Consider the following 64,340-nt stretch of genomic DNA (forward strand, 5'->3'; position numbering starts at 1 on the left):
GGGGGGGGGGGGGGGGGGGGGGGGGGGAGGTTGAAGGCTTTTGTGGATCTCAAATCACATTTTCGGTGGTCTAATTAGTTTTTTTTTCTTTATTTTTTATGACGAGAAAAACTCGTATTTACTACTCAATGGTATGCACTCACGGGAAAAACACACAATCACTATTTAAAAATGTGTAATGAGTACACACTCTCGAGTAGTTGAGGCAAGTTCCCATTTTCACCCAAACAAACTAATTAACTAGTATTTTGAACTTTAATTAAGAGTAAATTAATGTACAACCCCCCCCCCCCCCCTCCCCCCCTCCCCGGTTATGAAATGGTAGTGTAAAGGTTATTAGGTTAGAGTTTGTGAAGTAAGTCTTAACAACATGATGTTGGAAATTTGATTCTTGTCGATTACGAGGCTTGAAGTTGAAATTTCTAACTTGTTGATTGTTGATTCATCAAAACATATTGGCCCTCTTTGATAAAATAGTTAGTCTATCAGTCAATTCTGACTTGTTTGACCACTATTAATTGTTTGATATGGTTAAAGAATCAATATAAGTGCTTGGTTATATATTTATCTTTTTTGTAACAGCTTATTGCTTCAAAATTCTAAAATTCAAAAAGCTTATCAAAACAACTTTTTTATTAGTTTTTTGAGAATGTCATTTGCATATAACTATCAACTAACAGCTAATTTGCTAAACATCTTTTTACAATCAGCTAATACTATCAACTAATCAAATCACTAACTCAATAAGCCAACAGTTATTTACCAAACACCTTATAACGTGATTTATCTTATTTACAAAATCTTAAAAACAAAAAAAATTATATAATACACATTCGAAACTAGGATTAACCTCTTTTCTATTAAAGGTTCTCAATCATGCAATGCACGTTCACACACGATATGATAAGTGACCCCGTATGGAGTTTAGCATTATCCCATGTAAGCATGTCCAAGTGATGTTGGCAAATAAAACACGAATGTATTGTCTCTACCTTGAGACCTGAAAAGATGCTAACCCATTATTATATTGGGCAATATAATTCATGGTTATTGCACATTTGCACTAAAGACAAATTAAAAAATAAAATCTTTAAATATGGATTTGTAATTAGAGATATTATTCTTACTTGAACATATATGTTTTTAATTAGCTGAACTAAGTTTCATGATGATGTATGAGTTACACTTTGATTTACGGAAAAATTCATAATCACTGTTACATGAATGTGCATTCTAGTGAAGTTTGTATTGGGACCTTAGTCTGAAAAGGATCACAAAGAGGCTAATTAGATACTACCATTTAACCAATTGATCACTAAGAACATGTCACACTCACCAAAAGATCCTTTATCTCACACTATTTAATTAATTAACTACTCTTTCTACTTTATTTTATCAACGAGCGATTTATATTTTTTATTCGGTATTAATTATTTTAGTGTATGCAAATAAATAAAATGTATATATGTATAAATTAAACTAAAGTGAGACTAAAAAGAGCAATGCAAATGTAGCTAACAAGAGTAATAATTGAGTAAATGCTGGTAGAAAATTCATAGGATAATTGTGGGAAGAAAACTGTTTTTGATTGCAAAATATCTTATCGGATAGATTTGGACGTGGAAATATGGGGAGTTGTCGGACGGTCCACAACATAAATTCTTAAGACAAACCCAATATTAACTAAAGTGCATGTATAATGTATTTGTCTTAAAAGGGAGGATTAAGTATTCAAGTGAATAGAGTATAATCTCGTGTTAAAAAGTTACAAGTTTGATTATTATTAATATTTTTTCAATCAAATTATATATAATTTTTATAGTGTGATTTACCTTACCTCTCAATTCGAACTCACGTAAAACTTTCATAATGTGTTAGTATAATTTACTTTTTCAAATTATACAGATTATTACACATAAATAAAATCTATCCAAATCCCTAATTTCTCTTGACTTCTTACCCTGATAGATGATGGCGCCAAACACAATCCAAAAGTCTTTTTCTCTCCGTGAATGACGCCACTTCACCTCATAAACTCTTCATTATTTGGTTATATACACATTCTAACTAGACGCAGTAACACGTATATGGTATGTCTTGATACTAATTCCACCCAAACAGTTTGATATGATTAAGATTATAAATATTAGACAATCTCAACCAAGTTCGACAATTGGCCTAATAATCACAAACTTTTCATAAAAACTGTTTATTGATCTTCTTGTTTAAAACAACCCGGTATAAACAACCTATGCTGATTTATTTTCTCGTAATCTTTTGTCAGCTAAGATCTTAAGACATACATCCTTCACCTGTTGCGTATTTTGCAGGTGTGAGTTTATTTATTTAATGATGAATGATGGGAGTTCAAGGGAAAAAGAAGAGTTCATGAATCAAATGCAGACCAGGGTCCCAACGCAACGTGGTTGGTCAAAGTACTATGAATTAGGTGTAAGAGGGCAAAGGATTATGATTCATGCAGTCATGTTAGGTTTGATCCCACCAGGGAAAAAGAAATAATTAAGGAAAATATTCTCTTCTATGATATGTGTATCTATTGCTAGTGCAGAAGATTTGCTTTTGACAAATAAACATGTTATACATTTTATTCTCCAATAGTTTTGAAGTGAAGCAAAATCAAGATTTTGTCTCAAATAATTGAACAATAAAGCAACTATACACCCAACTGAGCCAAATGCCTCGTGTTCAAAAGAATAAATTTTGATATATTTAATAATAATTCGACGTCAAATTAATCAAACCTTAGCATAGAAGAACATGTGAAATTGTTCTCGATCTCTTTGAGTTTTTTTGGATAATAAAGAAATTCGTAGTTACTATACGAATGTGTGCACGATAAATATCACCTTATAACCTTAACCAACAAAGGATCACAAAGATATTGCTAGCAACTAACCAACTCAAACAAAAAAGGTTAATAAATCATTCCTACTGAAAATCAAACTGTATCTTTACGACTATCATGTCAATAGCATGACCAACTTGACAGGAATTTCCCCATCTCTTGAAATTTTAATTTCAGAGATGAATATTTGAATTAGAAGTTATATTTGAAGTAACCATAGATGTATAGACAAAGGATGCAATTTCACATTACAAAAATTCTGCTCCAATCCCCTAATAGGCAAGAAGAGTTTAACACAAAAAACCATACATGTATTGTATAGCTAAAGCCAAATAGCCAATAGCTTTCAGGTTGCAAACTGGAGAAGTTTTGCAAAGGTATTTGTGGATGGCACTGTTAACTGGTTTCTACCTTCAAAGCAAAGCTGGTCGGTTTTCATGCTGTGTTCCATCTCTGTATTGGTTGAAGCATATAGAGGAGTTCTGCTGTCTTGTACTCTGTCAGGATTCTCGAGGCTGCTTCTGATCCAGGCGACGTTGTTCAGGTCTTTGGCTATGGCAGCCAACTCGTGGCTGGAAATTGGAGGAAGTTCCTCGAATTCGATGAACTCAGGCCCCAGCAATGAGCTTTGAGAAGAACCGCCACCACAGGGAGCTCTGCAGCATCCATGGCCGCACTGTGAAGGAATCAAGGGATCAGTAGATGCGCTTTTGAGAAAGTTGCAGATCTCCAAGTCTGGCATGGATGGGTGGATGAGAGGGCCCTGCATAGGCATTGTGCTAGAAGATGCACAGCCAGCACTGGAAGGGTAATAAACGTTAAATGCACCAATTTTAGCAACAGGGCGGGAGACAGAAGGGTTGCTGTTTGCAGCAGCAGGAGCAGGGAGATCGCTTTCATAAATGACAGGCGAAGTTTTGTCTGGAGCACAACACTTCTCATTCACCTGAGGTGTGTCCTCAGTTTGGTTGGGCCTGCATTCCGTGTGGCTCGTGTCCCCTCCCTCCTGGGATTTATATTGGTTGATGTATCCACATGACTTGGTTTCTTCAGACGATGCCCTGGCCCTGTCAACACTCTGGTCGTCAAACATGTTCCCACATTGTAATGTAGACCTATTAGTTGCTGCAAACCGACGTCTTAGAGTAGAATTCCAGTGGTTCTTGATTGCATTGTCTGTTCTACCAGGGAGCATTTTTGCAATCGAGGCCCATTTATTTCCATGAATTGCATGTGCAGCAATTATAATCTGGTCTTCTTCTTCTGCAGCATGTTATAATGTATTAGATTTCATTTCAGAAACAGCAGTTTCAATGGATTTGAATGAAAATGGATGCATTTGGATAAATAAAGCCTAAGAAATATATACAAGTACAGGAGAAAAATCATTAAAGTAATATACCACACCACCCCTCGGCCCTTCCCCAACAGGAAAGCCCAAAAAAACATAGAACAAAGAGAGAATACGAAGTATCCAAATTACATTACATTCTCCCCTTGGATTACCAGGTAACAGAAGGTAAAGAGGTTTCATTCATGATCATGACAGAGATATAATACAGACACACCACAAAACCAAAACACATATGTATGCATTACATTGTATTATTATATTTGATTCAAAGAGAATTACAAAAATATATATTACATACCATACTTTCTGGCTCAGTTATGTAGTCATCGGGGTAGTTTGTGTACAGTTGTTACCATAAAATGACTCCCCAATCAACAAATATGAGCTTATAGAGATAATAATGATGCAACGGTTGGACCATTATGAAAGTTCAAATCAAGCTTGTTTTCAAATAATGAAAAAGCTAACATCTCACTTTCTTGGTTCATTGAGCATACTCCTGACTATCAAATACTTTCACAACCTAGAAGTAACTGATTCTAATAGTTTCAACCTTTATCCTTTGAAGTGGACGCATCCAAAGTGGTTACAGCATAATTTACAACCACAAAGATTTGCTTTGGAAATGATACAATTTCTTAGATTAAGAACCGGAACCATTTTCATGTTAACTCCCTGAACTTATTATCCAACACCAAATTTGAAGGGCATGAACATCCACCAGAAGAGAAACATTATGAATTAATATAGTCAATAAGGATAAAATGACACATGGCTCAAGAGTCTTAGAAATTGTGCCAATGTGCCCCTAAAGAAAGGTCTTGACAAAGTTGCATACTTGCATATGAATCATAAGATGCAATTATCGGAATTGACATGTTCAAAATGGTGCCTGATTTTCAACTTAAAAGTTTCTGAACATCTGATGACAATTTTTGAAGCATATTAATTACTACAAAGACAAATCAGCTGTCTAAATCCGTGCAGAAGTAGGATATCTTCTCAGCAAACATCTTCTTTAGATCATGAAACCTAACTACTTGCCACCTTATGTCAGATAGTGATATTAAATGTGTATTATGCTAGGGAACTAGCACGAGCTTTCAGGTCTCAAGTTCAAAACTAATAGAAGTGAGCCGCCCAAAGTTTGGCCTCTAGGGAACAAATACTGCAGTCAACAGCAGGAATGATATCAGAGCTGAAAGCTATGCCTGTTTGTAAACTATTCCTTAAAAGCTCAAGTTACCAAATAACTTGCTTTTTTGGATAGAAAAAGGAAACAAAAATTACAAGACAAATTTAACCAGCAGACTCAAATCCCAATGAATCCCTAATCAGGATATGATATATAGGAACCATAATATCATGGTACTACAATTATCTAATTCAAGTAGACTTAATGTAAGGAGGAAAAAAAACCCTTAAATTGTATTGGTTGAAAATACAAATGAAAGTACTGATAATATAAATAGCCTCTTATTAAAACTCAATCATGGAAAGGAAAACTATCATTTTCACATAACTTGCAATATATTTGAGTAAAAGTACACATGCCCCAAGTAAAACAAATTATTCTTCCTATTGGCTGAATGGGACTGTAAGCTACACAATAGTGGTTTAAAGGAAACACATTCCACAAGGCAGACTGACTGAGAAAAGACTCAGGACAAGATACAGCCGCTAAGTAATTAAGCTTGCATAACAACCTTTTGCCTCAAAAGCTAACCAAAATTTATTAGCCAAAGGTCCGTACCAGACATTACAACAACCTTCAACATCTTTCCCTAGTTTGTACCCGTCTCATCTCTATGTTCCTAGTACCTGAAAGCAACTGAACAATTCAAAATACAACAAGAAAAGTTCATTCATTTAATATTTTTCTTGGAGCCACAGTAAACACATGGATAATTCGTGGTTCTGTGCATGCCCCAGGAATAACTCAATCCCACTACCTAATGGTTGCAAGTAAGGGTGCTTTACCAACTAAGCAACACATTCTTGTCACTTGATAATTTTTTTATGGAGTCTATCCTTCTCATTCTTCACACCAATGAAGGATGTTTTGAACAGACATTTGAATATATCTAAGATCCTAACTTCAATGAATTGATTCACAGCATGATCAAGTATGACAAAAGACCCAAACATTCACCTTCTGCTCCCTGCCAAGTGAAGAGTTCTTCAAATCACACAAGGACTGAAACTACACTGTGATAAGGCATCCAAGTAGATCCAAAACACTAACTTTAAGCAAAGGTTTCACAGCAGGAAGAAGTATCACATGTAAGAGCTAAAGAATCATCTTCGGCTGCATGCTAAGTGAATATCTCTACTTAAACTAAGACATGGAACAAAACTACATTGTAATCAAGCTACTCAAATTGCTGCTTTTATATGCACATTACACTGAAACTAACGAGTCTCTTGGTTACTCTAAAGCTAAAAGCTGTAATAAACGGTTAAACTTCTCAATTTGAATGGAAATGCGCAAAAGAAAGTGCCTCTCAGTCTCTCCCACTGCAATTGAATACAAAGTAAACCATTGCCAACCAAAATGGAAAGATAGAAATATAGAATGATTATGTACAGCAGAGAAACACATAATCACCAGAAAATTGGGGAATTATTGACACAAGTAACATATCAAACCAGCAGAAAAAAACGTTGACCAAAGTCAACACTAAACAAAAGGTCAAAAAGCGAGATTGAATTTGAAATGGCGATGGTTTTACCGGAAAAAGGTTTGCGCTTAACAGAAGGGTCGAGCTGATTACACCAGCGAAGGCGGCACGACTTCCCAGAACGCCCCGGGATTCCCCGGGCGATCAAGGTCCAATTCCTCGCCCCGAACTTACTCACCAGCTCGCACAGTATCGCGTCTTCCTCCGGCGACCACGGCCCCTTAACTTTTCCGCCGCTGCCGCTGTTCTCATCTCCACCGCCATCCACCACCATCGCCTCCGTCGCCTCCGCGCCGCCATCGCCATTAGCATCGGAGGCGGCAACAGCAACCAGCTTCAAATCGCTTCGCTCCTCCGTTTCTCCTTCCATCGTCGCCTTCTCGCTCTCGCTCTCTCTCTCTAGCTTTTCGGTTTGTTATGTTTCTCTCTCTAACTCTATATATATATAGTCCCAACCTTCCTAACTGCAAAGCAGTTTTCAGTAACAGAGAAATTGATTTTATTAGGGACCCGTAAGGCGGTTGTTTTTGTATGACGATTGTGACCCCTGCGTTTTACGCTCCCATCCGGCGTCGTTCTTCCAATAGAAAGGGCATGATTGTAATTCCACATTGACACTTCTTAAATACGCCAGTAAGTCAGTAACCACCTCTTTTCCGTGAGGTAGACTTGGAATTTTTGGAATATTGTTTGAAATTTCTTCCCATTTTGCCCCATGTTTCTCCACTTTTGCATTTGATTAAACATCCTTAAATCATCATTTTCATAGTTTAAGGTTAAGGTTACCCACCTCCCATTACTCTGTAACTATTGTTTAAACAAACAAATTATAAGCTTACATTCATAGTAAATTTAAAATTAATAGATATTATGTTTTTAATTCATATTTTATCCGTTATTTTATTAATGGTGTGATGTATTGTGAATGTATATTGTCGGTAAATTATTAATACATATGGTATACAAAAATTCTTTGGTAACATTTTCCTTTTTTGAAAAAAAAAAAACATTTGAAACTCATATGTCGGGTTTTGTTGGTGCTATGGATAAGGTTTTAAGAAAATAAATACGAACGATGAAAAAAAACAAGTCAGTTGACTAAAGGGGACGGTAACATGTGCTAGGAGACCAGTTCCATCCCCTTTTTTAAGCTAGACTAGCTTGCGAGTCGTCCAATCAGTCCTTCTGCACGTACAATTTGTGCAAAAGAACCTCCACTATGTCACTAGAGCAAGACTTCCAACCTTCCAATGTGACCCTTGAAACATTAAGCTAAGCTACGTAGGGCTTCTATCCCGTTTTTGTACCAACAAGTATAGAAGTTTGGCCATATGTCTCTTGCCAAACTATTCATGCTCTTCTCATTTGAGAAAGGGCTTCACGCAGTGTTATTGACTAACCTTTTTCTATTGGGATGTTTATTTTTTATCCGTTGGTTTCTCTCAAGCGACTAGCTGTCTTTGTCAATCATGTGGCACCAGAGACACGGCCCCAACTGATCATCCTAAACTTTATGCACAATGTACTCAGGAGGAAACTCATAGATTCGCAACCCCCTACTATGCTTGCAGGCCATAGTTGCTAAGGCGTTCACAACCTGGTTTTGTTCTTTGATATACTTGCACGCCATATATCATGCTCATCAATCTTCTGCAACGATGAATTATATTTGCCCTAGAGACCCTTCACTTCACCCCTCGACTTTAACTCTTCAAGATTTTGTTCACATCACCTTCAATAACCACTTTGTTACCGCTCCACTATTCCGCCATCCTAAGCCCATGGTAAATTGCCCAAGCCTCTACTTCTCTTGCACTGCATTTACTAAGGCTACACATGAATCATCTAATTCACACACCATTTTGATCTCTGCACACTCCTTTGCACCATGGTCTTTTCCCCATGCTTACTAGCGCCATCCACGTTAATCTTAATCTAGTCTCGTTGAGACTTTTCCCATCGAGGTTATCTCCCTCTGTCGTTGCTGGTGCTGGGACCCAACGAGCGGATTTTGGCCGTCGTTTCTTGTACTTCTTTCCAATACTTTAAGATCAACCTAGCCTTCATGTCAATCTTCATAAGCCTACCCGATAAACAACCATCGTTGCGTCACTTCCAAACTCCACCAAAGTGTGGTGGCGAAAAGGGATTTTCAATCATTGTCAAACGTATTTTTTGTGTTAATGATATTGTCATCGAACCATTGATTGAACGAGATGCCATAATCGCCAATCCTGTTTGCGTTAGGCACGAATGTCCATTGGCCCCCCATAATATGAGACATTACCCAGAACTCCAAAATCAACCAAAAAAAATATTTGTGTGCTGTTTCATAATTATAAAATTAAAGTTTCTAAAAATATTTTGGGTTGTTTGGTAGTAAAACAAAAGTAAAAATGCATTTATAGGATCAAATTTTATTTTTTTTTTTTAAAAAAAAAGGTCAAATAGATACACCGCCACATATCCACACCCTTGGGACATTCCCTAAAAATATGATCCATGAACTATTGGCATGGAGTTGTTTTACCATGGACCATAGTACACCTTAAAATGTGTACCCTGATCCTAAACTGTATATTTTTAATATTGAAATTGTGTTCTTTTTTTTTTTTTTTTTTTTTGAGAAAAACCAGATAAATTTCATTAAGATAGGTCCATGCTCAAAACAGAAGCAATGGAAGGGAAAGGGATAGTCGAACAATCAGAACGGTCAGACATAGACAGAGCTTCCCGAGCTAACAAGTGGGCAGTCCCGTTCGCGGACCGTTTAACAAACGAAAAGCTTAAGTTACTAAAAACTGAAGCTAGATTCCTAATATCATTTAACACAAGATCAAAAGATGAGTAGGGAGTATGTTTCGAAGCAAAAGCATTCACAACTTGAAGGCAGTCACTCTCTACCAGCACGTCATCCACGTTAAGAAATTTGATCCACTTCAATGCTTCGCGTACTGCAACAGCTTCTGCTTCAGCCGGTTTGTAGATACAGAGCCATGGTAACCGTCTTGCTGCCACCAGTGAGCCAGTATGATCGCGAAGGACAAAGCCGAAGCCCATTCTTTTGTTGCTAAAGTCCAAAGCCGCATCAACATTGAGCTTAAGAGATCCAGAAGGAGGCTTGGACCATGCATTATCAGAATCTGGGGACCTGTTGTTAGAGACAAGGTTAATATTCGCAGCAGTCCATTCACTTAAAAAAAATATGTGCAGATTGACAGATATAGGGGGCATTAAGAATAGTGTGATTCCAGATCTTCTCATTCCGTGTATCCCATAATTTCTAGCATATAGCCATGACTATGCAGATCTCACTGTCAGGTTTATTGGAAAAAACATATTCAAGCCACTCAAAGAAGGAGGTTCCTATTTGGTAGTCAATCCCACCCAGTAAATCCCAACAGCTCCGAGCAAGAGAACATTTGACGAAGAGGTGGAAGGCTGTCTCCTCGGCACCATTACAAATCTGGCAGTCAGCAGAAACATTGACATGTTTTTATCTTAGGTTATCACAAGTAGGCAGAGATGAGGAGCAAAGTTGCCAAAAGAAATATTTGATTTTTGGAGGCATATGGAAACCCCAGAACCTGGTCCAGAATGGTACTTGGTCATGATGCAGAATTCCCCTCAACAGTTTGTAACAACTCCGGACAGAATAGTTGCCTTTCTCTTCATGCAGCCAGATAATTTTGTCATTCGAAGAAGTGTCTGGTAACGGAATGCTTAGGATTAAATCTCTGTCAGCATGATTGAAACGTGAGGTAATAAGATCGGCATTCCAAGTGTTGTCCGCTGAGTTAATAAGAGAAGCCACATTGATAGTTCTTGTAGGGTCCGAGTTGGGAGATTGGATGAAAGGGCAACTGTCATTTGGGAGCCATGGGTCAGTCCATACGTTGATTGAGTTCCCATTTCCAACTCTCCATCTAGAACCGGAAATAAGGGTGGGTTGAGATTCCAATATACTCCGCCAGATGAAACTAGGATTACTTCCAAGGGATGCCTCAAAGAAAGTTGAGTTTGGGAAATATTTTGCTTTATAGATCCTGGCTAACATAGAGTTTGGATGCTGGATGAGACGCCATGCTTGTTTTCCCAACATAGCGATATTGAATTCCCTTAAGCGCTTAAAACCCAGTCCTCCCCAACTCTTTGGAACACACAAACGATCCCAACTCTTCCAACGAATACCTTTGTTACTTTCTCCCTTACAACCCCACCAGAAGCTATTTATAGTTCTTTTGATATCTTTTCCCATTTCAGCAGGTAGAAGAAAGACGCTCATAGCAAAAGTTGGAACGGCTTGGATGACATTTTTGAGAAGTACTTCCCTTCCGGCTCTTGATAAAAATTTATGAGTCCAACCTTTGATCCGCCCCATAACTTTGTCTTTAATAAAACCCAGGATTTCGCATTTGTTTCTGCCAATGATTGAAGGTAGCCCAAGGTAACTTCCATTTAGATTGCCCTCCCTAATGCCCATAATATTACAAAATTCATCCTTGGATTGACTACATGTGTTTTTGCTGAAAGTGAGAGTTGATTTGGAGTAGTTTACTGTTTGACCAGAAGCCGAGGTAAAGGATCAATGATATTTCTAAGAGTTGTGGCTTCAGTTGGCGTAGCCTTACAGAAAATGTAGCAATCATCTACAAAGAAAAGGTTTGTAATTGTTGGTGCTCCCCTAGCAATGGATATTTCGTGAATATAACCTTGATCTTGGCTTTTTTGGATTAATAGGTGAAAGGTTTCCAGTAATAGAATGAAGAGATATAGTGAGATTGGATCACCTTGCCGCAAACCTCTGTTGGGGGTAACAGAACCAATAGCTCTTCCATGTAGAAAGATGGTGTAATCGACAGTTGTTATCATCTCCTTAATTAAGTCCACAAAGTAGTTGGAGAAGCCCATTTTAACCATAATAGTGAGGAGAAAAGTCCAGCTCACTCTGTCGAAAGCCTTACTCATGTCAAGTTTGACTCCCACAAAGCCCATTTTACCTTGGCTTTTCCTCTTAAGATAGTGATTAACTTCAAAGGCCAACATAATATTATCAGAAATTAGTCTTCCCGGTACAAAAGCTGATTGGGATTCCGACACGATGGATGGCAGAAGGGGTTTTATACGGTTTGCTAGAATCTTGGAGAGTAACTTGTAAAGGGTGTTGCAAAGGGCAATGGGACGGAGGTCACCCATAGAGTCAGGTTTGGATTTTTTTGGAATTAGGACTATGTGGGTGGAGTTCAGGCTGGTTGGCAGTTTGCCAGTAAGGAAAAACTCAGCACAAAAACTATGGATTGCATTGCCCAATATATCCCAAAAATGTTGGAAAAATCCCGGGTTAAGGCCGTCAGGTCCGGGGGATTTATCAGGTTTCATGTCAAACATGGCCTCTTTAACTTCCTAGGCTGACACAGCTTTATTTAAGGTTGCATTATGGCTATTGGTAACCAGAGGTTTAACACAATCAACAGCAGCATTCATATACCCCGCATTTGAACTAAATAAATCATGAAAATATGAAGTAATAAGGGAGTCAAGCTCAGTACCTTCTTCCACCCAGACACCTTTCTCGTTTTTTAGCCTTGTTAACCGATTAGCTTGTTGCCTCCTGCGGACTGATTTGTGGAAAAAATTCGAATTGGTATCACCATCTTTGAGCCAGAACTGTTTTGCTCGTTGCCTCCAATAATCGCTCTGCTGTTGCAGCACTCGAAGGTATTGTCGCTGGGCTTCGTTAAAGAGTTCGATTCCATGATGATCTCTTCTATGTTTAGTGAGCTCCATACGTCTGCGCCAGTAACCCAAACGTCTCTGGAAATTGCGAGTAAACTCTTTGCCCCAGATCCAGATTGCCTTACTACAACGACCAACCCTGTCGATTAAATCCTGCCCCTGGGATTTGGACCAGCTTTCGATCATTACCTCCCTGCAGTGGGACTCACGGAGCCATAGGTTCTCAAAACGAAATCTGGAATTAGGAGTTGGAGCTGGAGGCGATAGGATTTGGAGGTGAAGCGGCAAGTGGTCGCTTTTAGGGGTGGTGACAGAGCAAGCTCGGGCATTACTGAACAAGTCGCACCAGGAGTCAGAAACAAGAACTCGATCCAACTTCGCTTCAATCTAAGCAGGAGTGCCTTTTGAGCGCTCCCAAGTGTACTGATAGCCATCAAAAGCAAAGTCTTTCAAGCCGCTAGATTTAACAGCCTCGCGGAAACCCTGAATAAGACGCAAAGGTTGCGGATTCCCTCCCCGCTTCTCATCCGGATGTAGAATGTCGTTGAAATCTCCCATAACGACCCAAGGTAGGGGACTAGTAGTGGAGAGCTGTTTGAGTAAAGACCAAGATTCATTCCGTCGGTGCCTTTCCGGATTGCCGTAGTATCCGGTAAAGCGCCACTCGACATCACCTGAGCTCAGAGAAACGATCGCGTCAATATGGTTCTTTGAGTAGGAACAAATTGTCACGTTGGTGCCATCCTTCCAGAGGAGGGCAAGCCCGCCACTATAGCCTTCATTGTTGACACAAAACAGGCCCAAGTAGCCCAATTTTATTTTGATGGGTTGAAGTTTGTTTTGACCTGCAAAAGTTTCAGCTAAAAATATAATGTTGGGCCTCTTAGAATGGACAAGGTCCACTAGGACTTGAACTGTCTTTGGGTTCCCAAGCCCGCGACAGTTCCAAGTTAAGAGACTCATTGTTCTGGGCGGGCCTGAGCAACAGGTCCCGCCCTTTGCAAAGTTTAAAGAAACAATACATCTTCTACCTTGAAATTGTGAACTTCTAGAATATAAATTGTGTTTCTAAGTTAAAACACATGAATTGTGTATGTTACCATTATGTGTTCGTAGTATACCAATTATGAATTTTTAAACATTTAGTATGTAAATTGTGAACATTCACATTGTGTGTTAGTAGTATACAAGTTATGAATTTTTAAAAGGTAAATTGCAAACATTTATTATGTAAAATGTAAATACTTAAAATTCGGGTCGACAAAATAATTTGCGATTGGTATGTCCATTGCTCCCCAATAATATGAGACATTACCCATAACTTCAAAATCAGGCAAAAAAAATATTTGTGTCCCATTTCGTAATTATAAAATAAAAGTTTCTAAAAATATTTTGGGTTGTTTGGTAGTAAAATAAAAGTAAAAAAAAAAAAGCATTTATAGGGTCAAAATTAAAGGAAAAAAAGAAATAAAAATGGTCAAATAGAATAATATATTAGTAAAATACACACAAAAATAGAATTAGATAATTAAGTTTTAAATAACAATTAGAAATTGACCCCCTAAACATACCAAAACGACAACTTGTGCAAGTTAACTACTTCACTGCATGTCACTTGTTTAACTGACATTTTTTAAAACAATTTTTACACTATTTTTTACATATTTATTGTCCAAGTCAACATTTTTTTTTATCAAATGAATTACAATTAAAAAAAAAATCACACACAAATATATATTCTAATAAATACATGAACAAATAAAATATTTAAGTTTTAAATTGTTTATGATTTTAAGCATTGTATACCAACCGGGATAGAATGCTAGATGGGCTACTAGTTGTAAAAAATTTAAAACATCAAGAATTGCGCCCACCGTGGGGCTCGAACCCACGACCACAAGGTTAAGAGCCTTGCGCTCTACCAACTGAGCTAGACGGGCTTTTGATTCTGAAAGTTGAGTTTATTATTGACATCATTAAGATTTACGAATAGCCCTGTGATATTCAATTCGGCTATTTACTTTCATCTGCCCTGCATGGGTAAAGTTTTGGATATAAAATTTTGTCTAGTGATTGATGATTGGTTAAATTTAAATTTTAAATTTTCTTTTGTCATTCTACTGAACTCACTAAAGTATGTATTTTTAATTAATATTAATTAGTGTGTATGTATTTGTAATTGAAGTTATACATAAGGTTTATATTGCTTTAACATTATCAGTGAATAATATTATTTAGATAAAATGATAATTTTATTAAAATTGATATATAACAAGTAACTATAATTAATTTATTATTTTTAAAATATATTACAAATATTAAGGTTGATTGAGTTATATAACAACCTAACTAACCTAATAATATGACTCACATAATGAGTCCAGTGAATCAAGTACAATAGATCAATATTCTAGAGTATCGAACTAACCATAGTTGGTCAGGAAATTGATTGATCAAACTCACATACATTGAGCAACTAAAGTTTGGTTGTCTTGCCCCTGCCATAGTGCTAGGATGCCATAGATGTGTAGGATTGCCATGTGATTTGGATTAAATCAAATAAAGAGATTTATTTTTATCGTTCATTGGGATGGAGTTTAGGGTATGATTTTGAAAAGTATCTAGACACAAGATTTATGAAACTGGTGGAAGCTAAGCAACAAATGGGAGATAGGGGATATCAAACAACTCAAATAAATATGCAAATTAACAAAAGTAGAACTTGGAATGAGGTAACACGTGTCAGGACTCATGACTAGAGATTTAGGGGAGGTAAATTTAATATTGGATTCCAAGATTACTGATCACCAATTTGGAGGCTAACGTGCCACTTTCATGATATATGTTAGGCTAACGTGCCACTTTCATGGTGCATCAATCATCTCAGCAAAGTCCAAAACAATCTAGTCTCTAAAATTCCCTACTTTCATAGAGGAATATAGGTGTTGTGAGATGAGCATTGAAAATGTCAATCCAACTTCCATTGCGGTTGAATTTCTTACAAGATTAGTGTTCAAGATGTTGTGAACCGCATATTAACAAAAGAGTACAAAGGGTCTCGCTCCTACAATATTTGGAATCCTAAATTGGGTTTCACCCATCTTATGCAATAAATATCAAATAGGAATTAGAATCTCATGTAAACCTCATTCCAAAGTCTTAAATAAGACTTCTCACCCATCATATAAGTCAATAAAGCACAAATATTGAAGGAAAACATCATAAAACAAATCAAATAACACTTATCTCTGAAAATAAAATAAATCCACAATCCAAAGTGGAATGAAATATGCAAAATAAGATAATTTATCCCTTTTGGAGAAAGGTTTTCAAGAAATCCCCATTGGAGAAAAGTAAAGTAATTTCTTGACTAAAAATATTAAAATCACACTTTACTATGGCTACCCTACGCTACTATTTAATGTCTCTCTCTAACATCTCTTTTAGATATGAAAATAACAGAATAAATCGCACATCAAGACTCAACACACTGACATCAACATAGGTGTGTCGAAGCTAGTATGTTGTGACGGTCACGTCATGAGTGCGACGATGCCATTGACCAATGCTGAATGAGGGAATAGAAGCAAAGGAATAGAATTTGGAGCTACATGATAAAAATAATTTGTCATTATTTAACACATCAGTAAATATAGGTAAATTAGTAGAATTTGAAAATATGCACAATAGAACTCTTGGAAAGTCCTCCGAATGATTTACGTGATTCTCAGAATGTGGCAACTAATAGACGGCGTTAACGACGGGTCCCTTGTTCGTACCAAAAAAAATAAAAATAGAGCTCTTGTTTACATGTTTTCAACAAAAAAGAAGTCTTGTTTTCATGGCAAAACGTCGGACAACCCTTGCCACGTCAATAAAGCAGCAAAGCATTGTCATTTGCTCTTGGCCTGTTCCTCCAACAGTCCAACTTTACCTTTACACCTTCCCCAGAATCCCAAATCTCAAACCCTAACCCAGAAACGATCAGATCCTTCACATTTGGGAGAAGAAGAAAACGCATACATTCCCTGCACTCAATCACTCCCACAATGCCTCGCCTTCTCCTCTTGCTTCTTCCTCTTCTTCTGCCTCTATTTCCACATCCCATATCCTCAAACCCGTTTCCCATCACTCCACGTTTCGACCCGAACCTCAACATCGCCGGCGATGCCAAACTTGCAACTCCCGGCTCCTTTGTACACCTCACCGACCCATCAAAGTCTTCCCGGAGCTCCGGTCTTCTCTTTCAACGCGCGCCCTTCAAATTCCTCGGCCCGAAGCCGAGGTCCTTCTCCACGGACTTCACCTTCTCGATCCCGCCCCGGAATAGCGACGGCATTGCTCTGATTATTGTTCCCAAGGACTTCCCTTCGCGGCTTTCCGGGGAAAGCTTCGGGCTTTCCCGGGAAAATCGATTCTTTGGGGTTGAATTCGACGCAATGGTGAACGAGAATGTTGGGGATGAGAATGATAATCATGTGGGGATTGATGTGGGCAGTCTTGTTTCCTTGAAAATAAGCAATATTTCGTCGATTAAGCTGAAATTGAGCAGTGGGGTTAAGCTGCATTCTTGGGTTGATTATGATTCGAGCTCGAAAAGATTGGAGGTTAGGCTATGCAAATTCGGGGGCGCTAGGCCTTTCGACCCATTATTAGCTTATCAGGTTGATCTGGGTGAGATGTGGAAAGGGGAAGAAGTGTTGATGGGGTTGAGTTCATCTAGTGGAGCTTCCCTCGAAGCTACAAGCGTGTATTCGTGGAGTGTTAGAGCAAGACGTGTTCCAACATGGCTGCATTCTCAGCCCGTGGATCCCTTCAAGGTTTCTAATGAGCACACTAGGGAGCATAAAATGGTGATAAGTAACAGACCATGTCTAGTGGCTCTCCTCTCGGGGTTGATCTTTGCCGTGGGATTTGGAGCACTAGTGGCATTTGCAGCTCTGTTCTTCCGGGCTATATTCGCTAGCGAAAAAGAGGCTGAGATTCAACCCAAGTGCATTTTATATCCCGGGGAATTCAGGTACGAAAAGGTCAATGTGGTTGTAGATGATAACACTGTGAATGCCAAGAACTAGTGAATTTAAGTCGGGCTATCAGCTATTTTGTGTTCCTCGTGGCTTTTGTATTGTATCAGGATCCTAGTATGATGGACCATGTAGTTTCACTTGCTTCTAATGGTGGACGAAAGCCACTGTATCTAACTATTTGCATGTTCTATGTATCTATGTTTCCTCGGCATCCTTTATTGACTATGTTGTTTCAAAACTTTCCGTCACACTGACTTGCTATAAACATCTGCCAGCCGCTAACAAGCTAAAATAGGAATAGGCTATTCCGTTGTTATAAACATCTGCCAGCCTCTAGCAAACTAAAATAGGAGTAGGCAATCCTATTGTTATAAACATCTGCCAGCTGCTAACAAGCTAAAATAGGAATAGGCTATTCCGTTGTTATAAACATCTGCCAGCCTCTAGCAAACTAGAATAGGAGTAGGCAATCCTATCGTAATAAACATCTGCAAGCTGCTAACAAACTAAAGTAGGTTTAGGTGATATGGTACTACTAAAATAGGAGTAGGCAATCCTATTGTTATGAACATCTGCGAGCTGCTAACAAACTAAAGTAGGTTTAGGTGATATGGTACTATGATATTTAGTAGGCAGTGAGCAGTTCTACCTATGACAATTGTAGGACAATTACCTAAGTGACGGGAACTATAGGGAAGAAACTGTGAGGGCTAGTTACTTGCTGCTGCTAGTACAAATGAGAATTAATGTTTGTGTTTTTTGTCTAATATTTTGTCGGATAAAGACAGTTGCTTTAGGATTTCTACTCTTGTATATGTTAAAGTTATGGTGTTGACAAAGCTGTGGACCTTAAGCATTTTTATAGATTTGAGTTAGTATAGCAATGCAGAAATTTGCTTGAAAAGTATCAAAACAATGCCTAGGTCAACCCCGCCAAGTTGGTCCGATAGTTGGCTTGGTAACTACAAGGTTTCAAGTTCTAACTTTTTGCGGGGCCTCTCTATTGACTTTCTTGGTTTGAACTTGGTCAGTTATGGACAATCCATGCTTGTTTTACCAACTTGTGGTCCTTTGTTGGTTAGGATCACAAGGTGAGCTTCACACAGAGCGTATATTTAAGTAGTGATTAGTGATTATGGGCTTTCTTGTAAATCAAAGTATGTATTAGAACAATGCATTTCTTCCTGTGCCAAATCTTTGAGTTTGTGGCATTTCAAATGGAAAATTGAGAGCCCAAGTTTTGTTATGAAGTTTAAAGAATTGAAGAAAGAATCCTGTTCTGTTTCAGTGTTAATTGACACACAGAATGACAACAAAAGCAATCCTTGTATTCCTTCATTGTTATTTTTGTAAATTAAGGTTGGGTTGAACTCATTCTTGGACCAATCTATAAGCTGTATTTTTCTGACTTTGGTTTGTTGTTTTGTAAAAGATTACGAGAAGTTGAGCAAGAAAACCCGAACTGTACGTTGTAATTAATTTGATTCAATTTAATCCCGACTTTAATTACAAGTACGTTAAATGCAAAAGTAAAAAAGAAAAAAGAAATGTAATTTTGCAATCTTCATCTTCACCAAATTAAAAACCCTAATTTCCTTCAACCAATGACAGCAAAGCTTCACCCACATCATCATGTTTGTCTAACAAAATCCAAGCTCTCACCATATTGTGGCAATGTTATTAGACGGAAACTTTTAACGGATAATTAAATTTGACACCATCATTGTAGTCGAGCTCAATGTTAATGGGGTAGCTCAAGTGGTAAGTGAGCTCTCTTTGTTGGGAAGAATACCGGGAGAAACCGGGTTTGATTCTCACAAGTTTGTGACGATTCTCCCTGGGCCAGCTCCCGTGGTGATTTACATTGCAATTTATATGTGCAGTAACTAAAAAAATTACGTGAATTTGTTATTCAGTATCAGTTCAACACAATTGAAGTTCCTTTTCGATATTCAGTATCAATTCAACACAACTGAAGTTCCTTTTCGATATAACTACAATTTCATTCGATAATATAAAAATAATTTCTCTTCCTTATTGAAACGACGTCGTTTTGTGATCATAGTCCACTGTTCACTGTATAACTATTAACTTGACATTGATAATTCAACCTTTTTGGAAACAATGAATTCAACTACTAAAACCGAAATAATGGAGGGCCATATTCCACAGTTATACAGCCCACACTTATTCAGATTGGGCCTTAATGCCCATATGACACACTCCCTTGCCTTCTCTACATTACCAGTCATCTAGGGTTTTAGCTTCCCCTTTGGCCTTTGCACACGACTCCGGCGGTCAGCAGGCGCAACCACCATCCGCCAGCGAAAATGGTTAAGGAAGGTCAAGGAGAGCGTGTCAGGTATCTAGTCTCCTCCATTCTCTCTCTGTATGTATATTTATGCATGCATGCATTTTCACTTCTCCAATTATTGTTATTTACATATTTTTATATCAATGCTTGCAGGCTGTATACCAGAGGAACCATTCTAGGTTACAAGAGGTATACTGAGAAATTCGCATGCGTATTTTCTTCTATTTTTGTTTTTGTTCGAAATTTTTGGCTTTCAGTTATTGATGAGTATTTATGGATTGAATAATTGGAGGATAGGTCGAAGTCGAACCAGTATCCAAACTCGTCGCTTATTCAGATCGAGGGAGTGAACACTAAGGAGGAAGTTGATTGGTACCTGGGAAAGCGTATGGCGTACGTGTACAAGGCCAAAACGAAGATCAGCGGCTCTCACTACCGCTGCATCTGGGGAAAGGTCTGCAGGCCTCACGGCAATAGCGGCGTCGTTAGAGCTAAGTTCAAGTCCAATCTTCCGCCTAAATCCATGGTACTCTTGCATAGCTCTACCTCTTTAGATATGGAAATGCTTTTGTATTGATGAATGATGATTATTTCATCATTAATTAATTTATGCACTCTGCTTCCTTTTGCGTTTTGCAGGGAGATAAGGTTAGGGTGTTCATGTATCCAAGCAACAACGTATAAGGTATTTCTCACTTTTGTACTGTGTAATTTCTTTGCTGTTGTGATATACTTGTTCGCGTTTTGTCTATATTGATTGATGCTGAAATGTATAAATCTAAATTTTGAACACCGGATGACTGGTATAGTTTTGTTTCTAAATAAGATGATTAGCCAAGTTACTCATGATTATGTGCATATTGACTGTTTTCTACTCTTGATTATGTAGTGAGCATTTTGTGCAAAATACTTTTAAAGATCTAAATAGTCGCACTATTGTAGATTTTAGTGTTAAGTTCTCAATATTGAGGTGGTATAGTTTGGTCACATCTATGTTCTCGTAACTTTGTCTGAACTATGCATTGCCTAACTTTCAATCTCTATAAAAAAAAATTCAATTTTTAGTGCCATAAATCTGTCTCAAAGCTTTTCAATTGATCTTTGCAATTAATATTGCAAGCATTCCAATACTCCATGTAGTTATAACTCTCATTTTTGAAATTGGGAAACTCTCGTTTTCTTTGGGGTTATGTACCTGGTTTTGTTTTGAATAATCACCAGCTTTTGTAGTGCACTGATTGCATGCTACCCTACTCAATTGCTGATGAGATTTCCCTTGTTAATCCGGGGATTGTTACTGAATTTTCCTTTTGTGCTGATCTTTTCTCTATCTGCTTATTTCTGCAGCAGGGAAGGTGAAGATGCCAGATTCAAGGTCATCAGTGAGTTATAGGACTGCATCCTAACAAAATAGATAGAGTTTACTGCCCTGTGTTCTGCGGAATTCTTTTTAGCTTCTCTTTGTCCTTGTTTTGAGTAATAGAAATGATTGAACCTCTCATTATATGCTACTTGCTCATTTTGGAGTTTTCTTGAATCTTGTGTATGCGTATACTACTGTTAATGTTTAACTATGGCTTTGGCAGATCCTACTAGCCATATGGAATTTGCACATTTTATACCAAATTGAAGAGTGTATTTGAGTGAAACTACCACTTTAATTTGAATTTTTTATTGGTGTAATTTGTTTAGGAAGTTTATAATCATTATAAGCTTTGATGAGCACATGCAGTTAGACTTTAATGACTTGTGAAGTTACTTGCTTATGGTTATAAAGTTGTATGGATTGCTTGAGTCTGTTCTTGCCACAGTAATCAGATAAAGCTAAGCTTGTTCCTTACTTTGTGTATGTACACGAAATAATCGCCTAGAAATGCAAGATGGGTTGCTCTTGAAATGAAGAACACGTGATGGCTCTAACATTGATATCTTAATCACTTCACGTGTTTGGTTCATATTATGTAATTTGCGTGTTTGATTTAGGTTATATAACTTACTAAGATTGTGAGATTCTTTGGATGTGCGTGTTTTGTTCAAGTTATGTAATTAAGATTGTGAGATCTATGTAATTAAGATTGCGAGATCTTTTGTACATGCGTGTTTCGTTAAAGTTATGTAACTCACTAAGATTGTAAAATAAAAATAAAATTTGATTAGTTAGATTAAGTGGATTTGTGAAAGTTATGTAACTCACTAAGATTGTAAAATAAAAATAAAATTTGATTAGTTAGATTAAGTGGATTTGTGAATATAATTTTGGGAGTGCATAGTGAGGTAAGTGATGACAAGGATAAGAATTGATTAGATCAAATAAATGAAATTAGTATAATTCAAAAAGTGAAAGATATTCCTGATTTTCAGAAATTCCTTTTTCTTCACAGTATTTCCATTTTTCTTCCACTTTTGTCAATGTTTGACCCGTATATCACAATTTGGATATATGGTGTCACATGCCAGTCTGCCAGCACTCTCTCTGCAGTTTGACATCCACCCAGAATTAAAAAATAATAAATAAAAAAGGAAAAATCGGATTAAATGAATAATAATAATAATAATAATAATAATGAATATGGTGTGCAACCCGAAAATACAAGTCAAAATCCCCCTTTGCTTCACGTTAAAATAGCGATAAGATATTAATAAAAAATAAAAAAAGGGTCCTATTATAGTATTATTATTACTAATGCATTAATTCTCTACTGTGATTCGGACTTCATTTCCGCGTCTGCTATTTCTCCGTCGGTCGTCTTCTCGACCCCCCCTTCCTCCTCCCGTCGCCTTCAACCTCCGCCAACCACCGCGTCTTCTCCTCATTTCCTGTTATATATACGTACACTACATATTTATATCGTGGGAGATATCGCAGAGGTATCTATAACTTTTTTTTGTTTTTTAATTGAATTATGTTTTGATTTGTATTTGTTTTGGTGGTTAAATTTGATTCAGATCCGTTAAGATTGACGCCTTGTTTGTCTCGCTAGATTTGCTCTGCTGCTTCGCGCCTTCGTCCAACCCTAGCTGCAGATCCATTGTGAATTGTCCGTCGTTTGTTGTTGTTGTAGTTGTTGTTGTTTTATTTAGTAGTTTTTTGGGGGGGATTTTGAGGAATTGGGGGGTTCCGGATAGATCGACCAATGTCGGCAATGAAGGCGACGGGACGGTTGTTCACGATCGGGCTGGTGGCGTCGTGGTACTCCTCCAACATTGGGGTTTTGCTGCTCAACAAGTACTTGCTGAGCAATTACGGATTTAAATACCCGATCTTTCTCACGATGTGCCACATGACGGCTTGCTCGCTGCTCAGCTACATCGCCATTGCCTGGATGAAGATGGTGCCTATGCAGACTATAAGATCTAGGGTTCAGTTCATGAAGATCTCCGCGTTGAGCCTCGTGTTTTGCGCCTCCGTCGTCAGCGGCAACATCTCGCTCCGCTACTTGCCCGTTTCCTTCAACCAGGCCATTGGCGCCACCACGCCCTTCTTCACTGCCGTCTTTGCGTATTTGATGACGCTCAAAAGAGAGGCTTGGTTGACTTACGTCACTCTTGTTCCTGTTGTCACAGGCGTAGTCATTGCCAGTGGGGTACGTACCTTTGCTTTGCTTTGCTTTGTTTGTAGCTGAATTTCATTCGCATCTCGTTATAGAATTGCTGTTGTTTGGATTGATTTTTAGCCTTTCCATTGATCCTTTTACACTTGTCTAACAAAGAGTGCAAGATTGGTTGTTGCTCAACTCTATTTGACACTAATTAGAAAACAATGAAGGGCTAAAGGAAAGAGTAGTAGATTTTTAACTACCAGTATTTTGACTATTTTCCAAGCTATGAGAATAGAAGTCATTGAACTGCTGCCGATTAGATCAATGATCCTAGTACAATATTCTGTTTTCTGGGAGTTTCTTTTCATCTGGCATTTGATGTATTTGGTCAGCTCCCAAAAGTTAGGCATTGATAATTCCTCTGCACAGCTCATTGAGCTGGCGAATTGGCTCTTTTTTTATATTTACTATATTTAGTTTAGAGACATTTTCTGTTCCGGCTAATTCCTTTCATTTATATTCTTCTGTGTTTCTAGGGTGAACCAAGTTTCCATCTATTTGGATTCATCATGTGTATTGGTGCCACAGCAGCTAGGGCACTTAAATCAGTGCTCCAAGGGATTTTGCTTTCGTCGGAAGGGTAATACTTATTAACCAATATAGTTATGCACTTGTTTATTTTATCTAAAAATTGCAAAAAAAGTTCGGGCATGGAAGCTGATTTTTTTTTTTTATTTTTATAAATAAACTGAAGGGAGAAGCTGAACTCCATGAATCTTCTACTCTACATGGCTCCTATTGCTGTTGTACTTCTATTGCCTGCTACACTAATTATGGAAGAAAATGTTGTTGGTATCACCCTGGCACTTGCAAGGGAGGATGTTAGAATCATCTGGTTGCTGCTATTCAATTCTGCTCTTGCATATTTTGTAAACTTGACCAATTTTTTGGTTACAAAACACACCAGTGCTCTCACACTTCAGGTATATTTCTTGATTTTCAGAACCAACATATCTCTATAATCCAATGATTTTGGAAATTCTCCAGTACTAATTAATTTTGCAAAAATTTAAATCCACAACCAATCAACCATTTAGAGTTCAATGACCATATGAAAGAAACAAAAGCTGGTTTCTTCATTATCTTTTCTTATGTTTACAACTCTTTTAATGTTTTTCTTGGCTGGGGTTTAGTGCTGAGCCATGATCCTCTATTTTGTAGTACTGCTTCATGAAAATATACTTGTGAATGATGATGCCTTTGGCTATGGACTGCATTTGATTATAATTGACAATCTTTGGCTTCCTGGGTCTCAAAAAAATGATATCATGCAGTTCTTTGAATATTATGTGTTATTTCTTTGATGTTCTACTCCCTTTTTTTTTGTTTTTTTTTGGTTTCTTTTCAATGAAAAGATATATTGTACCCTTTCTCCATGCCTTTCTGCCTGTAACTGATTGTTATTGGTTCTTACAGGTTTTGGGGAATGCTAAAGGAGCTGTAGCTGTGGTTGTCTCAATATTAATTTTCAGAAATCCAGTATCAGTTACAGGGATGCTCGGCTATACCCTCACAGTGTTCGGTGTTATTCTCTATAGTGAAGCTAAGAAACGCAGTAGGAAGGATTGATGTTGGAAAGCATCAAGTACAAATTCTATTAATTTTGCCTTGTGATGAGAGGTGCAAGTTTGAAACGCTAGATGGAACGCATACTTGCAGTTGTACCTTGGATTTTGGCCTCAAATTTAACTTCTGCACTAGAAAACGCGCGGAAATAGGCGTCCATCTTCTATCTCAGCCAACAATCACGCCAGCCAACACATAGTAGTAATAAGTAACTCGAGATTTCTCTCCGTTCTTCCCTCACGGGCAGTTTTGGGAGAAATATCTTTTAAATTCTTTGAGAAAGAGATTGTAGAATTGCAGTATACACAGCATATTACAATTTTTCATATTGATTTGTTCAGCCTACATAGCATGTTCCTATAAATTCAAAAATTCCTGTTTCATAAGCCTCTTTTCCAGTCATATATCTATCTGTGCTATTCCAACAAAATGCTGCTGAGACTGTCGGTTACTATTTTTACTTTAAGTTATCACTGTTACTATTTCTACAGATTCTTCTTGCAGTGAAATGATTCCTCTTTTTTCCTGGGATTCTCATCTCTTTATGCAGAAATGACAGGTTGATCCATTTGAGTTGCTCTTTATTATCCACATATCAGAATCTTTAAGATTCTCTATGACCGTTTAGAGTTTGTGAATTATTCAACGGTAAATGTGTGCAAAATTTTTTATCCATTGAAAGAGTTGTTAGGTAGTAATCCATTTGATATTTTGAGACGGTTCCTAACTGTTTTGGCAGGTGAAATATCATATTCTCGTTGAATCAATCAACCAAGAGGCAAATGGACTTTTTAGAAGTTTACTTTGCTAACTTACAATTTATCAAGGTAGGAACATATTTAAATTTTTGTGTTGAGCATATAATATATAAACATAAATGTGCAATTCAACTATCAGTTTATATTTTTAGTTAAGATGGAACATATGCTTCAATTTTATGATTCAACATTCTTAAAGATCAACTATTTCGAACACTACTTTGTTAACATGCGATTTACTTCATCCACTTTTCAAAATAGGAGCAAATCTAATTTTTGCGATTCAATGTTCTTAAAGATAAAATGGATACATATTATTAAATGGGTAAATACAATGGTAATACAACATAAATATGTAGTAGAATTTTATGTAAGCATGCCTTGCAAGAGGTAGTGAAGTGAGAAAAATAATTCTCGTACCTTGGTCACAGTTTCAATTTTAATCAATACTTTCTTGGCCAAGTTTGTCGGATGAGGTCTCAGATCGACTATTATACAAAAACGAAGTTTATCAAAAATCAATGTAAATAGGATATAGGTAGGTGGGCAGTAAACAACAAGACGTTAAGGCTAGGTTTTCTTGATTGGATCATCATCTACTAATTCCAAACTACGAGTCAGTCAAATTCATCATCCTTGATTGATTCCCAATCGCTTTCAGGAACGCTCCAAACACGGTAGTAGATTATATAAAGAGGCAAAGCCGTTATAGTGTATTATCTATGCTGCACAAACTCTATTTGAATTTGTATTTTAATATATTTATAATAGAACTTTAAATAAATAAAATTGTAATAGCCTGCAAAGCATTACGTTTGAATTTAGAATTTAGCCCTCTTTTCTTAAAGGATTATGATGTGTAAATTGGCAGGGTTAAGTCTGCAAGATCCTTTTAGCGGGATGGACCTCACTGAGAGTTAAAAGTTTTGTATAGAATTAGTTAGCGAAATGGTTCTAAGACTATAACGAAATTACCAATTTAGTGTTATAGTCAAAGATTTGTTATGTGAATAAGAAAAGGTTTCAACTCAATGGAGTAGCTCAAGTGACAAGTTAGCTCTCTTTGTAGGGAAGAATCTTGGAAGAACCCGAGTTTAATTCTCATAAGTGATAATTTCCTTTGGGCCAATTCCTGTGCCTCTTAGAGCGAACGTGAATTTTTCATGAGAAGTGTGAGCAAATATTAGTCATCGATAACTGAACAAATATTAGAGTTTAGACTTCATTATAGAATCCCTTTTGAATTGGGCTAATCTTAATTTATTTGGGCTCATGAAAACTGTTTCTCCAAAGCCCAAATAGCTCTCCCATTTTTTACCTGTGTGTTTCCCAGTAGCTGAACACATATTATTGCAATATATCAAATAATGTACCTTCAGTACAAAAATAATGTACCCTAAAATAATGTATCTACAGTACAAAAATAATGTACCTTCAGTACAAAAATAATGTACTTTTTATTTTTTGTCTACACAGCTGTATGGACCATGATCCATGCAATAATGATTGGTAACTGAAGGAGAGGCTCTGCAAATTTCAGGCTTCACTTTTTTGTCAAAAAATAAATAAAATTATGGTTTGTCAGCTGCACCCATAAAATTTCTAATCTTTTTCACTTTGTTTTCTTAATCGGAATTATGATTTTTTTTCCATTCTGAATCATATGCAGAAGTTTGGTATATGAAGTTTTGTATGGACATGATGAAGACTGCACAGGGCAAGGATAATTGGGACACACCTTTATTCATTTGTTTGTATATATATATATACATACATATATATATATATATATCAGCTAATATATTGATTGATACATACAAGAATTTTTTGTATTATTGCTTTAAGCAGGGAATGACAATCTGGAAAAAGGTTGATGTGCTGATGAGTGGATGGAATTTGGTTTTAGCATCTAGGTAGCACAAAAATGGAAAATAAAATATATAGGGATATAAGGAAGCCAAGATACAAAATTTGAGAAAAATGTACAAATTTAATTAAAAAGGTACATAATATGCATAATTATTAATTGTGTACTAGTGTTAGGATTATTAGCCTCATGCATGTCATTTGATCTAGTTGATCAGGTGGAGGCGCGAGTGGAGTAAAATTATTAGGACTAAAAGAGAATCATTGAGCCATAGATTTATGCTTGGGTTAGCATTGATCGAGATTTGAATCTTTTTATTCTCGAGTGACCTTGTTATGAGACAAAAGTCATTATCATCCAACTCAATACAATTAGTAACAACCATTCAAGATTCTTACTTATACTCCATCTTCTATATGAAACATATGGCCTACACATGTGAAACCCCCATTAGTTGCTCCATAGTGACTAGATGCTCTAGATTATATATAAATACTAGATTATTGTATGAAAAATAATCTAAACCTATGAATATAATATTACTAAAATCATGCTCTTGAGACTTGATGAGTCAACCCGGGTGACGGAGAGCTCTACATCTCCATGCATAGCTTCCTATATTGATTTTTTTTTTTTTAATTGGGGGAGGGGGTACATGAGGGAGAACACAAGACTTAGCTACTCTTCCGAATTCTATGAGCGCAGGTGACTCGTGCCAGATCGTGGAGATAGGCCCACTCACCGATCCTTGAGCTAGAACAAAAAGTTTTCCAACTCCCTTGATGGAAGATTCCAAGATCTGCAAAGGGTCAACGACCATATATTGCTCTCTATAGATCACCCGGAGGGTGGTATTCCAGTCTCTTCGAACCCACCATTGAATATCCTCAATAGTATTTCTGATGAGACCTCAAAACATTGTGCTGGCTTGAACCCACTCAACAATCTTCTTTGCATCAAATTGAATCTCGATATCCCGTATTCCCTTCTCCCAAGCCCATTGCATGCTTTTGACAATGACAGTAGCTTCCATTGATTATTAATCTAATCTAAAACAACTTGTTGATTTACATTAGAATTTCTGTGTTAATAAGCACCAACAACTAGTTTTGTTTTTGAAAATGCCTATTTTTGTGAGGAAACAACGCTTTTAAAAGGTAAAAGCAGTCAAAAATTTTTTTTTCTTTTATGCAAAATGGTTAATTTGCTCCCCAGCTGGCCTGATTGGATCCCCCGGCCCTAAGCTAAGCTAAGCTCTCCCTGTTTAATTAATCATAGTCGTCATGTCAATGGACCAAATCTAGGAACATCTGGTGTCCCTTGTCCCTCTACTCCTTGAAAAGCTAAAGACTTGTTGGAGATATTGTTTGATTTGAAGGAGATTGTCCACATTAGACCAACAGTTCTTTAAGGATCTTGTTTGATTCCCTCAACCAGTTGTTACACTGTTCCCTCATGTTATCATAAAACTTTATTCACTCCATGTCTCTGTCAACCAATTTTTTTAAAGCTAGCTAGCTAAGGTCCATGCAATTAAGTCTTGTACCCTAAGTCATGTTGCACATGCTTTCATTTATTTTATTTATTCAAAGTTTTAACCTTGCATGATTCTGCAATTGTTATCATCACTGTAAAATGATTGTTTTATAGAATATATATGTTCCAACACAATCTTATCTTTCAATTCCTAGGAGATCAGATGATGTCTCCTTGAAATCTCCATACATTTCTGCTTCTACAATGTAATAATGCTAACCTGTATTTGTCCCTTAGGATACCTTCACCAATAACTATGAAACATGATTGTCCTTTTAGGATTATGTATTTTATGAAGAGGAAGCTAGACATGGAAATGGTGGTGTAGGGTTATGTTGTCAATTTGAGCTTGAAACTGATGAGTTGATTTGGTAAATTCTAAAAATTTTACGGTTACGACTAAAAATATTTAGCTTTATAAAAAATCAGCTCGATAAGTTCAATGCCCATAACAGGTTAGTCTGAAATTTAGTGGGCTAGTCCGATAGCCTGAGCCACTTAAGACTATTCTTTGTTTCACAAGTGATGTGGAACAAAATATATAGAGATTAGAATTTATATGTAAGCTCATTTTTATTATATTTGTAAATAAAATTTTAATAAATTTATTACAAAATAAAATATTTGTATGAAAATACATAATGAAAAATAATTTATTATAATTATTATATTGCAATGTAACTATATTAATTATTTTTAGTTAGAATTTGGAAATGGAAATTTAGATAGATTGAATGTTGTATATTTATTAGTGTAAATGTGTTAGTTTATTAAAATTGAAAGTTTAGATGTTAATTTAAAAATACCAAATTTTAGTTGATCTCGTCTGATAAGCCCAATAGACTGAAGTTTTAAGGTTAGGACTAAAAATTTTAAACCTAACAAAAAAAAATATGTTACAGTATTTGTTCATAATGGGAGTGCAAAGCGGGACATCCTAGTAACCCATTTTGCTGCTATTATATATGCTCTTATGTTATGTGATATGAAGTCTAATGTTTTGATTTTCGTTAGAGAAACGAAATGGAAAACAGGAAATGGCAGGGATCAGTTGGGGGCATAGTTGAGGCACCCATGGAAGAGGTCTGGAAAATGGTGTCAAAAAGCAGCAAGCTTTGTGAATGGATGCCAATGGTGGAAAGGTGCACAGATTTGGCCGGAGAAGACGGCGTTCCAGGCCACACCCGCCTAGTCTCGGGGTTCATGTTCCCACAGGAGAATGGAGAGCGGTCATGGATCAAGGAGAGGCTGCTTTTCATGGACGCTGAGTCTCATAGTTATTCTTACAGAATGGAGGCAAGCAATGTGGGGCTTGATGGATCTGTGAATTTAGTCAAAGTGTTGGAATATGATGAGGGGTCCACTCTGGTTGAGTGGAGATTTGAGATGGATCCTCTTGAAGGTTCCTCTGAGGACACAATCATGGATTTCTTGGGGTTTCTTTACAAGTCTTGCATTCATAGGATCAAAGGTGCTATAGAGGTTTCCCAGGGGAAGTCCAAGGTTGTTTCCCAGGAAATTCAAGATTTTGATTGACTGATGATATCCAAGCATATTGTCAAATGATTGTTAAAAGACCTGTATTGATGACACACACATACACATATATTCAAGGCTTCTGTTTTCCATTTCCAATCATTGTTTTTACTGCATTTTCTAAGCTAAAAATACTATTGTGAGTTAGTGGCTAATAGTTGGTTTGACCGATCACGTTAAAGTTGTTAACTGGAATTCGAATCCTACTAGGAACTTGGGTGTCATTGGAGATCTTTATCAATAAGAGGAGATGAAGACCCCTCATTGTGGGGATTCGAATCCCACTATAAATCTCCTGAGGGTCATTGGAGGTCTTGACCGATCAGAGAGATGAAGACACTAAGAAAATGATATACCTATTCAGTTTGAGGCTCGAATTCCATGGAAATCTGAGGGTTATTGTGAGACCTTGCTCGATCAGATGGGATGAAGATCTCTAGTGTGGAGATTTGAATCCCGCTGAGAAGATAAGACTTGAAGAAAATGTTGTAGCTGCCCAGTTCTTGATTTCTGAGGAAAGTTGTGCAGGAGCTATGTTAAATTTGCTGTTTATACAAGAAGGTTATTTTGATGGATAAAGATTCAGAAAGCAGTCAGAAAATTCCTACTGTGGTTTTTAAAATCCTTGTAATAAATTCAAAGAAACAATATATCTCCAATCAAAAGTGGACACCTTTTTGCTGTCAGTGTCATGCTTTTTCTTCTCATTCTGCGATCAATCTTGATATACTTCCACTGCCAATGTCACAGTTCTTGCTTTTCTGCCCCTCCACCCCCCTCCCCCCTAATTTAATACCCTTCTTCTTCTTCATACCACCTTGACATTTTCTCTCTTTCCTCTCCTCCATTTCCTTCAAACACCCTCCCTCCATTCCACAATCTCTCAACTTTCTGTAGGTTTTGCTTCCTTTCCTGCATCTGTTTTCATCTTCTTTGGGAGGGAATAGGGTTTATACTTCAACAGGAACTCAATTTGCTTTTCTGATGCTCTACAAGATTCTTTTGATCCCATAAAGGTGGGTTCTTTACTTCCTTTTCATCTCTGGATCAGTTAGTATTATGTTATTTCCCAGAATATTTCTGGGAATTTGTAGAAAAGTATGATCTTTCTTCCATATCTCCATCATCAGTACATAATGTGTTTGTAGAATCTCCCCAGTGGGATTGAAGTGCTATTTTTTTTTGGTGGAATTTAGGTATGGAGACATTGATGCTGCCAAATTCAAGCTGGTTGATGCAACCAGGCAGGAGAACAAGATGGACCAAAGAAGAAAACAAGTTGTTTGAGAGTGCCCTTGCAATGATTGATGAGAGAACTCCAGACAGATGGGTGAGAGTTGCTCATATGGTGCCTGGGAAGTCAGTGTCTGATGTGATCAACAGGTTCCAAGAACTGGCTGCAGATGTTAGCAATATTGAGGCTGGATTGGTCCCGGTCCCCGGCTACTTAGCCTCCTCTTTCCCGGTGGAATTGGTCGACGATCGCGGGTTTCCGGGCTTCAGGAAGAGAGGGAGAGGCTGTGATCAAGAAAGGAAGAAAGGTGTGCCATGGACAGAGGAAGAACACAGGTGAATTCTCTTTCTGCAGCAAATCCTGCTGCTTTTAGTTCTTATGTTGCAGTTCTGCAAATCTTGGAATGATTTTAGCTAGTTTGATTACAAGATATGGTCATTGATGATAAGATCAATACATATATATGCTCAGATTGATTAGCCCTTTTAAGTTTTAAGGATACTGCATATATAGACAGTATAATTCACAGAAATTGCAGGTGATCTGCATATATCAGACCAAGAAAGATTATGGTTTTGAATGGATATCTGTTGTTTCCATTTGTTCTTGACATTGTGGCTGTTTTCGTTAGGCGATTCTTGATGGGTCTTGATAAGTATGGAAAGGGGGACTGGAGGAACATCTCGCGAAACTACGTGATCTCCAAGACGCCTACTCAAGTCGCAAGCCATGCTCAGAAGTACTTTCTGAGGCAGCTTTCAGGCAGCAAAGATAAGAGGAGGCCAAGCATTCACGACATCACAACGTTCAATCTTGCGGATCCCAATCCTTCCGAGGCGGCTAAAAAGTCTGTTTCGGACGAGAAGAGTGTTCGTGGGACGCTGGTGCCAAAGACAATTGCAGGCACACCAGAACTCGAAAGCTGGAATTTCCCCGATGATGGAGCTGATGCAGTGGCGGCTTCCATGTTTCGTGTGCCTGCTGACAGTTCTTTCGTGGCGTATCCATCACAGGTCGGGTATGCCAAGTTTGGGCTCGAGATCAACCCGACGAGGTACCAAACTCTAAGGGGGTGAAGCACCACCAGCGTTTCGCGTGATCATTGGATTCGAATGCTGATCTGATCCAGTTTTCTGATCTTTTGCCTGATGTGATGCTAATGTTGTTGCAAAGTAGAACTGGTTCAGCTGAGTTCAATTCCTCTGTCATGCTTTGATGGCTTGTAAATGAAAGTAGTCTCTATGTTTAGTGAAACCATTTGATCTCAAAGGATTGCCAATAAAGTCACCTTCAATTTCATTACTCAATTGTCCCATTGCAGCATTAAGGGCTAAACAATTTTACAAGAAAGTCTTTACCTGCATTTTCTTCTCTCATGGTTTAGAGTCTGGTATATTAGATATGAATGCATGCAGGAACAACCACAAGATTTCAAGTTCAACTCTTAGAGAAAGCAGTCTATTGGTACCCTTGGTTTGAACAAGTCAATTATGAACAACCTAGACTGATTTATCCCATTGTGATCCTTTGTCTGCTAGCTAGGGTCATAAGACAGGATTTAATTCTGAACAATCTAAACTGGTTTATCCCATTGCGATCCCTTGTCAGCTAGCTAGGATCATAAGACAGGATTTACCACACGCATACCAAAAAAAAGATATTATCTTGTCGTTATCAAGAACGTTTAAGAGGCCGGGTGGGGTTTATCTAGTAACAACTAATCATAACCCGAAAATTTTAAGGTGTTTAACAGCATCATGTTGATTTGCACGGTAGGATCAGCGTCTTGGAATTTGTTCGGAATAATAATAATAATAATTATTGAAGAATAAAATTGGGAATTTTCTTTAACCTACTTTAAGCTGCTGCCATGTCACTTTGAACAAGTGATTGCATTAGCTGACTCAAGCTTTCATGTCACCATGCACTATTTCAGATTCTCCTATCTTTTATTGTCATTTCACCCATTCTTTTAACTATGCATGCTTTCCGCCATTCCAAGATTAGGGTAATATGCTTTTTCCTTCCCCCAATTATAACTATTCAATTTGGCAAAGTTGACTCATGTTTGATACCCATCACTCTTACAACCACTCCCAAAAATCCTATCTTTAATTCAGATCTATATAAAGATGCATAAATTCAAGATTCGATTCTTAAGCTAATTTTTTTCTTATTTTTGTTTAAAATGATCACAGTAAATTTTGAGCCTGAAGCATTAACTGGTAGGTGGAGAGGTTAATAACTTTTATGCAGCCATGTCAGGTAACCTTTTGGAAAAAGATGAGTGAAAATTTAATACTTTAAGCTTTTGTGCAATGTGGGATATGATGCATGAGATGGGCCACCAATTGTATTGTGGTTCCCATAAGACCAAACCAAACCAGTTTCACCGTACCCTCCACTTTCTTCACAACTTTGATCAACATTTTTGAGTGGATTTTAGTCCTCTTCCATGGATAATTGTGGGATTGAAGGTTCTAGGAAGAGAGGGATTAAAGAAAGAAAGTAAATGGAAGGGATTCAAGTCACTCAGGATGATTTACGAGCCAAGTACCATATATCTTGATGAATTGAGAATCTTTTTTTGGATACAAATATAAAGTATTTACACATGAAATAGAACTTAACAATTGCGCACAAACCATTATAATTTAAACATGTAAATAGGAACTCAACTACCTAGGTGACTAGGCAAATAGACAGCACATATCTAGAGTATTCCACTTTCAGCATGCTCTCAGCAGCGCTCTCTGTGCGAGGCTCTCCGACAAGGGAGACCGATGATCTGGTGGAAAGGAGTGTCAAGAAGAAGAAGATCGGAGATAACACAACGCAATCTGATGGGGTAGAAGTGGTTCCTGAGACACCAGAAGAGCTGCGCCCCGAGAATATGTTGGTCGATGATGGAGGAAATGAGCGCAATGTATCCCAGAAGTCCACAGGGCCTAATATGCAGGCAAAACCATCCTACTTGCAATCGTTGACGGGAGAACAAGTATTTGGGTCTAAAGGATATGAGGAGGCGGAGTTTGATTCTGATGATGACACATTTAATGAAGAGGATGAAGACAAGGATTGTCCTACCATATGTCTAACTAAAGAGGAGAAGAGACTTCTTCGTGCACCATGGAAGATGACACTGATAATCAAGGTGTGGGGAAGAACAGTTGGCTATAATTTTCTTCTCTGGAAACTGCAGAATATGTGGAGACCCATTGCCACCATGGACCTTGTGGCACTCGAAAATGAGTATTTCCTAGTTCGATTTTCATCCAAAAAGGATTATGAGTACGCGAAGTTGAGGGGGACCTTGGATGATTCTTGATCATTATCTAGTGGTGAAGGAGTGGTATCCTAACTTCGATCCATTAAATGATAAAACGGAAAAGCTCATTGTCTGGGTGAGGATCCCTTGTCTGCCTATTGAATATTTCAACTTTGTGTTCCTTAAGAAAGTTGGAAAGAAAATCGGTCGACCAATCCGTGCCGATTTTTCCACGGACATGGCATCGAGGGGGAGATTTGCTAGGATGTGTGTTGAAGTTGATATCACTAAACCACTCCTTGCAAAGTTTAAGTTAAAGAATCGCGTAAGACGGGTGGAGTATGAAGGAATCCATCTGGTTTGTTTTGGGTGCGGTATGTACGGACATAAGCAAGAGGAGTGTCCGAAAAGGCAATCAAATGGAGATAAAGGGTGGGGATTATGCTCAGGATGTTGCTGAGAAGGAGGTTAATGGGGAAACATATATGACGGCTGCACTAGGTCCCAAGGTAACTAGTTCTATCCGCCCGGAAGTGGTCGAAGATTTTGGGCCGTGGATGCTTGCTCAACGCAAGCAAAGAAAGAATGGTAATGCCTATATCAAGAATAATCAGGGAGGAAAATTTGTAAGCAATATGGATGGTAATAAGAGAATTGGGAGACAGAATAGTAATATCCAAAAGGAAGCAGGGGTGTCTACTAGGTTCAACGCCCTATATGGGCTTGAGGATAATGAGGAAATACAAGGTGTTGAAACTTTTCATGATTTGGAAGAGCCACAAGACAACGGTAACCAATCGATGAGAACAAATATACAAGGGAAAGGAAAGAGACCGCAAGTGCAGGTCTCGGAGAAACAGATTGAGAATGACAAAAACACAAAACAACCGGTTACTAAGGGGCAAAGTTCTGAGGTTCGTGAGGAGAGCAGCAGAAGCGGAACCTTGAGACGATCCAGGCAAGCAGCGGCGGAGGCTGAACATGTGGTTGTGAGAGGATCTCAGGGCGGCAAGTCTATCACACGGACGGTAGTTGAAACGGAAGGAGGTGGCGGATTAGCAGATTCGCTTCTCTCTCACGATGCGGCAGTGCACCATCAAGATCCACCATTTTTTAATGGTGCTCAAGAGAGTGGGTCGACCGTGTTGATGGAAGACACTGATGGAATGAGTGTTGAGGAGCGTGACCATGGGGAAGGACGTAGGGAGACCTGATCGTTCTTGGCCCCTGTTTTTTGTTTCTCGTTCCTTGTGTTGTTCTGTTTGGGTGTTGTTTTGTTTTGTCTGTTTTCCTTTTCCTTATGATATGCATTACTTGGAACTGCCAGGGAGCTGCCTCAAGGGAGGTGCTCCGGGCTTTTAAATATTTTAAAACGACTTATAAGCCGTATATCTTCTGCCTGCTTGAACCCAAGGTCTCGGGAAACAATGCAGATACGATTTGTAATAAGATGGGTTATGATGAGTGGCTTCGGGTAGAAGCTATTGGTTTTAGCGGCGGGATTTGGATTTTTTGGTATGCTTCTATCAAGATAGAGGTCTGGTTTACTCATCCACAGTTTGTTACTTTGAAGGTACAAGAACAGGGCCATGAGCCTTGGTTTTTCACGGTTGTTTACGGTAGTCCTTCGCATGCTCTTCGTCGTAACCTTTGGAGCACATTGGACAAAAATGCTCTCCAGATTACTGGTCCTTGGCTGGTGGCTGGAGATTTTAATGCTGTGACTTCCCCGGATGAGGTAAGTGAGCCTAGTAATTTCTCGCACAGCCGATGTTCTGGGTTTCTTGATTGGATTTTCAATCAAGAACTCCTGGATCTCGGGTTCCAAGGCACTCGTTTTACGTGGTCTAGAGGCAACACCGAAGACACTTTCAAGGGTGCTCGTCTCGACCGAGCACTGTGTAATTTGGATTGGCAAATGATTTTTCAGTTTGCTCAAGTTTCTCACCTGCCGAGATTTCAATCAGACCACTCTCCGTTATTGATTAATACGTCTAGTGTTAGCGGGAATAGCCGAATGTCTAGGTTCACTTTTCAGGCAGCTTGGCTTACACATAAAGGTCTTAAAGATGTTGTTATGAATAATTGGAGGAAAGAAGATGACCTGGAGGCTAACTTGAGAAATCTAAAGATTTCCTTAAACTCCTGGAATTCAAGTGAGTTTGGTAATATTCCCCGAAGGAAAAGGAGGATTCTTAAAAGATTGGATGGTGTGCAGAGAGCACTGGACAAGGGGAGGAACAATGGCCTTCTTAAACTTGAGAAGAAACTTCGGAAGGATCTAGATGTTGTTCTTAATCAGGAAGAACTACTTTGGTATCAAAAATCCAGGGAAGATTGGATTACTTCAGGAGATCGTAACACTAAGTACTATCATGCATCTGCTGTGGTTCGTTCCACCCGTCGGAGAAATTTTTACTTGCGTAATGAAGAGGATGGTACGGTGCTAAGCAAAGAGGAGGCAAAAAATATGGTTTTGAGATATTTTAAAGGGTTGTTCCAAAAAGACGACAATTGCCAACTTAATCATAATTTAGCAGGCAATTTCCCCAGGTTAGCTCCTAAAATTTGGGACGATTTCTATAGGCCTTTTTCAGAGGAAGATATTAAGCAAGCCATGTTTGATATGTCACCGTTCAAAGCGACCGGTCCGGATGGCTTTTCTGCGGCTTTCTACCAAGCTCATTGGTCAATTGTGGGTGAGTCGATGATCAATTTCGTCAGAAAGTTTTGGGAGGAGGGTCATCTTTCTGCTGGGCTCAATGACACGATTATATCTCTTATTCCCAAGGTTGAGCATCCTGACTTAGTTTCTCAATTTAGGCCTATTAGCCTTTGCAATGTCTCATATAAGCTGATCACTAAAGTCATGACTAATCGACTTAAGAGTATCATGGGCCAAGTTGTGGGGCCGTTTCAGAGTAGCTTCGTGCCTGCGAGGCAGATCTCAGACAATATTGTTATTTTTCAAGAAGTTCTCCATTCTCTAAGGCATAAAAAGGGGGCTCATGGCAGTATGGTGATCAAGATTGATTTAGAAAAAGCTTACGATCGGCTTTCTTGGGAATTTATTCGTGAAACCTTGCAGGAGGTTGGTCTCAATAGTACATGGGTCAGGAATATTATGGAGTGTATTGAGTCTACCAGATTGTCCTTTATATGGAATGGCGAACAAACAGATTATTTCTCTCCAGGTAGAGGAATTCGCCAAGGGGATCCAATGTCCCCTTATATCTTTGTCCTCTGCATGGAAAGATTAAGTCACCTAATTAATGAAGCAGTAAAAAAAAAGAGATGGAAGGGCATTAAGTTATCTAGATCAGGACCTATCATCTCTCATTTATTTTTTGCTGATGATATGGTCCTGTTTGGAGAAGCAACAAAGGAGCAGGTTGAGGTTATTAAATCTTGCCTAGATACTTTCTGTGCGTCATCTGGTCAAAAGGTAAGTTTTGCTAAATCCCAAATTTATGTTTCCCCTAATGTGTGTCAAAGTGTTGCAGAGCAACTTTCATATGAAGCAGGCATTCCATTAACGAAAAATATGGGACGCTACCTTGGTGTACAAGCCATGCATGGTCGTGTTTCGAAGGGAGATTTTAACAATATATTGGAAAGAATAAACTCTAGGCTGGAAGGGTGGAAAGCAAAACAACTCACGTTTGCTGGTCGGCAAATTTTGGCCAAAACTGTGCTAAGTTCTATACCTTATTATTCCATGCAAACTATTTTGTTTCCCCTTGGGGTGTGTGATAATATTGACAAACGCATTAGACAATTCATTTGGAGGGGGTCACAAGAGAAGCGTTCCTGCAACTTGGTTAACTGGGAAACTGTGACACAACCTAAGGAAGCAGGCGGCCTGGGCATTAGGAAGGCGAGAGAGATGAATATTGCATTTATGGTCAAATTGGGTTGGCGATTATTAAACGAGAAATCTTCACTCTGGGCACAGGTCTTAAACAACAAGTACATGAACGGGAAATGGGATATGGAAGTGATTGACCATAGAGACAGGGCTTCTAATGCATGGAAGGGTATTGTCAAGGCAAAAAACATCATCAAGGAAGGATCTCGGAAGAGAGTTAGAAGTGGTGACACCACCCTATTCTGGACTGAACCTTGGTTAATGGAAGAGAACTTGGAGTGGTTGGCACTTGTGGATATTCCAATGGAAGAACGTGAAGCAAGGGTACAGGATTACTGGAACGAGGAGAAAGGGTGGGATGAATATCTCTTTCAAGGCATTCTTCCGGACGTTGTACTCGACAGACTTATGGCGTTTACTTTGTCAACAGAGAAAGATGTGCATGATGAGCTGCTTTGGGCACCTGAAAGTAGTGGTAAGTTTTTGGTTTCTTCTGCGTATAATATGTTGAATGGTTTTGCAGATTCGAATGTGGATCAAACTTGGGAGAGAATTTGGAAGTTACAAGTGCCGAACAAAATGTGTGCGTTCCTGTGGCTGGTTCGACATGGGCGTATCATGACAAATCTTGAACGGCGTCGTAGAGGATTTGTCCTTCACGACCATTGCCACCACTGCCGCAATTCCACTGAGACGATCGACCATATTTTTAGGAAGTGCCCCAGAGCCCTAGAAGTTTGGAGTAGTTTAATCCCCAAACATGTTATTGATAAGGAATGGAGCCTGGACTTCACTACCTGGCTAGATAGAAGCATTGCGGGTAAAGGAATTTGCATGGAAGTGGAGAATGGTCCGACGTTGTTTGCTGTAGCCATCTGGTGGATTTGGAAGTGGAGAAACGAAGAGATCTTCAAAGGATTGGCTAGTAATGTTCCTAATAAGGGGAATTGGATTAAATTGCAAGTTGCAGAAGTAAAAGATGCTTTCCAGAATAGGAAGAAACCAGGTAACGTTGCTGGCAAAAGCATGAGGAGTTTTCTTCGTTGGATTAAGCCGATGGATGGCTGGTACAAACTTAACACTAATGGCAGCAGAGATGCGCAATCGGGAAAGATAGGATGTGGGGGTGTGCTGCGTGATAGCAACGGGGACTGGATCTGGGGTTTTAGTTGCAACCTTGGGGAAGGATCGATCATGGAAGCAGAGGCCTGGGGTATTCTCAAAGGGCTCAAGCTCACATGGGATCATGGTTACAGGAAAGTGATTATTGAAAGTGATGCAAAGAAGGTGGTGGATTGGATTACAACTAGAGAAAGGAATAATCTTCCAATTGGGAACGTGGCTAATATTATAAGTGAATGCAAACGGTGGATCGGTAGAGATTGGGTAGTGCGGGTTATACATATTCATCGGGAGCAGAACAATGTGGCCGACTGGTTGGCTAAAAAAGCTCTTGCTGGAAGCCGAGGTCTCAGTATGCTGTCTCAACCGGAGACTGGGATTCTTGAGTTGCTTGTTGATGACTCCATGGGTGTGCCTCGACAACGGATTGTTAGTATAGTTAGCTAGCTAGTCGGGGTTTCCCCCCTCCTTTTGATTATAAACATGTAAATGTGATAGTTAACGGCTTAGAGTGAATGTCAAGCTAAATGATGCTATAATAAACTGCATTGGAATTACGTTAGTGATAACTACTTAATTAAGTTGTAGTGATTTCAATCGGGTATTTGGACTTGAATTACCTTAGCATTATAGAGTGACTAAAGGTAATTATATTGAGTTTGTGATAACCTGTTGGCGATAACCAAGTGACTTGCAAGTTTCCAGTGATTAGAATAAACCAAAATTAATTGATATACTTAGCCTATAACCTATTGGGTCATGTGGAAAATAAATAATCTTAATTCCATAAAAGAAATAAATAATTGAATAATATTTTTGGGAATGCTGTTTAACATATTTGAATCTGCCATGTCACTTTGAACAACTGGTCCAATTAGCTGACTCAGGCTTTTTTGTCAGAATGCACTATTTCAAAAAAAAAAATCAATAACTATATTTTATAACTTCGTAGAAGTGCCAAAAGACCCAGTGGTCGAGCGGCATAGTTGTGACTTCTCAAATGAGAGGCCTCATGTTTGATCTCCAGTGTGGGATACTGCATTATAGTTACAATTCGAATAAATCTAACTTCGAGACTCAACATCAAACTAACTATACACTTCTACATAGAAAGAGTAAAAAACAAGCTCAAATTCAAACCATCAATATTTGTGACAATAATCAAATATTCTCCTATTTTTTTAATCCATCATTCCACCCATTCTTTTAACTATGCTTTCCGCCATTCCAAGATTATATTATATGCTTTTTGCCTCCTCTTAATTATTCTAATTACAAATTTGGCCAAGTTGACTATAGTTTGATACACATCACTCTCACAGGGATTGAATGTGCATTCCACTCTTGACAATCATATCTTCAATTCACATCCACATAAGGATTTGATTTTCAAATTCACTTCTTTTATTGAAAAAAATAGTGAGTATAATAAAATTGATTAACAGAATTATAAAAACATTCGATTACATGATAGTGATAACAACTTGATTCTCAATTGGAGAGGTTAACTAGCCTTTTTGCAGAGATGTCAGCCATGGCCCCATGAAGGCAACCTTTGGGAAAAGATGAATGAAAATTTACACTTTGAAGGCTTTGTACAATGTGACTTATGATGCATGTGATGGGCCATCATTTCTACAGGAGCTTGCATGACAAACCAATCTCAATATCCACTTTCATTACAGCTTTGATTAATACTTTAGAATGGGGTTTCACACATCTTTCTTTTAATACAATAGATAAATCGCAAGTCACCCTATTAGTCCTCCTCTGATTCGCACACTTTGCGAACAAGAGATCTTCATTTGCTCTAACCGGTCAAGGTCTCCCAATGCTCCCCAAATTCCTATCTCCTCTAATCAGTCAAACACGATAACCCTTTTGAACCCTCACACTATCATTGGAGCAAGACTTTAAAGTGATCAGTCGAATAAACAGAACTAGCCTCACGGTCTTCAGTTATCTTTCTTGAGTATAAAGTCTCAAACTTTGATTCTAGCTCCTTTTTCTTTTTTCATCTCCCCCCTCCTCCCTTTTTCCTTCAAGGAAAAGGAGGAAATGAAAGGGGAAGAAGATTTTTCCCCACTCATATAGTTGTAGGATTGTTATCCCTTCCATGATGCATCATCTTCTAATACAGTACAGAACAGAAAAAAGCTTATCTACTCCTGTTAAGTGTTAATGGAAGAGAAAGACACTAACAGCATTGTCCAAATCAAGAAATGACAGACAATTTATACAATTTTAGGAGGTAAGCACCAAGTACACTATTCTTATGGTTTACAACACAATCAATGTTTATTGCATTTCTGCAAGATTACCAAAAACTAGAAATCAATGGGGAAAAGACTCTTTAGTACAAGGGAAAACACAAGTGACTAATGCACAGATTAGATTATGGAGGTGTGGTTAAACCTCTTAAGGAAAATGTGGGTAGAAGTCCTATAATGCAAGGGCATTTGGGTCGAAACAGATGACAGTTTCAGGAGAATCTGTTCTTCGTCCAGCTAGTGAATAGTATGCGAGGAGATGGGCTGGGTGCTCAGAGATTGCGGTTGTACCACTTTGATCAGTGTCAAGAATAAGCTCGAGATTCCAGAACTGCCGTGCCATGTATAAGAGATCCCAACCATTTGGAGATGGCCGATATCCTTGCGCCCACAAGTATCTCAGAGATTTCAGCTGTTTGGCTGCTATAGCTAGTGAACGTTCGCTGAAGGAACAGTCCCTCATTTCAAGCTTTTGTAGGCTTGGGCACCCCTTCGAGAACTGCAGAAGTCCATCATCCGATTCTCCAACACATCCTAGAAGCATCCATCTTATGTTGGCGCTGTACTGCCCAATATAACCAAGTCCCATGTCTGTTAATCCCCCAGGTCGAAGATAGAGAGCAAACCTTATAAGATTATGGCAACCTTTTAATAGAGATCGGACTCCATTGTCAAGTGGAAGGTCTGTTATTATCTCCTCTTGAGCAAGCAAAACCAGACGAAAATCACAGAGGTTTTTCAAGTATTTCCCAATGTACACTAGAGCTTCATTTGTGATGTCAGTTACATATACAGCCAAGTATTCCAGCTCAATGCATCCTTGGGCTAAAGCAATTAGTCCTCTTTGAGTAACTACTCCTTCTACATCTTCCATTCCTTGTTCGTCATCTCCTCGCTCAATCCTAAGCCTTCTTAGTCTCTTGCAAGACCAAGCAACAACTTCTAGTCCAAGATCTCCAACTACATTCCTTGTCTGTTCATATGAAAATGATGAATGTTTAAACTTTAAATCATTAAGTGCTTCAATGAAACAATACCAAATGACAACAAAAAAAAAAAAAGGGGAGGGGGGAATGAGAGAGATGCAAGACATAAAAGGATGAGTAAAGATTCTAAGATTTAACCTCTAGAACTTCCAAGTTGATGCACTTTTGAAGTAATACGCAATGTCCTTCTGTGTCAAGACAGGCATATAGAAGATCCAATTTTCTGAGAAGGGAAGCAACCGGGAAGACAATTGGCATTTCATGTATCCCTAAGAATGTCAGACCCAAGGAGCATAACTTTGGTGGAAACGACACTGCAGAGTACCTTCTAAGTTGCTCATTATTCTCATTCTCACTGATACAAAAGGAACCGCCAGCAAACTCTTCCAGTTTAGTTGCAGTTCGAAAGAAACCAAATAGTTGTGACACATCACAATCACTAATTTTCATGGAGACAAGAGCAGGGCAATTTTTGGCTACCAATTCAATGTCCTCAGCTCTGATTTTGAAGAGCTCTGTCATGTAAAAGTTCAAATTCTCAAGAACTGTATTATTCAAGGCAAGCTCATGCAACCAATCTCCATCATTATCAGTCACAGCGCTCTCTTCAAGAACCAGTGTTCTTAGGTTCCTACAGATGCGGAAATATACATGATAACTAAGGAAACACAATATGCAAAAGAAGCCATTTAATCATAGGATTGAAATCCGCATTTAATGTTTTCCAATATAAACATATAAAAAAAAAATTAAAGCACAATATCATATCATAGGGTTGAAGATTTTGGAACAAGCCACAAAATTAGGCCCGATTCAAGCACTATATCTTAAGAAAGTGTTACCTGCAGGAACGGCAAATCTGCAAAAGGCCGTCGGTGGAAAATCCAGAGCACTTATCGAGCTTGAGAACCTGAAGCAGATTGCTACGAGTACGGGCAAGCATTTCTAGATCCGAATCTGTGACAATCATTCGACGGAAGTGAAGCGTATCTAGCTGAGGAAAGGAGCGGGCGATCTCCTCCAGCCAGGGGGTGACGTAGCCGCCCCAGTTCTCCGGGATGAGGCTGAACATGGCGGCGCGTGGCTTGCCCTTGAGCTTGAGTGAGCGGATATGGGGGAAGCGGCGGGAGAGCTGCTGCGGTGTGGCGGTGTAGCAGAGAGCCATGGTCACATGTTTCCTAGTGACGGCGTCGATCTCGTACCACCGCCGGCACACCAGCGACACCGCGTCGCGGTCACGCGACTCCTGGATGTAAGGTATAACGCACTCCCACACGGTATCGTACTCGCCGCCCATCCTCGTCGAATTTCTCTCCTCCATATCTTTCCGCTGCAAAGATAATCCTCAAATTTTCGAGTCAACGCTAGAACTAGAAACAAGAACGGAAGAAATCGCACGGCGAACGGCGGAGCCTCAAGCCCTCATCGAAGAAGGGCCTTGGTGTTAGCACCATACAGATTCAGCAAACTTCAATTATTAGTCGCGTAGACCTTTTGCAGAAACTTATTCTCATGCTGTCTTGGAGCTTTTTTATTCATCGCTGGGCCGCTGGCTTCATACCCACTCTGGGTGTTAATTATATGCCACTTTCATTAATTTAGTAGCATCTTACTGTTTAACACTCACACTTTGTTTGCAAAAAAAAACAGTCAGACTTTGTCTGCTTACCAGACTCCAATTTTGGAGCTGTTCCGGTCCTAGGATAGTAGAATCCGAGGCCTTATCCACCCTCCACTCGTCTAGTGATTGCAGGATAACAAAAATTGTTCTGTTTTAAGGTGGAGAGTACAAGGATTGCAATTTATAAATAATCAATCTTCATATACTTATAAAATACGATGCGTGGCCTTATCCATAACCACGTGCAGTCTCCTTACAAGTTCCAAGTTCAAGGAAACAAAAATTGAGTCCAATTTCTTTTACCTTTCCCTGATTACAATTTATGAATAAATCCTAATGAAGTGGACCGATAAAGTGGATCAATGATCCCTAATAATCTTCAATCTTCAATTATCTATCCTTCATAACAAGTGTACCATTCCTAATGCTGTAGATAGTTGTTCCTGCCAACTTCTGATTGGTTCTGATAGACCTGTAGGGTAGTAGTAGCATAGATATTGCTGTGGACTATAGTGGGTAAACCATCTGTCACCGGAGCCTTGATGCAGTAGAGTTGGCAGGAGCTCCAGTTAATAGCCATCTAGCACCTCGGACAAGTTCTTCCTTGACCATGAATAAAACAGCAGCTGCGAGAACACTCTGTACAATTTTGGTGCTCATCCCCTTGTAAAATCCGTAGAAACCTTCATGGTTCATCATCTTCAGGATGGCATCGAATGTGCCTACAATTCATTAAATATCCAAATTAGATATAAATGTGCAACAACTATGAAGAAGTATCTTTTGAATTTCCATTCTGTAAGGCACCCCAATATCCCATATTCTGGGTGGGACTTCATCCAATATTCAGACACAATGCAATGATGAGAGGGAAAATATTTGGCCTGACTAATGTCCAAATACACAGTTGTATCCAGACATTGGTCGGGACCAAAAAAAATGCCACGGGAAAGCAATGAAAGATAACCTAAGGGCATGGTGGACAACATTTTGTTACTTTTGTCATTGTAGTAATTACATTATATTTAAATCATAAATTGTATGTAAAATAATATTAATTAAATTAGAATATAAATATGATTGTTTAATTCAAAGTATTAATTCAAATGAGTTAATAAATGAAAATAATAATATAAAATATTTGAAATGATAATAGATGCCATGGGAAGACTGGAAGAGAGTACATAGGAAAAGATGAGATATGTTAATGTACTGTGAGTAGTCCACCCACAGTCCCACACTACTCACAAAGACACATTATGGATGCCCAACTGGATTTTTTAAGTTCTACAGTGACCACTAATCCAGTATACTGAATTCCACTTCATAAATTGGGCATTTAGTTGCAATTAAGGGAAAGAATACATTTTCATGGGAGAGGAATAATGAGGGAATGTAGTAAGAAACTAAGAATTTAAATTTCATTGTTTGATTGATGGAATTGAAAAGAAATTAGTATAAAGACCAAAATGTCTTTGTTTAATAATAATAAATTAAAGGGATAAGGGTCAAATAAGCCCTTAACTATACTGAAACGTGCAATTAAGCCCTTGAACTTTAAAATGCTCCAATTTGATCCTTGAACTCAAAAACATTAATCAATTAATCCCTTTTCACCAGTTATTTACAGGTTAATGTCATTTCACATTTTTAATATTATTATGTTTATTTTTTTACCTTTTTTTATTAAAAATATTTTAACTGCCATCACTACGCCCACCTGTCTTTTTGTCTGTCACCACCACTGCTTTCTTCCAAATTTGGAAGAAGGCCATCCATGCCTTCTTCCAAATCTGGAAGAAGGCTGCACCGGGCTTCTTCCAGACCTGAGACCTGGAAGAAGGTCACACCATCCTTCTTCCAGATCTGGAAGAAGGCAGCGGCAACCTTCTTCCAAATCTGGAAGTTGGTTGCGACGCCTTCTTCCAGGAAGAAGGCCACGATGCCATCCTCCAGGAAGAAGGCAATGAAACGTATGTGATACGGAGAATGGCTGACGGTCAGCGGTGAGGCAGCAGTTGACAGTGAACAACCAACAAATATAAAAGAAGATTTTTAAACTCTATTATTGTTATTACTACTAATTAAAAATCAATTTTAATATAATATATCATTTTAAAAAATATGTAGATGCCACATCAGCCCGCCTAACCAGTTTGAAAAAATCTAATCATCAATTATTTGTTCTAATTGGAACTTTTTGAAGTTGAAGGGTCTAATTGCACAAATCAATATAGTTAGAGGACTTATTTGACCCTCATCCCTAAATTAAAATAAAATAAATTCCATAATAATAACAAAATAATAATAATAATAATATTATTATTATTTTTAAGCATTATTATTATTATTATTATATATAGCTTTCCAGTTATAAGATCTACAAAAACAATAAGTACTAACCTTTATATTGATGTCTTTTATCACCTCCAAGAACTTGCTTTGCCTGAAGTCTGGCCTACAGGGCACATAAATTATTTTAGCTAAAAGAAGATAAATGAATCACACAGATTTTGGAGTTTCAACAGTTTCTAGAATAAAAAAAACCAACCATTAACTTCCTAAACACCAAAAGCACTGATAAACCGTGCAACCATGAAGCTGCAGTAAAGACACGACAGCAAAATGGGGAATGTGTTTACAGCTAACCAAGACACTCCATTATCTTTATAAGGTTTTGTTTCACAGCTAAATGCTTAGTTATCCCTGTAGTTATCAACAAAAGCACCATGGTAATTTCCCATCCTCCTAAGCTTGGACATAGTGTTACATAACCCAGTGAATCAGAACCACATACTATTCACTAACAAAAGCAATAAAAGCAGACACCGCTAGTTATGCAGTGTCTCAACTTAGAAAGCTGAGAGAAGCATTGAACTAGTATCACACAAAAAGCAGACTGTTGCTCCATTATTCTCAACTTTAACATCAATGCAGAACAAGAACAATAGCTGTAAATTGTTAGTGTTAGAACAAGGCCATTTAAAATAAACGTGGCAAAATTTTACCATCTTTGCCTCTCAAAACCCCTAAATGAGAACTCACACCCCAACATCAACCCAATTTGTCCTTCAGTACAATATCTCATACGTCACACGTGTGCACACAGCAGACAGCACACATACAAATTTCTTCGTACAAGTAAGATGATATTAGACATTCATCAAAATAAAAAAATATCTGGAGTTTATGGGCATTGCACCTTAACAACCAGAAGAGGATATGTTAGGACAGTAGCTCCAAGTTTTGCCAATGCTCCAAGCAAAAATATCTAGCCAAGCATGATGCTCATATGAGTTTTATAATAGATGCCACATGAAATTTTTAAACTAGATTGTGTATTTTACCTCCAAAGCAGTAACATCAGAGGCTTTATTGTTGGAGGCACGCCGTTTTCTAAGCTTTTTCAGTAGGGTCTCATACAGCATAAACTGTATGGATGGATTGCTTACCTGTATTAAAAAGAGAGAATAATCAGCAGCCATTAATCCCATAAAATGTAGGAGAGTGTGATCTCACATACCATGATCAACGTTGGGATAACACCTTTCCAGAATCCCCAAAATCCAGCTTCGTCATAGACTTCTTGTATCTATGTAAAGCAAATGTTCCCTATTAGGAAATTATAAGCAAACTGTTGTATCAAATGCTAAAATAAATTCTAAAAGGTTTATGAAAATTTGGTTTCTATTTATGCACAGCGGTTTCATTTGGAGCATGAGTAGCATCCTATATGAAGAACATAATTATACGCACGGCATTGGTAGTCCCATAAGGAGGAGGTTCAACTGCTGCAAGAATAGCATCCTCTGCTGTCATAGCTCGAGTTGGACTATTTTTGGCCTTTTTTGAATGAGTCTGCGCATATGAATGAAAGGAAGAAGTTCAAAGAATTAGTTAAAATCTGCTAGAAGCTTAACACACACAGAGGTGTACTTGAGTGTGAGTAGAGATATACTTCGAGCATGTAATGCACTGTCGAGGAAAGAGAAAATGGCATACAAACATAGAATACAGATTCTCAATGTACCAAGGCTAAACAGAATTAAATGAATAATTACTTATACATCTGAGCAAGATGTCTACATAAAAAGCTGAACACATTATTTGTTTTTATATTAGACTATTTTTACTCTCAAATTTCAAACCCTTGAAATGTGGTTGAGTTGAGTCTCTAATCCTGGAAAATGAGATCTTAACATCATTGCAAGTAATAGGCATCGTATATAACATAAAGAAGAATGTAATATGCCAAAATTGAATCTAAAGAAGAATATAAGTTACTTCCTCTAATTATGTATGCAGACCAATATAATCAGTCACTGGTAGTAAAATGTTCAAAACTTCAAAAGAAGAGACCATAAAAAGAAACCGCATACCAGATTTAACTCACACTGTAAACAAGGGGTAATAATCATATATCAATTCTTAACATCATTGAATATCATCATTAGATTAAAACTTAAGTAAATGAGATTGTATGTCCTCTTTAGAAGGATAAGTTACCTGCATGCGGGTGACAACTACCCAAATTGGATTAGTCAGCAGCACATTAACACACCTATAATAAAATAGAAAAACAGAACAGTTCAATACTACTTGTAGATTAATGAAACTTGTCTGGCAAAAGGGAAAACAATACAACAGAAAAGAAAAAATGTCACCCAGTATCAAGTGAGAATAAGAATCCAATTCTGGCTGAAAAATATTGACATCTACAGAGCCCCTATTTGCAGTCTATCTATATGCATTGACCAATATTGATGTAGTGAATTACCCAGATAGAGCAGCAACCACAAGTGATGATAACATTCCAACTGAACCATCACCAATCCCTCTCTTCTTACGATCAAGGGCAGCAACTTCCGCTTTGGTCCTGAATATTTGATAGAAGTAGTAATAGACACCCTGTACCAAGAAAATTGAAGTTAAGATAGACCATATATGATATCTTATTGCCAACGTAATATGAAACTACTCGAAGAAACATCATCTAATATAATTATGTATTTGAAAATATTGCGATTATTAGGAACCTCACTGATGGGGAAATTTCAATTGATTGTGACATAGGGTGCGGTTTAGAGTTACTTGTCAAAATATAAGTTGAATAGTATTAGTAGGTAGAGGTAAAAATATCAAAGCAGGCACTACTCAACTTTGGCAAATTCCCATATTTTAATACAAGAAAATTATCAGACAGAGTTGCACCGAGGATAACAGATTAGTAATCGATTTTGCTATGTTTCATAAAGTCTATAATATAATGCAAAAACATTAATTTCCACTCCCAAAAAATAAAAATAAAAAATAAAAAAGAAAAACACAACAAATAGCTACCAAAGTTAAAGATACAGATATTAGATGTTTTGGCTCTATTCGATTGCCAGTGTAAAAGAATGGCACTACTTTCAAAAATATGGGACCACATACAAAGAACAATAACTATTGATGCATTCATTTTCCCTCTTATAAAATCTACATTTCAAGTAAATCTCCTTTTATAAATTCACTTACCCTTTCAATTTTGCTCTTATTAAGCTATATAAATCTAACTCCCTTTTTCCTTCACATTTTTTGGGTAGTTTTCATGATTTTGGAGCTCAAATCAGAATTCGGACAAAAATTAAAATCTAAAAATAAAAATAAAAACGATATAAGAAGAAAAGCAGTTTTACAAAGTACCAGTAAATTAAGGAATCACAAAGGCCTTGCTAGTACAGAAGCACACGCAAAAAGATGCCGTATCTAATGAGAATCAGGAACATGGTATATTTGAGGAGTATTAAGCGCAGGAGTGAGCATACGGCGCACATTAGCATAAACTGATCAAGCAAAAAAACGCACCTGAGAAGCCGCCGTTCCCACCAGCGACGGCGCCAAACCGCCGTAGAGCCGATCCCACCCCTCCTGCCTCGCAACCTGATACGGATCACCATCACACAACTCAATGTAACTAAACAAACAACCTACCGAGAGGAAAACAAATTCGTAAAACACTAAGCAGATGAAATTACCTGGCACATATGCTCGATAGTGCTAAGCTGCTTCCTCTTCCCCTCCTTCGATTCTCGTTGCGTTTGTTGCCGCGTATTTACCTGTCATAATTTTTCTTAAATCATAATTTATATTTTTTGAAATGAACTGAAATTTTTTAAAAAGTAGAGCGTACGGTTTGGAGCGGATAGGTGATGAGCTGCGCGATGATGCCGCCACCGGCGCCGGCGAGGCCATTGATCAAAGCATCGGACATAGTTACAACGGAGCAGGAAAAGATCTGAGTAATAAATTAGGCGGTTGCGGGATGGTGGGAGGAGGAGACTATCTCTGACTTTGGCTATACTAATTGAATGAAGAAAGGCATAGGCATGTGAAGTAAATGAGAAGTTCGCTATCAAATAATCAAACACGGAGTACTTAGAAATTGGAATTAGGAATAGGAACCCATTCCACGAGTTCGGTTTCGGACTGTAGCCTATAGATGTTGCGTTCAAGAAATATTGATGTTGACCGATTAATATGACGTTGTCACGTTTCTTCGGTGCAACAATGCACCGATAAGGGAGAAATATGAATTAAATACTGTTTATGTACCACTTCCTTTTTTTTATTTATTGATTTGGTTATATTTAAATCATTTAGTTTATTCAATTTTTTATAATACGGAGTGTTAAATTTACTATTACTCCGTAGTAAATAAAAACAACAAATAAATAATTTGTTTGAACAATAAATATTAAAATGACAAGTACAATTGGACATAGTGAGTAATATTGTTACTTTGTATGGATTGTTATTTTATATTCAAATCCGACAATAATATATCTAAATAAATTATATATATTACAAGTGATAAGTTAAGTACCTTTAACGTTCAAATTGTATACAAAAAATAATATATAACTAATGATTTGTAATAGATAGAATAAATTAAATGCAATTACATGAATCTAGCAACCTTTTAACGGTAAAAAAAATAAGGTTGAAATATTAAGTTGGACCTTTATGTGGCTATACGACAACTCAATTTCCTGGTAACTCAGTCGGTAATCGATATGCCTAGTTTTTCAAACCTAATGTTAGTTTTGTTAATGACTGAAATGAATCCAGTAGGTTGAGAAGTATGTTAGTCATCTAGTCTAAACTTGCAACAAATAAACTATCCAACCTACGCCTACAATTCAAATGACATAGGTTGTCATAACTATATTTAGGTGTACGAATATGGAAACATCCTCCTCTCGACTGAGAGGAGTTCGCTAGTAAAATATTGCACCAATTTGATTCTCATGCATCTTCTTCCCAGCCCGTTCGGGGTTTCCTCCAGCTATTTTTGCGACTATAATATAATTTATATTACTTTAACCAACTTATTAGGTGTCATCATAACATAAGGAACTTGTCAGTGATAGATATATATTGCTCCAGTCTCACACATTAGCGCATCTTAGATCTCTTATCTTGCATCTCTTAACTTGTATTAGCTTACATCACTCCATGACTAATTAAGTTTTCTAATTACCTTACTCTAACTTCTCCATCTTGTTGTACTGATAGCCTACAATGTCTAGATTGCATTAATAATAATAATAACAAACTTTTCACCATGATTTTACATAACATAAATATAGGCCCATACCGCTAGTTTAACTTATAGTATGCCCTATGTTATGTTGTCGGTCAATTTTAACACATTTTATCTGATGGTGTACATTGATAAATCCTGCATTATGACTTTAATCGGCAAATGATCACCAACAAAGTTAACTGTTATAAATAAATAAATAAAAAGCCAATAAAAATCGAACATGACACATTATAATTATCAAGTCAACAACATGACCATTTTTTTTTTTTGGGTACATAAAATGGTGCGACTCGAGGAGACGCTAAGTTGTTGCACCCTTGAATTCATATATACACGCTTATCATAAACCATTATATTTTAAGGAAACATTAACATACGGAGTAATATTTTAGGCGTCAATTGACACTTGACCATATAGGGCTTTATTTTTATTTTTTAAAGATTAATTAATTTTCATACACAGTGAATCAACCATTTATGTTATAGAAATCAATAAATTAAACTAAAAACAACATAAGATAACTAAAATGAATTAAATCAATTTTGGATAAAATCTACCAAACAAAAAAAAAATTTAAAAATGTAGGGGCCACTTTACCTAGTTGGCTATTTACCTTCGACTCTCCGAGGCTCCGTTCCCCACTTCCACCGTGGGCCCGTGGCAACTGCAACCTCACCGCCGTCACCAAAACTCTCCGATGCCGCTGTAGACTTTCGCCATCGTCTCCGCCGTTTCGCCACCAAATCCGAAGATTCTGCCTCAACCTTATCGCTATTCACTGTGGATATTTTCCATTCAAAACCCTCGGGCACCCTCCAAACCCTTAGTCGGAATCCTAACGCTTCCATCCTGGACCTGGTAGACTGGGATGAATTCTCAAAGTCTCAAAGCTCACAGTTGCCGCCAAGTCATTGGTAGTCATGAAATCTGTTATTTCATTTATAGTTTGTTTGTGTGTGATTGCTCCACTTGATACTTGCTTCGGTTTCTCTTATTTGAGTAAGTCTGATTATAGAATATAGGGACATTGTGAGTCTGTCTGCATATTTTGACTAGATAAGATAACATTGGTCTCAGGAATTGTAAGTTTTTGTGATAATTTGTATTCAAGTGAAGAGAGAAGAGTTTAAGCCATTTGTGATCTCAAAGGAGTCTTAGGAATGAGATTGCATGAAGTTAACTTGATTTTTTGGGTTATTCTTGCCCACAAAAGGCAAAATCCCTCTCCCGCCCCCACACTCCCTCCAGACAGGATTGTGGAGGGGTAAATTAGGGTGACTTGACCCATGGGAGGATTAGTACCTGGTGCCCACAAGGAGCCACCCCTACAAGAGGGTGAAACTCCCATGGCTTCCATGACTTGATCCTATGTCCTTGCCCACAATTTTCCACCCAAGAATAAACTGAGCTACCCATGCGGGCTTTTTGGGGTTATTCTAACAGATTGTTTGATGGCGGTTGGTTTGCATTGGCTTCTGAAATCATTTGTTAGAATCTCTGAGAAAGCAGTGGGTAGAAGATGTATGCTATGCTCTCTTTTGCTTACTCTGATTTCTAAAAGGAGGGAAATATGTAGTTGTGTCATTGTTTTATTATGTATAGAATTACTGCATAGAAATAAAAATTAAAAAAAAAAACCAGATTTTGAGATGTTCCCGATTTACAATCTGTATATGCCATTCTTCCTTTATGTAGGTGTACTTCACATCTATTGTTTTATGTTATACACTAAAGAAGGTTTCAAGGGGCAGATAGTAGATGCAGGTACCACGTTCTATTGTGCTCTTTCCTGGAATTCATCTATGATCAAGGTACGTCTCATGATGCAGATGAGCATGTACTCCGTAATAATTGTCTCTCCAGATCTTATCCTGCTCTCTCCGGGAATTCATCAATGGCCAAGGTACATGCTATGATGTTGATGAGTATGTACTAATTGTCTCTCCAAATCCTATCTTGCTTATTGGTTCTCCACTTCTCCTATCCATGAAGCAAATTAAAAGTTGTTTCTTCAGTGTTCTATGTCTTCTTTTAATTTGTTTTCCTTGTCCTCCTTGATGGAATAGGTTAGTTTCAATTCTTTGCGAATACCTTTCTGCCGGAAAGTGTACAATGAAATGTCAAACTGATCCAACATCCGATCGGTTCTACATTCTTTCTTAGTTTTTATTATATGCAACACTCGACACTTCCCTTTTTGTGAGTCTTACTATAATAATTTCAGCTAGATGAAGTTTAGACTAAGAGTTGTCGAAATTAGAAATCAGAAATGTGTTCTGTTATTCTTCTAATACAGAGGGATCCCTATTTCACAGACATGCATGTAAAACTGCTGCATCTAATTGAAAAGGTTTTACGATTATTCTCTTTGTTTGATGTCTGTTTGTGACTTTCTCTGTTTTTGAAGGGATAACTTTAATATTAGTTGTTTATAGACAAATGTTGCCAAAGGTTGTTTCGGAATTACTTTATCCTTTACAAGAAAATATATCCCAAGTTGTTTGTCAGATCAAAGGTTGTCACAGTGGTAGATAAAATTTTCTTATTTATTTAATTGACAAATTTAAGCGACATCCTAAAAACTCTAGCTTGAAATAGAGGAGTGCTTTCAAACGATGTTATACAATTACAAAGGCTAAAACTTACCTGGTAAAATGGCGTTGGAGGTGCAATATGTATAGGAAGAAGTAGATAGAACTGTTGACGAGAATATCAGTTAGAATGCCAAGGAACCTATCTTATACTGTTCATCCTCCTTGATGCCTCTGTTGAGAGGAAAGAAGTTTTTAAGATTCTACTTTTGTTTTGATTAACATTTTTCTATTTTATAAGTAAGTGCTTTTTGTTCTTCGTTAAAGCTGGAGTAGTAATAAGCTTTTAAATTGTTATACTTCGGTCGAGTCTTCTGTGAATCTCCATCTATTGATCGTACCTTCAACTGCTGAAGCTCGTTGTAAACTTGTAATACCCCGTTCTTTCAAACAATATTATTTTAGTATAAATACCCTTTTTACCCTTTAATACAAATTACTTAACCTCAAAATTATTTTTATGACATTAGGCACCCTAGTATTACTATTTTCAAAAAAATCCAAATTCTTATTCCAAAATATAGATGAAACTACGGAGTATTTTATAACCTATGCTTTTATAATCACAATAGTATGCCTTGATTTAACCCTAGCCCAACCAACTCTCTTGAATTTGATAAATTCCTACAAGCCCAACCCACATTCCTTCTCTTTAACCCATAACTCATATTCCCTTACCATATTCTAGATCCACCTAGGGTTTTGGATCAAAGGCTATAAATAGCTACTGTAGCTATTTTCCTTCTTCATTCCCCCTTGTTTTCACGCCACTCTCCCAAGCCAAAGCTGAAGAAACCAAACTCCATTTTTATTAAGGAATCCTAAGGTAGTTCTCTTCTTCTCTTCTATCTTCCTCTCTATCTAGTCATCTCTTTACCCCTTATTTATTCTTCCCTTTTCCTCTTAAGTGTTGTTTATGTGTTGTTGTTTGTTTGCTATGAATGTTTGGGACTTTGGGTGCTATTAGGAGGAGAAGCTGAGTTTCAAGAAGGCTAGGATTAGGCGGATCATACTCTAGAAGTGCTGTGGAAGAAAGTATGGTTTATGGTTGCTCAATATGTGCCTAGATGTTTAAATACCTAGCTTGTTCTCTTGTGTCTTGTTGATCATTTTGAAGGTTTTAATAGATGTTATTGGCTCAAATCTTGGGTATATGTGTATATACATTTCTATCTTTGTGTTGGATTGCATTGTGAATGGTTTGAAATGTTCTGATGCTGCTGTTGTCTATGTTTTTTTCGACACTGGAATCTCATGGGCCTAGCGATGGGCGGACCCGCCAACCAGCCCCGTGAGAAGGGTGCCAGAACTTCAGTTGTGTGCTGCGGGACTGCCTCACGGGTCCCCTGGACCTGTGAGGGGACCCGCGAGTCTGTTTCCTGCACTGCTTTGGCAGTACATTTTCCATGTTCAAAAATTATTTTGGGGAAAACATGAGTATTTTGAGTAACATATATCTTATATATTTGATTATGTGTAAATGTTTTGTGGAAAAAATATTTATGTTATATTTTGATCATTTTAAAGTATGAAGTTATATTATTAGTTTGTGAAGTTTTGATTCATGTCTTGGAGTCTTGTTGTGAAGTCTTATCTTTAGTAAAGTCATATGTATATCTATATGAATATCTATGCATATATTATGGGGAAACAAAATGATGAGAGGTTATATGAGATGTGAGGATGATGGATGGTTGTGTAGTGGTGAGCTCCGGCTCAGTTGGGGGCTCCGACTCCATTTGGCGAGTTTGTATCCGGTAGAAAACATCCTGGATACTTATTATATGTGAAATAGCATGGTAGAAAACATCCTGGGCTACTAGGACTAGTTACTACTCTTTGGATCTGGGAAGCCCACTAGGGGTGTGCACACTAAAGGTTTTAGTCATTTATTCCCCGAAAGGGACAAATTTGTGGGGTGTTCAATAGAGAGGATTGCCGTAATACTAGGGCTTGGTTGATCTAAGACCCTTCGTCCCTTTCACTATTATATATATGTGTGTGTGTGTGTGTGTGTGTGTGAGTGAGTGTACTGGCATGAGATGATGGTTGTTGGTGGTGGTTCCTATATATACTATACTTATACGAGTTTATCATAAAGATTTAACTTATGATCCCAGTTTATTCGCTTGTGTCTTTTGAGAGTCTTTTGTCTAGACTTATTTATGTTGTCTTAAGTTATACTCTAATTGAGAGTCTTTTGTCTAGACTTATTTATGTAAGTACCATGACGTTGTAGATTTTGCCCTATGCTTGAGTTTTGATTTAATTGAGTTATGTCTTTTGAACGAAAATGGATTCTATGTTATGATGAAGTTGGGTATGTTATGAAGGTTACTTTACTTATGTATGATTTGTTGTATCTTTCCAATGTTGTTTAGTATATTGTGACACTTTGATCATGTACTTAACTAGTGTTTTACTATTTGTAACAACTAGTCTTTTATCTATATGTTTCAAATCCAAAATTCATCAAAAAATTTCAAAACTATTTTCTAAAGGTATATTTATTTTCAATTACAGATGTACGTGTTTTACGGGGCATAGTAAGCCATACTTAGCTTTATGCTAATGTTGTGTTTTTGCAATGTTTTATAACCTAACTTTTCAGGTTTGCCTGTTTGCGACTAATGAGAGCGGTAGAAGCTGTAGATCCTTTATTCCTTTTTGTAGGATCTTGGACTTCTTTTATGTTTTGGATAAGATATGATTGTAGTACTAAATACTTTACTCTAAACATTGGATGTATGGTTTAACACTAGATGTGGTTGATGGGATTTATAGAACCCTATTGTTTTGAATGAATATTAGTAGTAGCCTTGCTTCTATGTGGATGAAATAGATGCGCCCGTAACATCATTCTTGAACTTTAAGTACTTATACCTCTTTTGTTGGATGTCAAGTATTTCATGTTCATTAGTTCCCTTTTGATAAGTTGTGATGAATGCCTTAGTGTTGTCTATTTATCTAGTTGTTAGAATTTTGGAGGTGTTACACTCATCTCTCATATATGCTTTCTTTGGATGCTAGAGGCTTTACGTACTTTTGATTCTTGCCAACAAAAGGCGAAATTCCTTCGCCCCAAGGGCCCTCACACCCTGGCTCGATAAGGTGATGGAGGGGTAAATCACGGTGACTCAGCAACCTCTTAGGTGGGAGAACCAGTGCCGGTCTACCATCTAAGTGTCAACTGAGCTGCCCATGCAGGTAGGTACTTTTGATTCTTGATCGTTGTTTTTCTAGGGAAGAACCTTTTGGGTGGTGTTGAAACTCATGACCTGGAGAGAATAGAATCCCGTATCACATCCGGTGTACTTGAGTTTATGGCAATGGCTTCCTTCCTCCATTCTCTTTGTGAACTTTCTTACAGTCTTTACTATCTTTCATGTCATTTCCACTCTCTTTTTACTTGATATATGTGGTTTCCTTGCACTTGGCTTCTGGAGAGATGTACAATAAGTAGCAGACAGTATGAAAATGCTGTCCTAGTTAATAGCTGATGTGATCTAGTTTTAACTTTTATCAATATGCCATTTGTCTTGAACATTGCTCAATATTTTAATTACTTGATTTAGAACCTATTTAATATATAACTTTAATGACATGTTTGGTTCATGGAATAGGTATGGAATGGAATAACATTCCTTACAATAAATATATATCAGTTTGGGTAACAGGTACTCAAAGAGTGCATTCAGACCCACCCGACATCTTACCCAAACCTTATTATAGAATCTTCGAACTCTATCACTAACAACCCACTACCATTCCTAATAAGATCTTTAATATGGATTTTGTTATTTATACATGCTACATGACACAATGTTTGTTACAAAAGAGTAATGGTGTTTAGTCCAAAATGGACAATTAGTCATTATTATATTCTCTTTCCCAAAAAAAAAAGTCATTATTATATTCTAATTTCATGTAGAACTGTTTTTGCCAGGATAATGGTGTGAGCACAAGTCCCATCAGACATAATCACCAACGACCAAGGAACAGCGTGATCTTTGTACCAACAAATTATTTGGGGAGAGTCCAGTCAGATTTATCCTTGTCTTTAAAAAATAAAAAATAGAAATTCTTGTTTCAAGAAAATGAGAACAACCCAGCTTAAACATTCCACTCATCTATCAAACATCAACATTATATTATATATATATAGGAAACATATCAAATAAAAATATACAATTAAGTGCGAACATACGAACGTACACTTCGTAACACTATCAATTAAATTTTATTTTCTGATGTATAAATGCACTTAGTTCGACGACCCTAAAAGTGCATCTTAGCAAACTCAAGTGCAGTCAATGAAATGTAGTAAATTGCGTTCAAGAGATTGCATTTGTAGATATCAAATAATACTTAATAATGTTGTGGAATGCACTCAAAGTTTGAGATAGTTACTAAAAGTCACTGCATTTTTCTTACTTTAGAGCCAATAATCTTCTCATATTGACAATTATGATTGGTTCTTAGTTTTATCTTGAGCGTTGATTCTCATCACTTGAACGTGACTAGTCCAAAGATACTTGAACAATAACCCTATCCAACAATCTACTCGCTAGTATTGACGAAGAGACACAAGCTAGGGGAGATTGAATCCAACCGCTTTAGCCCTCGAGTCCCCTTGACTATGAATGAGAGAAATACAAAACAAGATTTCTACAATTTGATTATGTTCTCTAAACACATGCTCCAAGTAGACCTCCCATTATATTTTTGTTGTCCATTTGCACTATTCCAATTTAAATAATAAAAATCTTTAATTTTGCTTTTCACAATAGTTGTTAACCACCATCCTTCTTTTTTTATTATTTATACATTTTTTTGAATTATATATATGTTTTTTCAATCCACTAAGTCCAGGAAACCTTATCTCCTTGCTATGTATTGGATGCTGGGTGGTTTTACACTTTTATGATGAGATAAATTTGATAATTCAAATACATGATCTGAGGGACATTTTCAAATGTATCTGTCTTATCTAAAAATAAGACTAATGAAAAATATAAATAAATAATAAAGTGAGATCTTTTCAGCTTTAATTTCAATTCCATGGTACATTTTTTGTCCCATTCATAAATCACAAATTATGGGTAATTCTTTAAATCAAAGGTTTTTGTCTTACAATGTCTGTCTTCTTAGCTTGATTTAATTTGGATTGTGTTTTGAGTTATGAGTTGTGTCCCATTTGCACCATTTATTTTCCAGTCATCACTAATGCTTCATGCATCTTTAAAATTTATGATGATTTATATGAAAATTCATAACCGCTACTTGAAGATGAATTCTGAGTGAAACCCGTCATGTGACTTTAGCCGGCAAAGGACCACAAGGAGATAAACAAGCTTATTAAGTTGTTCATAACTGATTGATTCAAACAAAAAAGGTCAATAGGTAGCTCCTACAATAATTCAAACTTAGAATAACCTTGTGGTTACCAAGCATATGAAATTAAAGGGATTTGTTCCGATTTGCATTTTAGGACGTTGAGAATTATATATTTTGTAATTTATTTAGAGACTCCTAATATCTAATAGGTATATTGAGTTTCAACTAACTTAAAGTCAAATTATTGTACAATCTCATAAAAAGAAGCTTTTACTCAACACTTGTGAAACTTGAGAAGTACGTTTTCTACACTACAAGGTATGAAGCTGTATGACGTTCATCCACTCTCTTCACTCGATCTTGTAGGGAGATAGTGTGGGTCTCGTCACACAAAAAGCTATAACAATTCATCAATAGTATGGGTCTCATCAAGCAAAAAGCTATACCAATTAATCAATAGTGTGGATCTTGTCACGCAGAAAACTGTTCCAATTAATTAATTATGTTTGTCGGGTTGTTGGAGGTACTTGTCACATTAATTGGGTTGTTGTTTGATTTATAAGAGTTAGCTTATTTTATGCTTCATTCAATATTTTATAATGAAATTTTATTCACCTTATTTAAAATTTCAACCCTCTCGATTTAGAGGATTGAGTTTCTTTTGAAAAACAAGAAAATTGTGGTTAATAATTTCTATATGACCAAGCTACCAACAACTAGGTTTTCTTGTATGGAATATTAAATATTTTCACCTATTTTTATGGGTAAGAAGAGATGAATATATGTGTATGTTTGAGCTATTGCTCGTGATTTATGGACTTAATTAGATGTAACAAGATGAATATATACTAGTTCAAGAAAAATGACAAGCTAAGACTACAACCAACTGGTGTAGACTAATTAAAGCCTCAAGAGTCAAGACTAGCCACCCAATTTGGTACTTTCCCATATCTATCTACTATCCATCTACTATAATCTAATCCAGTAAGAATCAATAAAGTTAGACCTACAATGAAAACTAAAAAATGTTGGTCCAATTGTTTCTTGGGATGAATCATTCATATTATTTTGATTTTAGTTTTTTTTTTTCCATACTTTATCCTTTATTATATAATTCATTTATTTTTCCTAAATACCCTCTCATTTCGTCAGTTTAAACTTTAGGAATAAAAGATCCAGTTAATTATTTATTATATATTTTCAACTTACTCATTAATTTGCCTAAGGAATTAACTTAACACAATTGCACATGAGACACTACTAACTAAAAAGAAGCGGACAAGCAATGAAAACAAAGACAATGACAAATCTTTCCAAAAGAGAATTAACAAACTTTATAGTAATTTCAACCAAAAGCAGTATCTACTACCTAGTACCATACCAACTACAATAAGTATTTTGATAATTATTTTTAAAAAAGTGTAAATTAGACATTAATTTTAATGCCAACTATAATTGAACTTTTCTTATATAATCACGCATTGATATACTTTGAATTACTTATTTAAATATAAACATTAGTTATTAAATTAACTAATTAGAGTTATAAAGACAAAATGGACCATTATCACTTATCACTAACTTAAAAACAATCTATTATAATTATAATTCATATAAAACTCTAACTCTTAAGATCTAATAAATTACTACTTAATCTTGTGCAATTGTTTCCTCTATTGGATAAGTTAGTGTTTTTTTTCTTCTATGTTCCAAGGAATCATATTGTGTTTCTAATAGACTAACTCTTGCATAAAATGTGTCATGATAAAATGTATACATTTTATTGGGAACATAATTATAAAAGGGAAAGATGTTCTTTGCCCGAAAAGAATGAATGAATCATGATTCTTGTATTACTTAAAAGTTACGGGTTTGATTTTTGCAAACACATTTTCAATTAAGCCCGCCCTACAAGATCTTGTGGACTATTATTACAAGGGAACGAAATTTATCTTATACACATTTTTAAATAGTGACTGTGAGTTCACTCGTCAAAATAAATAAATAAATAAATAAGATGCTATTCATCACTTTAATTAGTGGCATATGTAGATTAGATGGTTACGTAACGTGCATAAACAAAGAGGATGCTAGTGTTGGAATTTCAAAGGAATTATATTGATGAAGAGATAGCATTTTGTGTTAGTTCATCGAACCAAATACAATTCAAATTTTGTTTAATTTTGACCTACTAGAATGTCGACACACACATTGCTCATGGCCTAGCATATATAGGCTACATCGTCCAATCAGATGAGACATCTGCCCGAATTGAGGGGCCATGTTTAGAGTGGCATCTCAGCTCCTTTCTTTCTATAAGAAAATACAACTTGGACTTCAAGTTATACTCCCTATTTTTATTTACTCACACAAAAATTTGATATGTACAGTTTTTTGGGGGACCCACAGGATGAAGATAACCTATCATGTCTTGCCACAACAGAGACACAGAGAGTAAAAGTGATGGAGTAGAAAATGGGAGTCCATATAGTAGAACTCCTTTCTATATTCATCGCAATTATATTGTAAACGACTGCTATTAGTATCATGCCTGCCAGTCTAGTTAGACCTTAGGCTATCCTTAACCCAGAAATTTTCTCTCACTTTCTAAAATGAGTCTTATTCCACATTGTCAAATTTACCAATTTTCTACTCTTTGTTCTACATCCTACAAATTTCTCTTACTTTTAAAATGAGACCCACATTTATTTTATACTATATATAATAATAATAAAATAATAAAAAAGAAATTAAAAAAAGTTATGGCAGCATGGGACCCACATTAATTTAATACTATATATAATAATAAAAAAAAGAAATTTTTAAAAAGTTTTATGGTAGCTTTTACTGCCTTTTGCAGCAAAAGCTGCCTAATAAAGTACAAAGGTTGCCATTATGATAATTTTTTAAGTGTTTAGCAAGCTTGCTAGAATAAGAAAATAAAAAAAACAAAAAAAAAAGACAAAAAGAAAAACAAATCTAGGTGGCATGCCAACTCATCTTGTAAGTGAGGATAAATGCTGGGTTGAGGACAGCCTTAGTGTTATTAATTAAATAAGATATATTAGGTAAAATTAACTAGGGAAAATTGCAACATACGATCGTCTTTAGGATGGAGCTAGACGATGAATGAATTTGTAGGGTTAGTTATAAGTTTGGCGCATGTAACATTAGTTTAATGGTGTTGTGGACAACCATTCATGGATTCCTTTTGAAGGGGAATACTTGCTTCAGGAATGTTGATATGGAGAGCGATTCAACAAATTGTGGCTGAGGAAATTAAACAAGGGGTAGTGAGAAGGGTCCACATTTCTATCTTCTTATAATGTTGTTTCAGTGTTGTTGAATAGAAAGTTCAACTTGCTACTTGGTAGGACTCATCACCCGCTCTTCATTGCCGACTCTGTCTTGATTGAGTTTATTTTAGAGTTTATACATTATTTTCAACTACAAATAAGCTATAAACTTTATTTAGTAAAATTTAGGGAGCTTAAAATAATAGTTTATTTTAAAGCAACGCTATATTAAGTAGTGTTTCAAAATAAATTAGGAGCTGCTAGCTTTTAAAGCTATGTATGTCAAACAAATTTTTTTTTTTTTTTTTTTTTTTTTTT

The 64,340-nt window shown here is 37.1% G+C and overlaps 8 protein-coding genes and 1 non-coding gene across 12 annotated transcripts; 5 read left to right on the plus strand and 4 right to left on the minus strand.

The window, feature by feature from the left end:
• Window positions 1-3,003: 3,003 nt before the first annotated feature.
• LOC116000138 (transcription factor MYB25) lies at window positions 3,004-7,338 on the minus strand. Its single transcript, XM_031240169.1, has 2 exons — window positions 6,953-7,338; window positions 3,004-4,129 (listed from the first exon to the last, which is right to left on the minus strand). Exons 1-2 carry the CDS (start codon window positions 7,269-7,271, stop codon window positions 3,213-3,215), a joined length of 1,236 nt encoding a protein of 411 aa, XP_031096029.1. The 5' UTR covers window positions 7,272-7,338; the 3' UTR covers window positions 3,004-3,212.
• Window positions 7,339-14,504: 7,166 nt separating this feature from the next.
• On the minus strand, window positions 14,505-14,577 carry TRNAK-CUU. The gene has a single exon. It is a non-coding gene; the product is annotated as a tRNA-Lys (tRNA).
• A 1,929-nt stretch (window positions 14,578-16,506) lies between these two features.
• LOC115997960 (L-type lectin-domain containing receptor kinase S.4-like) lies at window positions 16,507-17,902 on the plus strand. The gene has a single exon (XM_031237383.1). The coding sequence runs from the start codon at window positions 16,687-16,689 to the stop codon at window positions 17,710-17,712; it is 1,026 nt and encodes a 341-aa protein (XP_031093243.1). The 5' UTR covers window positions 16,507-16,686; the 3' UTR covers window positions 17,713-17,902.
• Window positions 17,903-19,873: 1,971 nt separating this feature from the next.
• LOC115999579 (probable sugar phosphate/phosphate translocator At3g11320) lies at window positions 19,874-25,573 on the plus strand. The gene is made up of 10 exons (XM_031239420.1): window positions 19,874-20,026; window positions 20,132-20,167; window positions 20,276-20,504; window positions 20,618-20,656; window positions 21,209-21,333; window positions 22,360-22,421; window positions 23,084-23,562; window positions 24,054-24,157; window positions 24,272-24,500; window positions 24,994-25,573. The coding sequence occupies exons 1-10, from the start codon at window positions 19,995-19,997 to the stop codon at window positions 25,144-25,146; spliced, it is 1,488 nt and encodes a 495-aa protein (XP_031095280.1). The 5' UTR covers window positions 19,874-19,994; the 3' UTR covers window positions 25,147-25,573.
• A 4,628-nt stretch (window positions 25,574-30,201) lies between these two features.
• On the plus strand, window positions 30,202-30,919 carry LOC115998082. The gene has a single exon (XM_031237549.1). The coding sequence runs from the start codon at window positions 30,328-30,330 to the stop codon at window positions 30,838-30,840; it is 513 nt and encodes a 170-aa protein (XP_031093409.1). The 5' UTR covers window positions 30,202-30,327; the 3' UTR covers window positions 30,841-30,919.
• Window positions 30,920-31,589: 670 nt separating this feature from the next.
• On the plus strand, window positions 31,590-33,381 carry LOC115998195 (transcription factor DIVARICATA-like). Its single transcript, XM_031237689.1, has 3 exons — window positions 31,590-31,856; window positions 32,037-32,409; window positions 32,706-33,381. Exons 2-3 carry the CDS (start codon window positions 32,039-32,041, stop codon window positions 33,148-33,150), a joined length of 816 nt encoding a protein of 271 aa, XP_031093549.1. The 5' UTR covers window positions 31,590-31,856; window positions 32,037-32,038; the 3' UTR covers window positions 33,151-33,381.
• Window positions 33,382-42,538: 9,157 nt separating this feature from the next.
• Window positions 42,539-45,266, minus strand: LOC115998031 (coronatine-insensitive protein 1-like). The gene is made up of 3 exons (XM_031237478.1): window positions 44,431-45,266; window positions 43,727-44,219; window positions 42,539-43,575 (listed from the first exon to the last, which is right to left on the minus strand). The coding sequence occupies exons 1-3, from the start codon at window positions 44,907-44,909 to the stop codon at window positions 42,775-42,777; spliced, it is 1,773 nt and encodes a 590-aa protein (XP_031093338.1). The 5' UTR covers window positions 44,910-45,266; the 3' UTR covers window positions 42,539-42,774.
• Window positions 45,267-45,389: 123 nt separating this feature from the next.
• On the minus strand, window positions 45,390-51,623 carry LOC115998032 (peroxisomal nicotinamide adenine dinucleotide carrier). The gene is made up of 11 exons (XM_031237480.1): window positions 51,382-51,623; window positions 51,227-51,307; window positions 51,057-51,131; window positions 49,987-50,117; window positions 49,716-49,770; window positions 48,966-49,067; window positions 48,733-48,801; window positions 48,557-48,661; window positions 48,412-48,480; window positions 47,613-47,667; window positions 45,390-45,931 (listed from the first exon to the last, which is right to left on the minus strand). The coding sequence occupies exons 1-11, from the start codon at window positions 51,460-51,462 to the stop codon at window positions 45,738-45,740; spliced, it is 1,017 nt and encodes a 338-aa protein (XP_031093340.1). The 5' UTR covers window positions 51,463-51,623; the 3' UTR covers window positions 45,390-45,737.
• Window positions 51,624-53,420: 1,797 nt separating this feature from the next.
• On the plus strand, window positions 53,421-59,591 carry LOC115999822. Of its 4 annotated transcripts, none has more exons than XR_004094039.1 (4): window positions 53,421-53,712; window positions 54,494-54,701; window positions 58,420-58,596; window positions 59,321-59,591. XR_004094039.1 is itself a non-coding variant. In XM_031239748.1 (3 exons), the coding sequence occupies exons 1-3, from the start codon at window positions 53,667-53,669 to the stop codon at window positions 58,143-58,145; spliced, it is 399 nt and encodes a 132-aa protein (XP_031095608.1). In that variant the 5' UTR covers window positions 53,421-53,666; the 3' UTR covers window positions 58,146-58,194. The 4 variants fall into 4 exon arrangements, 1 of the variants encoding a protein (XP_031095608.1); XR_004094038.1 differs by having other exon boundaries at window positions 59,336-59,591; XR_004094040.1 differs by lacking the exons at window positions 58,420-58,596; window positions 59,321-59,591 and adding an exon at window positions 58,001-58,194 and having other exon boundaries at window positions 54,494-56,215.
• The last annotated feature ends 4,749 nt before the right edge of the window (window positions 59,592-64,340 follow it).

Source organism: Ipomoea triloba, chromosome 12, assembly GCF_003576645.1.
Source record: "Ipomoea triloba cultivar NCNSP0323 chromosome 12, ASM357664v1".
Taxonomy (NCBI): Eukaryota; Viridiplantae; Streptophyta; class Magnoliopsida; order Solanales; family Convolvulaceae; genus Ipomoea; species Ipomoea triloba.

Bases quoted from the DNA above. Each gene is read 5' to 3' on its own strand.
- LOC115999579 (XM_031239420.1), top strand. From the start codon at position 19,995: ATGGTTAAGGAAGGTCAAGGAGAGCGTGTCAG. The intron at 20,027-20,131 runs GTATCTAGTCTC...CAATGCTTGCAG, and splicing joins GGTCAAGGAGAGCGTGTCAG to GCTGTATACCAGAGGAACCA. The intron at 22,422-23,083 runs GTGTCACATGCC...GGGGATTTTGAG, and splicing joins TATCACAATTTGGATATATG to GAATTGGGGGGTTCCGGATA.
- LOC115998082 (XM_031237549.1), top strand. From the start codon at position 30,328: ATGGAAAACAGGAAATGGCAGGGATCAGTTGGGGGCATAGTTGAGGCA.
- LOC115998031 (XM_031237478.1), bottom strand. From the start codon at position 44,909: ATGGAGGAGAGAAATTCGACGAGGATGGGCGGCGAGTACGATACCGTG. The intron at 44,220-44,430 runs GTAACACTTTCT...CCGCATCTGTAG, and splicing joins CAGATTTGCCGTTCCTGCAG to GAACCTAAGAACACTGGTTC. The intron at 43,576-43,726 runs GTTAAATCTTAG...TCATATGAACAG, and splicing joins TCAACTTGGAAGTTCTAGAG to ACAAGGAATGTAGTTGGAGA.
- LOC115998032 (XM_031237480.1), bottom strand. From the start codon at position 51,462: ATGTCCGATGCTTTGATCAATGGCCTCGCCGGCGCCGGTGGCGGCATC. The intron at 49,068-49,715 runs GTAACTTATCCT...TCATATGCGCAG, and splicing joins TAGTTGTCACCCGCATGCAG to ACTCATTCAAAAAAGGCCAA. The intron at 45,932-47,612 runs GTTAGTACTTAT...AATGAATTGTAG, and splicing joins TAAAAGACATCAATATAAAG to GCACATTCGATGCCATCCTG.
- LOC115997960 (XM_031237383.1), top strand. From the start codon at position 16,687: ATGCCTCGCCTTCTCCTCTTGCTTCTTCCTCTTCTTCTGCCTCTATTT.
- LOC115999822 (XM_031239748.1), top strand. From the start codon at position 53,667: ATGAATTCTCAAAGTCTCAAAGCTCACAGTTGCCGCCAAGTCATTG. The intron at 53,713-54,493 runs GTAGTCATGAAA...TCCTTTATGTAG, and splicing joins CAGTTGCCGCCAAGTCATTG to GTGTACTTCACATCTATTGT. The intron at 54,702-58,000 runs GTACATGCTATG...CTAACTTTTCAG, and splicing joins GGAATTCATCAATGGCCAAG to GTTTGCCTGTTTGCGACTAA.
- LOC116000138 (XM_031240169.1), bottom strand. From the start codon at position 7,271: ATGGAAGGAGAAACGGAGGAGCGAAGCGATTTGAAGCTGGTTGCTGTT. The intron at 4,130-6,952 runs GTAAAACCATCG...AACATGCTGCAG, and splicing joins TAAGCGCAAACCTTTTTCCG to AAGAAGAAGACCAGATTATA.
- LOC115998195 (XM_031237689.1), top strand. From the start codon at position 32,039: ATGGAGACATTGATGCTGCCAAATTCAAGCTGGTTGATGCAACCAGGC. The intron at 32,410-32,705 runs GTGAATTCTCTT...TGTTTTCGTTAG, and splicing joins TGGACAGAGGAAGAACACAG to GCGATTCTTGATGGGTCTTG.